At 38.3% G+C, this 72,089-nt stretch overlaps 1 long non-coding RNA gene across 1 annotated transcript; it reads left to right on the top strand.

Annotated features, from left to right (window-relative positions):
• The first annotated feature begins 28,990 nt into the window (after positions 1-28,990).
• LOC129736569 (uncharacterized) lies at positions 28,991-44,291 on the top strand. Its single transcript, XR_008733350.1, has 4 exons — positions 28,991-34,327; positions 34,865-34,921; positions 41,997-42,123; positions 43,090-44,291. It is a non-coding gene; the product is annotated as an uncharacterized LOC129736569 (long non-coding RNA).
• Positions 44,292-72,089: the final 27,798 nt, after the last annotated feature.

Genomic DNA, 72,089 nt, shown 5'->3' with positions numbered 1-72,089 from the left:
AGGGCGTGGACCTGTTGGAGTCAGTCCAGAGGAGGACCATGAAGATGATCAGAGGGCTGGAGTGCCTCTCCTGTGGAGACAGGCTGAGAGTTGGTGTTGTTCAGCCTGGAGAAGAGAAGGCTCTCAGGAGACCTTAGGCAGCCTTTCAATACCTAAAGAAGATGTACAATAAAGCTGGAGAGGGACTTTTTACAAGGACCTGTAGTGATAGGACAAGGGCGAATGGCTTTGAGCTGGAAGAGGATAGATTTAGATTAGGTATTAGGAAGAAATTCTTTACTGTGAGGGTGGCAAGACACTGGAACAGGTTGCTCAGAGATGCTGTGGATGCCCCATCCCTGGAAGTGTTCAAGGCCAGGCTGGATGGGACTTTGGGCAGCCTTGTCTATTGGAACAACCTTTGAGTAACCTGTCCATGGCAGAGGCGTTGGAACTAGGTGATCTTTGAGGTCCCGTCTAACCCAAACCATTCTGTGATTCACAAGGTTTGTGGCAAAAGTAACTTCAGAACGAGCTGTTTTATTTGCAAAGGGATCTTCTTGCCCAAATTATTTGCAAAATACCACAAAATCTTATAAGAAAACTGGTCATTTAAAAGTTTATATTTAAAGGGATGGGTAACGCTGAGAGAAGTCAGATACGTTGTTCATCAACCCACTTAGATGCAAGCAGCACTTAAAGGTGCTGTTTCAGCATATTACATTTGTGCTATAATCCCTTACGTGTTTTCTCACATAAACAGTTTCAGACCCCAGCTTTGCTTCTGTTGATTTTAGGTGCCTATCAAGTCCACATTTTGAATTATTCTTGTGCTTCTCCCCAGATCAGCAGAGGCATGGAGGATTTTTCACCCACTTTTCTGCCGATGGGAAGCGATGCATAGGGATGAAATGATTTGGTGTTTCATATACACTCTGTCAGAGCAAGTACTTGGGATGACCATTCCTACTGTCTAGGTAAGTCTGGATCATTGGATTAGCCTTTCTTTCTGGGTCTACAGCTTACTTCATGGCTTTTGCAGCAGCAGGAGGAACATTCACATGTATGAGCCACTCTTCAGCATGTAGTTGTAAGGAGTGTTGAACAACTTAACACCAGGTCTTGATTGCACTGAAAGAATTTTCTTTAGAGGTAGTGTTCTGGTGATTTTTTTGTCAGTACAATAAGTGTATTGCTCTGACTGCTCTAACTTCACAGGCAGGTTGGAGCATTTGTGCCACAATCTGTACTGTGGAAGGCTGGAGGAAAGCAACAGCTTGTGGGTAGAAAGGCTACTAAGCCCTCTGCACACCAGGAAACAGTTTTTATCCTGAACTTTCCAATCTGGCCTAGAAATAAAAGCAATCCTAATGTAGGTCAGGAGGAAAAGAAGTAGTTTAGGCCTCTTAACCTAAGCTTACATGCTGTAGTAGGGATCATTTGCGTCACTGATGTCAAACACTAGATTTAGATAGTTAAAACTTTAACTCCGGTAGCGATGATGAGGAATATCCAGGATCTACTTAGATAAGTGTAAGCTTATATTTCTTAAATGCAAATGAAAAGGAAGTATGCCTTAAATTCTTAAGTCACTGGCTGAATCTGGCTTGGGAACTTCAGTGTATATATACAGAAGGATCAAAGTAAAACTTCTTTTACAAATACTTTCCTAAAGATTCATGATTTTAAGACTCCAGCGTTATTTCTTTAAAACCTTCACATGTATCATATTCCTGCCCTTCTTAGTTAAAAAAAAACCCTAAAGAACCCTAAACCAATAAACCCCAAAACCGCCCAGCAGGATCATTGCAGAGGATCTCAAATTCCACTTGCCTGTGATGTAGTTCTGCTTGGGGTCCGGTTTCCCCCTTTTCCTGCTGACCTGACAACAGCAATGTGTTTCCTGTCTGCCTGAAGATCACTGGAGAAGTGCCAGTCATAATCTTCCCCTTATTGATTCTGGTCAGCAGCTATTGACAGCTTTAAAAAGATTATGTTTTAATTGGGGATCAGATAGATGGCATTTTAAGGTATTTAATTTCACTTTGCAACTCACTATAGATTATCTGAGTGGTTCCACAACTCAAGGAGGATAAAGATGAATGTGTTGTCCTTTTCTTTAGGTGACCCTGAGTGCAAATGTAGCTCAGGCTAAAGTGACTGAAAATCTTTTTCTATCACTGGGCTGAAAAGGTTGAATGTGAATTCATTAGTGTTATCTTTGTTTAAGGCACAATAGCTATACCTCACCAAGCTCACATCTTCTGTGGTTGCACTTGCTCTCAGATGGTTTAAGAAAGAAATAGACTGGTGAGGTAAATGAATTAAAATGAAGACAAAGAGTTAGAATCCGCATTGTCTTGCAACTTGTATGTTCACTAACAGCTCTACAAAGTGGGTGTGCAGATGTACCATCAAAAAGATTGGATGGAGATCCCTAATTTCATTGTGATTTCTTCCTTTTGCAAAGGAGGTTCAAAGCAGTGCTGGAAAAACAGGTTCCTAAAACTGATTTCTGCACATTCAAAGGAATGAAGATACTCTTCCAATTAAAAGCAATTCAAGACACAAGCAGTCAAAAACAAATACTGAATTCTGAGACCTATACATCAGCTCAACCTGAACAGCCAGAGTCTGAGAACTCCACCTTCAGTGCTCAAAATTGTCTGGTGGACTGTCTGAAGGTGCCTTCAAGGAATCTAGATGCATCTCACCAGGAGATGCTTAATAACACATATTGATGAAGTTCAGAACCTAGTGTCCTCTGTATGCCAGATGCATAGAGAATTAAAATTTCAGATTCATTGGACTGTAATTTGGAGGATATTTTTCCCAGAGATGCCTTTTTTTTCTGTCCAGGTTTGATTAGAGGATTCTGAAAAATGTATCAGATTTTCCAACATCCAGATAAGTATTGTGGAGAAATTGTGATAGATCTGATGTATCTCAAAGGTATCACCTTCACTACACCATAATAGCTAGCACATTATTGATGATTTCTGTGAAGTACTCCATATATGAATATTGCAATTTTATTTAAGATAAAAGGTTGAAAGACCCTCTGTTGCTTAATTTCATCATCGAAGAACATGGCAACTGCTGTGCATAGCAAACTAGAGCCCACTGAAGAATTATAGAAGAAAGTTTGTTTGTTCTGCATAATGGTTGTAAGACACATTTGTATGCAGGTAAGCAACCATTGCATAGAGTTAGTATTCCTGATACATCAATAGATAAAAGGAAGACCCAGTTTGTGTGATAGGAGGAGGATCTTAAGGATTCATCTAAAAGGTGAGGTGGATGATTGGAATATAGAGAGATTAATATCTGAATTATTTGCTCCCTTGATATTCTTTACATATTTTCAAAATATGTGTAATAAGTGCCACATACTCCTTGTCCTTCCTCATCTCGCTTATTCCAAGGGGCCAAATACAAGTCATTAAATCTTTTCACTGTTTCCCAGACATTGCAGGCCAACAGACTTCTCAAGTCGTGTGTGGAGAGAAATAAAGTTCAAAATGGATATCTAAAAGAGGCCAAATGACTCGTGCGTGGAAAGTATCTATTTTTTTCTTCTGGCTATAGAACCACCACAGTTCTAGACATCTGAATTGTGAGATGCATCCCACCTTCTTTTATCTGACAGTGCCTACTGTAGTTAGACTTTGGCCACAGCAGTGCAAGGTAGGGAAGGCATTTATTCTCTCTGCAATACTTCCACATGCGCTACCACCTTTCCCCCTGCTGCTGTTGCAGAGCCTTAGGACCTGACAGTCCAGAATGTATTCCTCCTCACACAGTTCCTGTGAGACTGGGGAGCACAGTTATTCCTGCAGCACTGCTGGAGACTTGAAGCGTGGACTGGTAGGCAATATGTCCATATGTCCAAGCTGTGTCCAAGCTTATAGTGGAAGACAGCAGGGAGCTGAGAGCCAAGATCACATCCTGACAAGAAAATCATCAATTTTCTGCAGTACAAGTCAAAACTAAAGAGTAAGGTAAATTGGAATGAGGACAACTTCTGTGGACTTTGCAGAATTATAAGCCTTTAGGTGAAGTGAAAAACAAGCTGTCTTTTATTCTGGGTTCAAGATTTTCTGGTGTTGGCAGTGCCAGGTCTTTGTTTTCCTTGTTGTCTCAAGGAGCTGGTTGAATCAGCATGACTTTAGAAAGCCTGACAGAAATATAGAGAAAATAATTTCAGTCCTGTGGCCTCCTGAATGACTTCCTACTCCTGCTTCATACCATTTTTTATGTACAAGATTTCCCGCTTTTTGCTGGAACTGTAGTCAGTTCTCCTTCAGAAAATCTGTAGGCTCTCAGAAGAGAAACAGAACATGTTATTTTGGTCAAAGATGGAAGACATGAGCCTGGAAAAGCAAGGCAAAAATATGAAGCAAGACAATCTGGAACTGATGGAGACATCTGACCAGAACAGTAAGCTAATGTGAGAGAGGGTGCGGGCCATCTATTGGGCAGCAGTGCTCAGATGGCCTGCAGAAGGGTGACACAGATATCAGGGAGAGAGAGGGAGGCTGTAGTAATCAAAGTGAGAGATGAATGTACTACAGAACTTAAAGTACCCACTAAGGAGAGACTCTCAGAAATACCAAGAAATCTAGTGTGCAGCAACTACTTTTGTATAGAGGATGTAATTGAAATAGCCTCCAAGCCCATGTTGAGAAAGCAGTATGAATTTGCTCTGCCAAACTTAAATGTCGAGCAGCAATTTATATTTCATGCACTGACTCTCATATGGGCCAAGAACCAAAGAAAACAGGCTTTCCTGTGGCTACGGAAGAAGATGGTGCTTTTTCTCTTTACATCAGATATTACATATCCCAGAGCTATTTTGTTACCTTTGAAAAGACTTTATTTGTGGCTGAGGTCATACTGACTCCAGGGAAATAGCATCAAATTGTCCCTATAAATTTTATTCTCAGAAAGTGAGTGACTCCATTCCAGGGTGGTTTGGCTGGTGCTTTTATTTTTGTCAATCCATAAGAACAATTATAAATACCATAACAAAGTGATTGTATTTTAGTCATTGCCCATGGTTTCAATTCTCACAAAATGGTTTCAAGGAGGAATAACTTTGTCTGCTCCATCCTGTACCGCTTCTCTGACCTGGGCTGTCAGGACAGTCCTTTTCACATCCATGTGGAAGCCAACCTCTTGGTCTTTCCCAGCCTCAGGCTCAGTCCGGGTTATATTAATTTGCTTTTAGTGGACATCGAGCTCGATGAAAATCTATGCTCAGCTGCTCCCTGCTATTTAATGGACTGATTCAACATCAGAGGGGGAGAGGTCTCATGCATTTTCCTCAGTTTTATCCTTCTTGCTCCTGATTCACTCGTTCAGCTACACTAGTGATAGGAACTGTGGGACTCCACATATATAGATGCAATCCCAGCAGACACTGATATTTGAAGCACTGTGTTCTATAGACCTGCTTTGAGCAAGGTTAGTCAACTCAGTGCTTAAAAAGCTGGCAGCCATCTGGAGCCCAGCCTACGCCAGAGTTCAAAATTGTTTCCTTCACTGTTGGTAGCAACAATGGGGAGGGGGGTGGTGCGTTGAAAGCTTTCTTAGAAGCAGAGTTGGAGGAGAATTCACTGCAGGCTGAAGTCACAGGGTAACCCCAGATCCTAGAGGTTCATGGACACTGTGCCCTGTAGTACAACCTCTGCTTAGAGGCATCATTAAACTCCTGATAATTAGCAAGTCATTAGGTTTTGACTACACTTAAAGGTTAAAAGGAGAATCTTTGGTGATGGATATTTTGTAATTTTCTTTCTATTGTGTTCTTATGTATTCTTTTTGTGCTAAGTAATTCTGATGCCCACCTCTTACCCACAAGCTGAAATCCGCTCATATTGAAACTCTCCTTTGAAAACAACCTAAAAGTTATGTCAGCTTTTTGTAAATTGAGGCCACATTTTAAAAAAATGGTGGAGTAGGAAAAGTTTAACAGTGGTGACTTTAATTGTTGATCAGAGTCTTGGAGATGTGTTTGATAGCACGCTAGAGAGCTGTACTGTAGCACTGCAACACAGCACTGCAAAACTGTAAGATGAATATCTAAGCCTTGATGAGATAATGTGGGGCATGTCATTTCCTACAGTCAATATCTCCTGTAATGACTCCTCCAATATGATCTTGCTTGATTAGGTGTTGTTTAACAACTTCTATCATGTCCATCTTTCTATCTGCAGACTAGTCAAAACTGTCTCGCTGCATTTGGAACAAATCTTAACCCGTTTCAGGCTCAAGACAAAGACGAAGTGTGTCATCCATAGTATTCCCAAGGAATTAAGTTAGGATCCCTAGGACACTTCTTGTAACAGCTAAAGTGCTATAGCTGTATAACTTTAAAACTAGAAATTATTGGCAACATATTTTACACTTCAGGGGTAGTATTCTTACATAGTGAGCTCTGTAAAGCACATGCAGAATCTTTTTGTTTGCTTCTGACTTTTAAAGCGAGGAAAATTCAGTAACAATTGTCCTTCAGAGTGTTAAATGTATTTCAGGTCTTTCCATGCTTGCAGGACAAAGGGGTGGGGGTGGGGGGATGAAATAAAAAAAAAGAAAGCACTAACATGCTGCATAGTGGAATGAGTGGAGTGGAGGATTATGAGGTCTGTATGATAGCAGGCTTTCTAGGCCTGCCATGCGAACAGAGGGGCAGATCACGATTTGTGCATAACCCTTTTGAACTGCCTTTCCAGATACAGGCTACAGCCTCCTTGAAAGTTTTGGCATTTGTGGAACCAGCTCTCTGTCCCATCCACTTGGCAGCCTGTCACAGCTCAGAGGACATCTGAGGGCTACCGAGCATCACAAGGATACACTTATACATCCCAGGAGTTCATTGCTTTTGCAATAGCTAGGGGGTGTCAGTCACCTTGGACGGCTGCAAGGGAGCTTGACCCTGCCCACGGTTACCAGCAGATCTTGGTAGCAAAACATCCCAACAGTGGTGTGCCACTTGTCATATTAGAAAGAAAACATTCCTTTCAGGCCCATGTGAGGGATCTGTATTTTCATTCATCCTGCCTAGACCTGGCATTTTTACATGGAAATGTGTGAAGCTGCAATTAAAACGGGAAGCCAAATGCTTCGTTTGCTTTTCAGATTTTTACTCAGTAATAGAGTATTTTACCTGCAGATAGCAGCAAACTCCTGTGCATTGCAGAATGAGATCTTAGCTATGGGGAAGTACCTATTTATTTTTTTAATTAAAAAAAAAAAACAAACCACAAAAAAACACAAACAAAACCACAAACCCAAACAACAACCAAAAGCAGTATTTCTCCACCTAATTGATGGATTATGGCACATTTACTTTGTTAGCAGGTTTTGTTAGATCATATAATATCCCACAACCTGACACAGTGGCATGCACTTGCTTCAATAGCTGCTTCTGCTACACTATGTATAGGTAAAAACAAGTAGGAGGAACGGGCGTAAGTGTTATGACTTGCACTTAAACCAAGTCTTAGATAAGAGTCTACAAAAGAAATTGCTTCCATTTTGTTGGGGAGTCTAACTTGACATCTGAAAGGGGTACACAAAAAAAAATTAAAATATTGAAGTGGGGACCATCTGCAGGTTTTATCCTTTAGGTATCAATACAGAATAATATCTACAATCCAACATGGTATTGTAGCAAGGGCCTATAGAGGCGGCTGAGTGGGATGACAAAAAAACTTGTCTGTTATAGTAACCTCTCCCAAAGTACAGTCAACTTTTGCTTTGCTTGTTGTATTGTTTCTTTTAATCACATTTTAATTTTTTTTACATTCTTAATTTCATTTTTCTGACAAAAATTACATTGTTCATAGTACACAAAATGGACCTGTTCATGCATATTATGCGTTTACTTTGATCTGACTTACTTGATACTGAAAGAGTTTTCTGAACCCTTGAAGAAATTGAATGTAAAATGAGGGTGAAGGAACAGAGAGAAATTGTGTAGCCATGCAGTACTTTAGTTCATAAGACCTGGACTCTCCAGTGCAATACGTTCGTGGCACAGAGTTTTGCCTTTTATTTTTTGACCTCCAACTGCTTAATAAAAATTGCCTTGGACAGAGATGGTGACTAGTGTTTTATGGCACAGCATAGTATTCTCATTTGTACTGGCTGCCAATATTTAGATTGCAATCACTCCAGAACATATATAAACAGGTGGCACACACAGACATTCCTTCACTCTCTGACATGAGCTTGAATTAAAAAAGCTGGATAATCACAGAAATCCCTTCATCTTCTCTGGTGATGGCTCTTTCTAGCAGCAGTGGCATGGGGTAGAGTGGTACATTTTCAAAGGATGGTTGATGGTTTGGGTTTGGGTGTCCAGTTTTAGACTCCGTACATGAAGAGGGAATCTTCAAAGCTGAAGGTGGGCAGGGCTCTGACTTTAAAATTGTGCTGCAAGTCTTGAGTGCTCAAGCATTCAGGTAGACAGCAAGTGAAGGAAAGCTTCAGCACAGCTGTGCCCTTGAATGAGGCTGGTTTTCAGTAGCTATTCTGCTGCCCTTTTTTATGCTGCAGCTGCTTTTCGTGTATAAATCAGAAATGAAAGTTCAGTTTGAAACAGAATTTCATAAGTTTACAGATTTCTACTATTTTATTTTCCTGCTTTTTGGAGCTGTGTATATTAGAAAATCCTGTATGTGAGAAAAGTGGCTGAATCAAAGATTTTTCATGTTTGCATTTCCTGTGTCCTGCTTTTTATAAATTTAAGAGCTTGCCATTGCATTAAGAAATTATCTTGGGGCACAGATCTTCCGTTGGTAAATTGTCATAGCTCCAGTGGAGTCAGTGGGGCCACGAACCTGCCTGACTTTGCAATCAAGCAATCAAGTAAGCATTTCCTGTTGTGGGTAATCTATTGGGTAAATATGGAGGGTTTCACCTTACCAGAAATAGTTTCATCCTTTCCCTTTGAATTTTTGTATTTAATACTATATGGCTAATCAATAAATTACTTGATCAGCTGCCCACCCACACAGACATGTCTTTAATGCTTTCTACAAGTTTGTAACAACCCCTTGGCACCAGATGTGGAAGTTCTGGGAACCATCTTAACTGAAAGGACTGAAAATGCTGCCTTAATGATAAATGCACTGCTTCTAAGCGAAATGAACTTGGACCAGTGCACATTGTCAGGTCATGCTTTAAAATCTAGCATTGACAAAGGTGCTTCTTTGGCAAATTTTCTGATTTCACCAATTGCTGATATTCAAAGTCTTCTTTTCATAGCTACTGATCTTGGTATTTAGGAATCCTTCTTTAATAAGTACTTTTTTTTTTGTTCTTAAAGTAGTTTATTATATCTGTTCCTAGTCAGCAGACAGTTTGGACTTCTAGCCAGAGCATGGCTAGAAGAGATGCTTTCAACCTATATTACTTTGATACGTCATTGAAAGACTGTGTCCCCTGACAGGATCATTTTTGCTTTTTCTGTCCGTTTCCCTTATTTTTTACCTCAAATATCTTCTTACAGATCTTTTTTTTAATATTATGTTCCCTTCTGTGTCTAAAAATGAAAAGCTTAATATAAGCCCCTCTTATACCTTCCACCAGTCTTATGCAGGTTTTTGGTAATCTGTCTGTGCTTCACTAACATTTTCCAGAAGACCAGACCCTATTGTGAAAAGCTGTTGCTCTCATTTATTCATTCATGAAAAACCCCAAACTCTTCACAAGAAAAACCCCACAGCAAGCAACCAATGAAAAACAAACAAGCAAAAAGTTTGTAGTAGATGATGCTACGGCAGACTTCTACAAACGAATATAGCTCTGAATTTGATTTTTCTGAATTTATTTTGTCTCTTTTTGCATGTGTGGTAAAGAACTTCCCTGGCCTATTTATTTTGTTACTTCGTTTATGCTTCTGCAAGCTGTTTAAGCCTGGTTTCTTTATACATTTCTTCATTCATTTTCAGGGCCCTGCACAGCTTCTTTCCAATCCATACCTATTCCTTTCCCTGTTTCTTACAGCCCCGCTAAGCTGTCCTGGTAGTGACTCGCGCTATGAGTAAGCAAATAGTTGACACAATGTCTCCTCTTGCTGTGAGAGTCCAACAACTTCATTGTTGGATCAAGCTTATTGCCTGGTCCACCACTGAGCCTAAACTGTAAACAGCTGTGGATCTTTGTAGTCATTAACAGACTCCTCTTGAGTGGTGCATAAGCCTGAATTCACCAGGGAAATAGGCTTGGCAATGTGCCTAATGGTGATACTTGCAAGTTTTAGAATGGGGGATCTGAAAAAGGGCCAGCAACCCTGTTAAGCTTAATTTCATTATTTATTTTCTTCTTAATGCTGTGTATTTGCTGGTTCAGTGAGCGCTGCTGGAAAACCAAAGAATTCCAGGTTGTACCCACCACAGGTTACAACCTGCAATGAGACTGTAGGAGGGCTGCTAGCCACAGTGGCCCTACCTGAGCAAGGTGTTTTCCTCCTGTTATCTCCTTGGAGGTCCATGCCTGTGGGATGTAGGGGAGTAAATCTCTTTTCACAGTGATTCTCCTGTTGCTAGGGTTGAACTAAAGAATGACAATTGTTTTGATGTCACGCTGTTAGAAGAGATAAGGTGGAAATGGCTTTTGTTTCATGTGAGATGTTGAGCTCTCAGTAGCATGAACTCAAGACCACTTGACATTTTCACAGGAAAGGGTGATGTGGGGAACAGACAGGTGGTGGAGAGAGGTAACTCAGTAATTTGGAATCACTATTGTGCTCCAGCTGAGACCTTACAAAGACAAGAACATGGATCTCTTTTATTAGTTTGCAAAGCATCCTGACTGTTAACCTGTTTGTTAGTCTAGATGTTCTGGCTCTCTTTTATACATTAAATACTATCCTTGAACAGAGCATGCCCACAAAACGTGTCAAAGTTGATGAAATGACATTTCTTGCAATCAATACTTTTAACCAGAAAATCCTCAACAAGCCTGAGACTCAGTGGGTGTGAATCTGACCCTGGGTTCCTTAAAGAACATATCTGGGATTTAATTTGCTTGAATTTAGCGAGGGAATTTATCCATTAAGTGACTCAGTCTATAACCTTACCCTGCAGAATTAATGGTCACAATGGAGTTATTTTTTGGCTGCCTCTTTGTTAAATTCCCTGCTGCAAGGATAAGTATGCCCACTTTCACTGCCGAACAGTGCCACTCTTATCAGAAAGGGGTTTACATCATTGCTCAGAATACATCATAAGCAATATAATTCAATTATTTATTAAAAAACCCCAAACAAACAAACACCAAAACAACACAAACTCTGTTTTATTTTCTTTCCTTGTTTTTCCTTCTTCCTTGTTCTGAACTTTGTTATGCAGTGAAAAAAAAACCTGAAGATTTTATTAATACATTGTGTTTTGAAATTTCTGGAAGTATCTATAGACATCCTTTCATGAGGTCAAGTTGTCAAAACCCAAGAGATAATCATGTTGTAGCTGCAATATTGTTTAATGACATGCTAGCTGATGTTATAGGATAGCTGTTTTCTCCATTAATATATTACTGTCTCCTCCTGAGCTGTCTGCATGTTGTTCCAACACTCCTTGCATCTGTCTTAAGTGATCATGTTTAAAAAGCTAAAGAGTATTTCAATAAAATGTACTAAAACTGGAGGATCTGTCCTAGAACTCCTACAGGTACAGTGCAGCGCTGATATACAGTTTAGGTAATACCATTGTCTTTCTGAGGTTTTATTTTTTAAACAAAGTTGACAATTCAGGCAAGCTTTGTGCACTGTGTAAAGGATGATCAAATAGTTAAGGAAAGTTAAAAGTATATACGTTATTTGCATGTTTTTTCAGTTTTTAGAGCTATTCCAAGCAGACTAGCATCAAGCATTTTATATTCTATTTATCAAGTATTTTATTTTATGTTTTTGTGAGGTGTTCTTCAGGGGTGTTACTTATCAGGTGAAGAAAGTTTAGAGGCATGATGCATTTTGGATTTTAGTGAGCCTTAGTCAGACATCCTAAGGAACATAAGATTTGTTCCTGGGTCTCTGATTTGCTAACACCTACTATAGTTGCATTCTAGGGTCAGGAGGATCTGATCTGAGTCATCCTTTCCCAAGGAAGCATCTACCTTTGCCCATTCTTCCCTTCTTTCTGAAAAGTTCTTTATTTTTCAGGCTTTTGAATCTTTGGTTTCCCACATCAAGAGTTCTCAGAAGCCTGTGTTGGTGCATTTCCAAAGCAGATGCCTGTCGAGCAAGGAATTGCAGCAGGGGATGCCTCTTTACTTCTCTCAGCTACAGAAGAAAAAAGAGGTGAGGGTCCTTAAGAGTAGTTTTAGTTTTCTGTGTTGGGCAGTGATCCATCCTGCAGGCTGTACAGCCCAAATGTAATGCGAGGGAGGGGATCATGGAGCTTGTTAGCAAGCCAATAGACCTTTTCTTCCTCAAAATGGGCAACCACAGTTTGATTTGTTCCAGCTGTGGCAAAGGCACCCAGTGGTTTCAATGGTATAGCGATCAACCCTTTGAGATGGTTATTTCAAATATAACGCTCGTGGCATTGTATTGGTGTTGGAGTTTTTTATTGTGGTAATATCTGGAGCTCTGTGTAAGAAACGCAGAGGCCTTGTCTGAATTTCAGCAGCCTGAGACACTGGCCTTTCCTTTTCTTGCTCAGGGAAACTTTTGAGGGAGGATTTCTGGCTTGCTCTCTCTTCAGCAGAAAGCACCTCTGTATTTCTCCAAAGTAAAATGGGGACAGAGCTGCTTGCACAGGGAAATAAAATAGTTTTCTCTGCACTTTTTTCTTGGGAGTATGCAAAAATCCCATGTGCATTTTTTTTATGAATTGGACCCTTCTGTTTTATAGCTGGTAGTATTCATGCTTATTACAATGCCATATTATGGCCTTAGACACTTTTTATGTCCCTATAACATAGCACCCTAGAGAAAGATGCTTCACTAAGCAAGAACCAGTAAACTTGCTACAGAATCAGCGGAATACTTTTCACAAAAGTGCATAAACTTCTGTTCTTAAACATTGTCATCCTTCACCTTAACAAGCACAGAGAAAGGTTCCACTGGTTTCTATGCCTTGTTAGGTCTATCATCTTTTTAATTAATAGTATTTTTACGAAGCCGTCTGAACTGTGTCATTTCCATTATCAGAAAACCATTGCCATTAACGAATAATTTTCATTTCTGATCCTTGATATCATGCTAGTTGATCTCCTGTTTCCATGCCGCCGAATGATAGCATCGTTTTCTGCCCACGATCAAATTTAATTTGGACTCTGATTATATTATGCTGTTGCGACTGAAGTGTCAATTTTTGTCAGGCAATTAGGAGCTATAACCTGTGAAGTTAAGTTTGATAGGCATTGTAATTGGATTGTTACAGTAATAGCTTGGAACATTCCCTTTTTTTCTTGCTTCTTTGATTCTTGATGCATACTTTAGTTGTGAGAACAAAGGCATTTTGTTGTTATGCAACCATAGGATGTTCAAGACAACAAGATGGAGTTCAGGTTTTTCCACTTTCCACAGATGGATTTAATTTGGATTTAGTTTTGACCACAAATTATGCCAGGATTTTAAAAGAATGTGTGTGTGTCTGTGTGTGTGTGTGTAGGAAACCTTGAAAAAGAGAACAGTGGAACAAGAACTGCTAGGATTCTAATATGGAGGTGATCTTTAAATTAAAAGGTTAAAAGGCCCCAAAAAATCCTCAGACTGGGAATGTGTCAGATTACCCAGGCTACTCTCACTCCTTTTAGTGGCCTGTGCGGTTTACCTACTTTGCAAGTATTTAGGACTATAATTTAAGATCACACTGTGGCCCAAATTTTCTATTAGTGTAAATCAGGGCAGCTGTATTCAGATAAATCAGGAGAGAAGTCGGCCCCATGGAAAATAAACATAACACAATAACTAACATGTAATGGGGAAACTTTGGTTTTTAATTGGATCTTTGTTGTCAGACTGGAAGTTACCCACTTTCAGGTTGTTGGTTGGTTTTTTTTGGGTTTTTTTTTTTCCTCTACAGACACAATAGTTCACAACCTGGCTATTTCTCAAAAGAGTTTTGTTCTGGATGTCTTTAGGGTGTGCTCAGCTCCTCCCCTAGAGGCGATCTTCTGATCATCTCTAATGAAAGGCACAATGAAGAGACCTTTTAAAAAGGACAATGGAGAGAAAGCAGTTTTTCCAGTGCTCATTGGACTGGATACTTTTCATAAGTGCTGCTGTGTGACAAGGAAAAGGTGGAGGAAAACAAAGGAACTCCAGCTGCTATGGAATGTAAGGGAAAAGCTCACCTGCAACAGAGTTTATCTGAAGAAAACTGAGTATCAGTACCAGTTCTGTTAGGTAAATGGTAAAGAGAAATCAAACCTTTAAAGTCAACTATTGGAGGTTTTCAGAAGTTTCATGTGCTGGGTATGGGCTAGTTGTATCCTCAGAGTTATCAAATATGGACCAGGATTGCATCCTCCTCATCCAGCAGGCACGATACCTACCTACTCCCTACCACACAGTGTCAGCCCCGCCTGGCTCATTACATCCTTAGAGATGTACTTCTTTGTTCTGATACATTTCTGATACGCAGTCATTTCATAACGTGGCTGACTGGGTCTGCTCCTTCCTATTTCAGGCATATGGTCACTTTTCTTTTCTGGCATCCTCAGTGTGTGGTCAGTGCTTGTTGAAGGAGTGATCTGGTGAGCCTGCAGCATTCTTCATGAACAAACATTTGTGCCTGACTAATGTGTCCCTTGCTCACCTCCCAACAACGCTCCTCCTCTTTCTACCCCTTCCCAAACCTAAACTAGAGATTTTCTGTCAAGGCTAAGGGATTGAGTATTCACACCCCATTGCTTCAGCTGTGTACTCCCTCCACAGCTCTTTTACACCTTGTAATTCCACTCACTAAGTTCATTTAGTGTTCCTACTCCTGTAGTGCTCTGCAAAATTTCACCACATCAAATTCCATCTCCTCAGCTTCTGCAGGGCTCAGGTGGACCATGTGTTCTTACAACTGACCTCTCCTCAGAGCCCACTTTGGGCACCAGGGTATCGAGGCAGCGGGAAACTCTGCAAAGCAGCAGTTACCAGACTGTATCACCTAGTGGGGCTCTGCTAGTGGAACCATTTAAATCTGTTAATACATTTGTACTAATGCTAACATTTGCATAGAAGCTAAAATCTAGATTGATTTTTTTTCAGAAGCACTTTTTTTTTTAATTTTTTTTTGTCTTGTTCTATGAAAGCTATTTTCAGTGAACGTTTTGATTTATACCATATTTTCTTTCCAGTCTTATTTATTTGAATATACAGAGTCTTAATACAGGGGCTAAGCTTTCTGACATTGCCCCCTTTAGTCTCATGGTATTGAAAACTAATACTGAGAACCTGAAAGGATGCATCAGGGCTGTAACTGAGGGAGTGGATTGCTGATGTGACAGAAAGAGCTGCATATGAAAAGGTGATATATGGAATAGAAAGTAAGTTAGATGAATTTGAAGGTATTTGTAATCTATTCTTCAGCTGTATCGGAAGAGATGTCCTGAAATATGATAGAAGATAGTGGAGAGAGGTTGAAGGGTGAATAAAAGCTTTTGTTTCAAAAGGTAATAATAATAACTTATCTCCCTGCTTTTCTATTACTGTACTTTCCTTTTTCCTTTGTTGTTCTTCCTTCCTGGGAGATAAGGTTGGGCTGCAGTTATACCTGAAAAAGGAGCGAAAATCATGTAAATTTTTCTGTACATATGTTCTGTTTGCAAAAACACAGACTTAGAATCTGATGAAAAAGAGCAATAAGAAGACAAATAGCCATGTAAAAATCCAGCCCAGGCAAGTAGATGTATGCAACTTGCTGGAATCTAATAGTGACAAGAGTGTGTATTAAATTTCTACTTTTCAGTTGATCTCATACAGGTGTAGCAATTACCACAGACCGATGTCATTAATTGTAATGTTCTGTAGAAGTAATCAATGAACTCTGTTTCCTGAAAACAGTTTCACCTTTGCGCTATTAGTACTATAATGAAGAGGGCGCAATATATACTTACATAAAGAACTTAGAATCTATTAGCACCTGTGCTGAACAGTAAAGCTGCTGATACTTTGCATGCAAATTGTAGTCATCATCTGAGAAGAAGCAGAGTTCATAGGTTCAATATTCTCTCACTTTCAGTCTCTTATGTCAGCTATGTCTTAACCAGCTGGGGGCAGAATTACATTCTGGAAATTAGTGAGAAAAAAGGTTAAAATTGAAAATATACTGTCTCTGCATCTAGGCTCACCATTCATATGTTATAAGACAACATGAAAAATCCTAGCAAGTATAAATGATGTCTGATTTCACATCATATTTTTAAAGTGTCAGTGCTCAAGTAGGTTTACATTTGACAGGTGATTTAAATACTTCAGTACATATCTATAGTCATAAGAAAAAATCTTTATCAGGATAAAAACTTGATGAAACTATTCATTTTTGTACTAATGCAAGAAACGTTACTACTCTTTTTGACATGTAGATGTATGAGGCACTATATTAATCTTCATAATTTTTCTAAGTATTTCATTGTTTGAGGATATTTCAATGACTGCTCATTTATGTTGTTTTTACTATATTTATCTTCTGTACTGATTCTTGAATTCTATGCTCTGAGTACATACCTGGTTATGATTGGTGCAATCTTACCATAAAGCTGAGATAGACACATCTGTATTTCTGTAACTCTTCTAATGAGTTTACCTTGGTGTTTTTTTTTTTTTTTTTTCTCATACCAAAATAGCTCTTTTAGTGCCTACAGCAAATATATGGCTTAAACCATCTCACAAGCTCCACCACCTTTCCTGTCACTTCTGTCTCGAAAGAAGCAGTTGTGAAGGTCTCTATGTTCAGTTTTTGAACACCTTGAAACTGTTCTCTGTGTAATTCTATATGAAATAATATTAAGATGGGCCTGTTGTGAACATTGTGTCACAGAAAGGAGGCATAGAAAAATTGCCAGTAGACCAGTAAAATAAAACAGTATGCTGAATTAATGAAACAGCATTGAGAAAAGCACACAGAAGAAAGAAAAAGGAAAATAAGCACTTCTGTGGACATCAGATATTTTGCATTGCTGGCTCACTTTGGCAGTAGGTCCATGATAGTTTGCCTATTGGATAATGCCATGAGTTTTTCACACACTAGCTCAGTTTCATCCCCAGCTGTACAGACTAACTAGGTTAAAAAGATAGGAGAAAATTCACCCTCATGTGTGTAATGACATATAAAGATATTGAAATAAAACAGTCAGTGTGATAATGAAACCAGATTAAAATTCTGACTAGATGAAGATGCAGCTTCTTCCAGGTTCTTTGTTTGTGAGCATGGACTACTGTATTTAAGTCTTCGTGTGAGGTCTTCCAAAACATAAGAATCTGGGCTTTTGCTTTAGACCAGTGAAGATAAGACTGATCCACAGAATTTGGATTGCCTTTAAACTTTCTGAAAATCCAGCAATTGTCAAATATTTCTGAAAACTCAGGAATTTTGGTTTGGGCTTATATTTAAAAACATAAAATGTTGAAGAATACTTCACAGATACAACAATCGGTTGTCTGAAATGATTTTCTCTCTTTGAGATTTTCAAACCAAAGGTAAACAACAATGCTATGACTGAACTACAGGATTTCTTAATGGCAGAGTAGATTGACTTTACCATACGAGTAAGGTTGTCCTGTCAAGATGTTACTCTAGGGAATAAACAATTGATTATTAGTCTAGGAACTGGTTTTCAAGCACTGACTCCCAGCACTGACCTTACTCTGCCTTAGCGTATGTTGAAATAGATGATCATGAGCACTTCTGGATAGTTTGTTACCTACCAGCTATTATCACTCCATTCAGTTAAAAGAAAAGTCAAAACAATATAGGTTGTATTGGTAATTAAATAAAAGGAAAATCACAGAAATCATTCATCTTTATTATAGTTGCGGCCATGTGTTTCCTAAAGGCTGGAGTTTTGAGCCTAGAGCAAAGGCAGAGTTCTGACCCAGGAGAAGATAACAATCTGAAGCAGACCTTCGTTAGGCCAGCAAATTGTCCAGTTATTTCTCCATGCAAGGGAACTGATCCAATGAAATCTAAAGCAGCCAACCCGTTCTGCAGCTCAGGCATTACAAATAGTAATCTTACACCAAGTTTTCACTTCTTTTATAGCTTTCTCTGTTTTCCCTTAGAGGAAACTAGGGCAGCGATTTAGGTCTCTCTCTCTTATCTCATCAGCTGCCTTCATGAAACCAGTAGGAATATAATTTTGGAGATTTTTAGCTCTCAAGTTCGAATTGGCTAATGGTTCAGTCTTTTGTTGAAGGGAAAGTAAAGGGGAGAGAAAAGAAAGATGGAGAGACAGACAAAACAGTTACATAAAGCTTATTTCCATAGGAAGCCAAGTAAAACTGTCTTTATCCATAGGAATTGTAAGGCCTAGTTATGTAACTCTCCAGCTTATTTGAAGAGGTGATTAACTGTTCCTAATTAAGCATTCAGCTACAGTCCCATTACAAGATTTTCCCCCTCTCCAGCAGCAAAATAATAAATAAAAAAAATTAAAATGTTAAAACCCACATCAACAAACCCATAAAAATCCCTCTGCACTCACATTTTTAGGGTTCAGACTTACTGACAACTCGAGTGCTATAGGAAAACTGTGATTAAATTGAGTAAGTACATTTTAAGATTAAAAGACTTGCAATAGCTTATTTCTGAAATATTTGTAATGTCTATTGCTTCTTTGTATCCATCTCTCTGTCCAACAAAATCACATAATACCACAGTTTGAAACATAAGTAGACTTCAATACTGACTGTGCAAGAGACAGTTTTAGGGGTAGGAGCAGTAGAATGTTTAAGAAATATCTGTATTTGAAAAAATTGATTTTTCTACCTGTGATGAAGATGACAAAGAAGAAAAAAAAGCCCCAGAAAACAAAATGCTCATCACCAAGCTCTGAATTGCACTGGCGTGTTTCTGAAGCTCCCACTTCTCTTTAAAATTCCCTGCAGAAAGCCATTTTCCAGGCAGAGGCCAGAGGAATTAGAGGGCAGTGATTTCCTGACGAGGTGGCAGAGCTGGGGACGGAACCCAGATCTGTGTGTCCTCCTCACTTGGCTGCTTTCGTTGGCAGCAGCTAAGGAAGCTGAACTACCCGTGTGATTCTCTGCAGACTGCATGCACTGCAATAGCCAAAACTTAAAAACGTTTTTACTTTGCAGTGTTTCATTGTGCCTTGTAAAAGCCATGGTGAGTGGGTACCTCATTAATACTAAGGGATCGTGGGTTTTGTTTTGCAGCAGTCATCAGCTGTGACTTCCATCTAGGTAAGATGCTGATTTCCATGTGGTGCTGTGCTGCCGTGATTTATTAGCTTTCACCCAGTCTTGCCTTAGTAATAGGAAAATTAAGCCCTTATGTGTTCTCACATGGTATTTTCTTCTGTTCACATTATGTTTTTTGCACTATCTCAATTTAATTTGCCTTGACTTACATTAAGGTTTTCTTCCAAAAGCCCTTTCCTATAGACCAAAGCAATGAATTCAGTGTGAGGAAAGCTAGACATCATCTTTTCACTCAGAGAAATAGATCACAGAAAAAGAAGCCTTTAAAATGCTACTATCCATCTCTTTACCTGATTAGTATATAAAAAACATAGTACAAGAGTAAAGGCTGAAGAGTTAATCTCTTACATTAATCTCCCCCATTACATTATATTAAGTAATCTTTTCCTCAAATGACTATACAATGCAGTACTACTAGTAAAATAAATTTCACATCAGGATTTTAGAAGTATTGTAGCCCTTGAATAACTTTATTTAACTCCATGACAAAGTTGCATCCCAAATACTGTACAGACATCTCTAAAACTTCCTCTAACTGGTGGGCTTGGTGGCTCTCTTTACAGCCAAGACATTAAACAAAAAGATTCTTCAGTTTTCCCTCATCATGCACAATTATGAATTTTGACTTAAAATACTTATATTCATAATTACAGTATTCTGAAAAGGTGTCCTAAATATATATGTTGCCCAGCTTGACTGTGACTTCAAGCAAATTCTCTGAGGTGCTTGGTAAAGTAAAACTGAATTAGTGAGAGTACAATAAAGAAAGTTACAGTGTTTAGATACAATAGCCAAAAATAAAGTCAATTTAATCTTCCAAAGTAGGACAGCTTTTCAGTGTATTCATCACTATGGAGATTTAACAGTTGATTCCAACTTGAATTTTAATAGCAAACTTACATAATTGTGAGTCCTGGTGTGGTACTGCTGAGTGTATTCAGGCTGGAATTACTAGTTAGATGGATCCTACTTATCCTTGTAGTTAAAACATGCTAATAGTTTACACATGTGCATGACAGTTGTTAAGAACCATCTTTATAACCACCTCTGTATTTCTCTCTTCCTCACTCAAGACTATCTAAAAGAGAAAATGGATATTAGTGGTCAAGGCTGTGGGTTAAAAATCAAGATTCCTGGGTTTTATTTTTCTATTATTTAGCTGGTTTTGACAATGAGGATGAGCAGTTACTTTTGCAACATGTATTTTAAATAGGCAACTTTAATTTATTTGTTTATTTATTTACCTATTTTTTTGTTGGTAGGCAATGTATATTCCTGGATGTGTTTAAATATGTACATGAGGAAAAAAATTATCAGAAGTATTTAAGAGATTGTTGAGTGCTCAAAGCTGGGAAAGTATGCAGGACATTTTTGGTTTTGTCTGAAAAATTACTTGGTTTTGGCAGTATTTTTTGCATGTCCTCTTCATTCCTACTTGCTTGCTTTATAATCAATTCTAGTCATTACATAACTTGAGGCAAATGGTTTGCTTTAAATTCTCTGTGCCTTAGTTTCTCCAGTTGGGGAATGGTTAAGAAAAATCATCTACTTCCCAGGGTGTTGGGAGGCTTAATTAAGTGTTTATAAAGTACTTAGTACTTTAAGACTTTTGCATGAAATGCATTATGGATGTGTAATATAACATTATTATTAATGTATATTGCAAATTATTTTTTATCTCTGGCAATTTTCCATTACTTTAGAAAATTAGTCTAATCTAAAATATTGGCCAACTAGACAGAATTGCTGCAATTCCTTTAGTAAAAGTTCAATGATGGAGTCATGTTGACTTTTATCTTCAACAATCTTCCCTCAGAGTCTCCCAGAGACACAGAACTTGAGCTGTGCTTCTAATTGTTGGCTTCAGGCTAAAACTTTTGATCACTTTATTTCTGCTACTTTCTGTTAAACTCACTGAATGAAAAGGCTTGATAACATTTTATACTGTCTAATTCTTTATTTTGGGGAATATGAATGATGAATTTGACCTTCTGAATTTTTAGTCTAAACTTTGGTAGCAGAGAGCATCCTCATTCTTGTTTTCATTCATATTAATACTGCATCTATCTCTTTTGCCCTGTAAAAAGCTATTAATATTGTTCTATTAACCTCTTTCTAAGTAATAATGACCTTTCCCCTGAAAATGCAATTATTGGACTTTTTTCCCATAATAAATCTCATTTATTAGAAAGTTTGGCCTTGTGCACTTTGTTCTCTGCCATTTCCTTAAAAAAATAATCATGCTTTATTTTCAAATAAGTACATTATTTTTATTCAGAAAAATATTCTATAATGCATGCACTTGGTCATAATCTAAGAGGAGGTGATGGCTGCTTGATTCAACTATGTCCCTGCCTCTAGAAAGAAAAAGGCTGTAGTGACAGTGCTCTACATTCCTCCATTGTTTGACTGGTCTGGCTATTTGCAGCTGCAGTATCCTCTATTTTACCAAGAATTACCAACGAGGTCAGTTTGTCTCTTGCTAATGTCCAGTCAGAGCTCTTCCTCCCTTTCTGCAGTGAGTGGTGGTTTTTGAGGTGTTGCCTGACAAGCTGTTTTGCCATTAGCTCCTGAGAGGAGGAAGGACAAGAAATGCTAGGCACCTCCTGGTGTGTGTGGCCATGCAAACTTCTGGGGAGACAGAAGGGGAGGTAGGAGAAAAGCTCTTGTTGCATTCTTGCTCTTCGAGCTGCTGGTTTTGTCAAGGGAGGTGATGAAGAAACTTTCCTGTATTCTAAGGAATACAAAGGTAATGGAAGCATCTGTAACCTCTCCACATCCTTGATGAAGCAGTGGCTATAGCGGAAGGATTTTTTTTCACCCCAGTAAAACGATGCTAAAAAGCTGTATAGAAGAGCAGCAGCACCATCGTCCTGTTTCTCCTCCACTACCCACCCTTCTCTTGTTCCAGGGGTTTCCAGTTGTTTGATGTCAGAGAGAGAAGGAAGGTTCTGGCAACTCTCTTTCCCTGGCCATTTTCTTTCCTAAGGATAAAGAATCCTCAAAGAAGAAATGTGGAACTCCATATAGGTTTCCCTTTCTATGTAGATAGGAAAAACATCTAACCATATCTAGGGGAAGAGTAGTTTTGTGGCTATAGCTCTAGGCTGGAAAAGGGAAGAAGTGGTTCTGGAGTCTTGGTGTGTCTGATTTTTATTTTATTTTTTTTGGAAGCTCAGGCAAAAAAGAGATTTTATGTACTTTTTTTTTACTGGACCCATCAAATTAGAATACAAGTTTATTAAAACATGTACTGAAATAAAAGCAGAAGTTACAGTCTGTGCATTCGAAATTAGAAAATGAGGCTCAGCTTTTTGAGGATTCCCTAAGAATGACAGAAAATACAGAATGGATGTCAAATTTGTAACATGGACAGAGAACATCTTTCCATGTTTTCTCCCCACCCATCTCCCAAATTAATCAGACATGCTACCAGGAATGATAATGCTAATGATTTCAAGCAGCATAAAAAGGACTTTGTACCATGTAGGCAGGTAGACAAGAGCTATACCATATGCACAATTTTAAGATGAAGAATTATTTTTTTAAACTTTATTTTTCTAACATTTGTTTGAAGTGCATTCTTTAGAAAACCGCATCTTCTTTACATTTCCTGGCTCCTTGACTCATCAAAATGAGCTGTGTTAGTCATATCAAATGATGTGTTTCATAGAAGAAGACGGGAAAAGCAGCACACTGAGTCATCGTCACAGGGAGGGTGGCTGCCAAACCACTATCAGACAACATAGGGAAAAGCAAACATATTAAACGACTGGGGCCACAGAAACACAGCCCAGTGGCAGGAACTCATTTACAATCAGGTGAACGTGAGCATCCTCATCTTTTTAGTCTGTTTTTTAAGGAAGTGAGACATGTGCTATCATGATGTTTACCTGCCTGCCAGCTTCTTTCCCCCATTAACTTTGTAAGCCATTGGCCACTCTCATTCAAATGGGTGGAAGTGGCAGAGTTCTCAGGAATGTGATGTTTTTAATGCATTTACTAAACATTGTCACTTTTAGAAAGCAGGGACATGTCTTTTGCACCTTCCTGAAGAGAAGGGGCTCAGCTGACACCTGCTCCATGTGCCCTACTGAGCTGGCCATCGTCACACCTGCACTGGCCAGCCTGGCAGTGCCTGTGCGGCTCTCAGCTCAGCACAACACACCCTGCTCCTTGCTCTGCAGTCACAGAACGATCTGGAGGTGTTATACAGCTGGGTTATCCTTACGGATTTGGGAGAGGAAGTGGAAGAATGAGGTGGCAGCAGAGACCTTATGTGGTGTGACACAAAACCTGATGGTGATACACACTGACAGAAAGAGGTGTGGAAATACAGAATTGCAATATAAAGCCACTGCAAAGCAGGATTCACTTCATGGAATAGCTTGTTCATAAAACAAGACTAGGTATTTTTTGAGAGTTTTTTTCCTAGGGAAAATCCCTCAGTTCTGTTTAGGTTCAGCAAATTACTGTAGTTTAACTTATAACCTAATGCTGAGAGCTCAGGTTATGTTCCTTGCTAGAGACACTTAAATTTCTGCTTCAGCTCGCTTAGGAATGAAGGTTGCTGCAACTATACTGCTGCTTGCTGTGCCCAAAGTCAGTTGAAAACAAGGCCCAGTTTTGACAAACTTGATTGAGTAGTGGAAGTCCCTATTTAAATTCCTGTAAGTTTAATGAAAATGAGTAAGTAGCTAGAAAAAATAGTTTATGCTAATTATCCCTCAGCAAGCCAATTAGTAGACGTGTACTGGCTAGCCAAACAGTCTGCTTGCAATTCCAGACTTAACAATAGCAAGAATTATCTTTTTCTTGCTGGGGGGTTACACAGGATTGGGAGAGAAGGTTGATAGATGTACTGGGAAGGGGAATGTTCTGAGAGGGGAAGTGAAGGGTATAGGATAAACATTTATAAGACATTAGGTTTTCATTTGCTTTACTTCTGATTAAATAACCTGACTGTTTTTTCAAAGCTTTGACAATATTTTTCATGAACACTTTAGAATTTGCAAATGGGAAGAACGATGACAAAAATTATCATAGCACACAATTGTTTCCTTTATATCCATCCCCCCCCCCCCCCCCCCCGATTCATCTTTAACATTTGTTAACTGTCTATAGTCTCTGGGTTATTTTTTAGGCTGGTGATTTTCACAGGTTACCCTGTTTCCTATTAGGAAAGCAACTAATATACTTCACCTGCTTCTCCTTAATTATTTTTATTTTTTAGAAACCTCATGAACAACAAGCTAAAATCTGGCAATTCCATTAGTTTAGCATGTTGAGGTGGATTTGATTTTCTTCTCATTATTGCAAATTTGCACATCTCTTCAATAAGGCTGAAGAGAAAAAAAGGCACAGGAGCACAAAACCACCATAACAATCTGGACAAAAAAAATATAGAAATATGAGTTGTCATGCTGAAGAACTACTATTGGCCTATGAGTCAGTTACTAAACAAAACTGATATTTCACATTTTTTCCCCAATAACTAATTCTTATTTCTAATTTATTTAGTAGGGATTTTTTTTTATGCTCTGCTTTGCTTTTCATGCTGTTGCTGAGACAGAATGGAATTATCATCTCTAGAGTGTGCCACGTCAACTTACATTGGCATACTGTGCTTTTTTGCATAATGCTGTCTATTATTATAATCTGTCATAATATAGCATCTAATTCTTTACACAGCTCATATGTCTAAATTTTATCTATGACAAAGATTTGCCAAATTTTTTCCTTAATATAGGAATTTGGGGGGATACTTTCACCGGGGTGTTGCTACTGGCTTCTATATTCATAGGGAAATACCCACATTTCATATTTTTCAGGTTAGTGCTTATAAATATGAGCACATTTATCTTTCATTCTAATAGTACAGAGGGTGGGAGGGATAGGTGCTATATTCCAAAGGTTTGTAGGAGATGGGGAATGTTTTGTTGCATCTGCAGATCCGGTTTGCAGTCACTGCTCTTTAACTGGTTTCTATTCAAGGATGTACGGAACAGGAATCAGTAGCAGCTTCTACCTCCATACACAGGGGTGCAATATTTAGAGCTACTAGGACAGAAGGTCTGTGACTGCTCTGCTTTCTTTGCAGGCTGACTTATCTTACCTGAAGGGTGAAGCCTACCCTGGAAGCCTTGATGAGAAAGGATAGCTATTCCCTCCTCTGACAAGTGTAAGAAGAAGCATTGAGTACAAAAGCCTTAAGGATTCTACAGAAGCAGGAGAGGAGGGGGAAAAGTAATGAGCATTGAGCTACATAGTACCTGAAGGAAGGACGTCCCCGCTTTGCTTTTGTTAGTGAGCTCAAAGAAGGATTGCAAGGACTGTGGCTATCAGAGTGTGAAGCTGGTGCGAAGACAGCACTGGCATCCATGACATGCTTCACTTTGAGCGTAGTTTGAAGGTGCTTTTCCACTAATGTAACTGGGGGCTGTCAGGGACACTGAAGCTGAGGAGGAGGAAATGCTCATGTCCTTTATCTTATACTAGTATGCTTCTATTACAATTCACTTATTTTCAAAAATTACTGTGACTTTAAAACACACAGAACAAAAAATACAAAACTCCCGTGTCTCTCAGCTACTCTTTTGTTGTTTTGTTTTGTTACTTATTTAATTTAGAAAGATTTTTTTTAAATTAGAAAAGAAGAAGAGACTATTAATCCCTACTTTTTGAATGTTTGGGGTCAACAATAGTGTGACTGGGTTCTGTTCTTGCCTTTTCTACAGATATTGCTATGTGTTGGTGGGATTAGCCAGGCAGTGTTTGGAACAGTGGTGTTCTCTGGAACATTTTCAGTTGGTATAGCTCGTTGCTTTGTCTCATGGACCTAAATTCATTTGAGCTTGTCATTGTGTTTGGTTTTGGAAAGTCAGCTTGTGACTCTAGGAAGGATCTGCTTTTCAGTAATTTTCAAGAGAGCAGGCTTAATCAGGTTTGGTATCACCCCAATGACACACACATATGTGCATGCACATCTGCATCATTGATTTCAAAATGCTTCCCAAACCAGTCATTGTGTCTGCAGATCCTACTCATGGTGTCCCCTCTGGATTTTGGTATCAAATTTGTACAGAAAGAAGGTACAATGACACCAAGTGTTTCCCTGACAACTCCTGTTTTGCACATCTGCTACAGTAATGCCATTTGGTAACTGCTTTGGAGGGTAACTCCTCTTTCTCCCCACAAATTTCTGACTGTAATATACTACTGAGCAAGTCCACACAAAACTGTCTGCGATCATCCACCTTAAATATATTTATTTCTAGCAGGACAGGTCTGCAGCCCTTCTTTCATACGGCGCATCCTGGCACACTTCTTGCCCTTACAAAAGATTATTTCAATACCTGTAAATATGTGCGGTACAATAGACCTCCTCGGACTTGCTCCTGCCCGTATCAAAAACCAAGCGCTGAATATTTCTCTGGGAACGTGAAATGCAGAGAGTTAGCACAGTGAACAGAGACTGTCTTCATGCCCCTGAAAGAAAAAAAGGAGCTGACTGAGGCAAAGCCACTGTTACAGACTGCGAATCAGCTCTATATGGCTCAGAAGTGAAAGAGAGAAATGAAACAAAAGCCTCCTCCAGCATATCTCATCCTCACTCTCTTCTCCCTTTTCAGTACCAAACTGTATTGTCTTAATCTGGGAATGTGATTTATCTGTGAAATATCTAGTGGGTGGCAGAGGTGGGGAGCAAAGCTGCACAGAGCTCCCCAGAGCTGCTGACCGAGGTAAATAGTGTGTCATAACACATTTATCAAATAATAATGGAAACCATATAAAACGTATAGGAGAGGGAGGGGGGAAACCCATTCTCCTCTGGGAAGTTACTGAATATTTCAGCCAGTTTATAAAAGTATGTGTACATGTGTTTAGAAGGGGAGAGGTTTTCCTAGCTTCACCTCTGCGAATAAATCATTGGCCTGGGATGTCTGAGCAGACAAGTGAAATGGATGAGCACATTATGGATCAAGGAGGTGGTATTCCTGCCTTGGTTAGTTTGAGAGGGACCACCCAAGCACTGTGGGACCAAGACGAGACTGTAAGTTATGCCTGTAGAGTTCTGAAAGACTCAGGCTGCAGTCTCTGACATGGTAGGAAGGTGTGAAATAAAATAAAATTGATGGTATTTCTCAAAGAGCAGGCATGACTAGTCATCTATCTGAACTGGTTTTGTTGCTAATATTTATTTATTTTTTTGCCTTTGCCTGGATTGCCAGCATAGATAAAATGCAAAAAAAAAAAAAAAAAAGGGAAAGAAAAAATGGCAAAGGTGTAATAGTTATGCCTATTTTTGGAAATTGATGTTTAGGTGCAACTAAAGAAAAAGAAAAATATATTAATGATGTATTATGTACATTTTTCACAGCTTGCCACTAGTGGCTTTTAGAATACACAAGCCAAAGTCTAATGCTCTCATTGATGCTGAGAATAATCTTGCATTATAACTGGTCTATTGAAGTCCGTGTGAATTACTTATGGAAAAAGATTTCCATTCCACATGAATAAGCCTTGCAGAACATGGATGAGTGTTACCAAGAAATACCAAGTTAAAAGGAGCCTGACAGAGACAGTATCCTTGTAAATATATGTATAGTTACAACTTCAGAATTCTTGCAAGGGAGGAGGAGAGCTGAGTTTTGGGATTATCATCTGCCACAGGAAAACCTCTTACAGTGCAGCTGATCACCTTTTTATATTTACACATGGCAATAGTGATTGAAGGTTAATCGGTCTACATATAGTGATGAATTGGATGAATTCTGGGCTGTAAGGAAAGCCAGTAGGAATTAAAAGTCAAAATATGAAAGGTGTCTTTATAGAAAAATATCCTTTTTTTTTAAGAAAAAAATTGATGTTTTTCTATGATATTCCAATATTTTATAATTTAAAAAAAATAATTGAAGGAATGTTGGAACTTTCTACTTAAAAAAAATTGCTTTCTCTTACAGTAGAAAATCTTAAGATGTTTTAAAATTATTTTAAAACTGTTCCTGAAAATTATTTTTTTTTAAGAAAATGCTGTGTTTTCCATCCATGGAATGATTTTCCTCCTTGCTTGATCCCCTCTAATTACAATCCAACAACATTCGAAGTCACATGTGGACACCCCCACTGTGCTGGGTCAGCTGTTGATTTGGGTTGGGGATTGAGCCAGAAGTTGTAAGGTGAAGCCTTGGGGCTGCTCACCTTTAACACTACTCAGCAGATCCCATGACTGCAGAGGGGTGATGCTGGTGGTTTGTAGACACTCTGCCTCCCATAACCAATGTCCCAGTGGGGTGTCAGCTATGTTCTTGGCAATGGGATCTTTGGGGTGACGTAAGAGGCTGAGATGCTGGGCACATGCCATCACTAAAGTTCCTGTATCACATTTCTCAGGAACGGAGATGTTAACTCCCCATGTTCAGGCCAGATTTCAGCTTCAGCACTCATATTGTACCTACCTAAATCTCCCCTGAAGTTTTGATTCGACACGGTATTGTTCATTTGGTGCCTTCTTAAACAGTACAGTGCAACATGCTGCCTGCACTGTTGAACATCTGCTTTGCTTCAAAAGTTGCTCCATTTTGCTTGCAAGAGAAAGGGTTATTTTCTTTTTTTTTTTTTTTTTTTTTAGTTTTAAGGTGAACAAACTCAACTGGAGCTCCAACTCTCCCTGGGCAGAGGCTGAACAATTGGTGTTTGTGCTGGAGAACAAGGCTGCAAGAGACTGGAAAGAATCCTTCTCCGCCCAAGGGCTTAAGGCACCCAAGCAACTAATCTACAGGTTGTACTATAAACTGTGGGCTATAGTCACAGCTGTGATCTCTGCATGAGATTTGCAGCCCATGGATCTGCCCCTGCTGTGTTCCCAGCCTGCCTAAAGCAACTTGCTATGTTCCCAGCATGTCTCTGCAAAAAGAGTTGCACATCAGGCTGGGGGTTATCTGGAGGCTGCTCCACAGCGATATCAATTTATGTAGACTACCACAGCCTGGCCACTGGTGGAAAAACTCTTTCTTGTCTCAAGTCCATTCTTGGAGGTAAATGTTATGTTATATAGGACTCTAGGTGCTCAGCTACTGTAGTGGTTATTGCTCTAGCTATTAATAAAGAGCAAAATAACTGCCAGATATTGTTTAAGCACAAGGAAAATTTCTTATTTATAAGAAAATTTGTACAGGGTTTCATTACTACTGATACTAAATGAATGCTACTGTAAGATTTCTACTGCTGATATCTGTACACTAGGACTACTTATGCCCATTCCTTTAGAAGTTTAGTGGTGTAGCAGCATGGAGAGAGGAAGAGAGCTGCCCCGAATGGCAGCCTGCAAAGCAGTTGGGTGGAGAGGGTATAGGGAGGAATGCAGAGCTGAGGAGCATCTGTGATTCTGTGAATCCTCTTAACCTCTCTGTTCCCTCATGGAGAGGTTTCTCCGGCAAGGAGTTCTTCATAGAGAAGCCTTCTTGCCATATCTGCTGGTGCATTTTCTTTGCATTTCCTCAGCCCTCTGTGTTGTAAGGCAATCTCAATGCATGAAACACATAACTGATAATTCTGCAGTTAAATTATTATGTAAGAAATGTAGTATTAAAAAAAGCCAGAAAAGACTGATTTGTTGTTGAAAGCATTGTCTAATGCATATCGCTGAAAAGATTCTTGCATGCAGAGAAGAAGACAGGTTTCCTTGACATAAAGAATAGGCCTTGATCCCGTAATTATTTTGGCAGGTGCTTAATTCCCAAAGTGTGAGTTATCCTATGAAATTCAATGCACATAGTGAAACAAAGGAGTGGGAAGGGACGAGGAAGGGATTACATATGTTGAGAGAAAGGCAAGAGGGGCTCTCTGAACAAATGGGACTGAAAGAGGGATTGAGGGAGGAGAGGAAGGGGGATTGGCGGATGAGAATAGGAAAACAATTCAGATTTGAAGTTGAATCAGCATTTGCTGACATGAACGTGACACTAATGGAAAGGATTTGGGAGAAGAATAGTTATAAGCTAACAGATTTGTTCTCTTCAAAACATTCTGTATGCAGGTAATAACATGTAGACTTCGTTTATAATAACTTAAGGTGACATCTTTTGGTTTCAAAGAGAATTCAACGGTCAGAAACAAGGAATGCCACACTCACCTGTTTTTCTTCCTCTTTTCTCCCTTCCTGAAATTTATTTCTGAAAGTCATTAAAATTCGGATACCATCATTTGTAACAAATGATGTGAAGTGTAAGGTACAGTACCTGGAGTATATGTTTGTTAAAATGAAGGAAGAGACTCTTCCAACACTTTGGGATTTTATGAATGATTTACATCTGGTGCTAAAGTTCATAAATGAAACGTGGGAGAACCAGATGCTTCATTTCTTGACTGCATCGTGTCTGCACATACTGATGGTGAATTGAAAACAGGAATGTCTCATAAATCAAGAAAATCTATTTTTGTACTCTTGATTTCTATTCCGAACATCCATATAACACCCAAACAAATGTGGTAAAATTGGTTCCTTGAGAAACCCTTTATGTTTAGTAACAGTGTGGACATGTTAATAAAAAAATAAAAAGAGGGGGGAAAAAAAGGAACCAGTCTTCAGAATATAAAATGCTCAGAATGAGCAACTGTTCTTGGAGATCAGCATCGAAGGCGCTTTGTTTAGCAAGAGAAAGACTGAATGGAACTGCTAGGCAGATTTTGGTAGTTGTACAAAGAACTGAGATGTGTAATATTGGCAGTGGGGGAAAAGAAATTAAAAGCCAAATTCTTCCTTTGGCTACTGACATCACATCTGAAGGCAAAATCTAGTCCACTTTTGAATAGGGAGACTGAGGCTTGTGAGCACACATTTGCAGAGAGCTGAGTGAAATTAAATTTTGTTCCATTTTTCATCAATGCTTTGGAATGATGCTTACATTCCTTTCTTGCTGACATCTTCTATTGCCCAAAGAATTGTAAGTGAGGCGTGTCATTATGTTCAGGTGTCACTAAAACTTTTCTAAACAGGTTTTTAAAATACCATTTATTGAATCATAATAAAAGAATAAGCACAAGTCTATCTGTCTACAGGTGTTTGGGTTTTTTTAATAGAAGTAATAGATTCAAGTTACCCTCCCTCACACTTCCCACTTCCTTGACTTCATTGCATGTATTTATCCACACATTTTAAATTATTATATTACAACTCCAAAACTACCTGTGAGAAATGGCAGAGTAGTAATAATAACTTTGGACGAAAAAGCTGTACACAAAAGAGTTACCAAGTACCAGCTGATGTGTGTCCATGGTAGCTGCCCATGTGTGTCCTCTTAGCCTCCAACGAATGCATGGTAATTGGGGTGGGCTTAGCCCCCTGGGCGGGGGTGTGAGGCTGAATTGACTCACCTTGCATTGGCTGTGGGGGAATAGAGTGCATCCAGGCAGTTCTTGCAGCTCAACAGAAACTTGCTACCTTGTGGTATCTTGTTTATGTATCTAAGCCCTGGATGTGCGTGCTCTGCTAGTTCTGTTAACAATTGAAAACAAATGTTTATTTAAATTTATTTACACATCCTACACACAGATTGAGTGTAGGTGTGCTGGCAGAAGGGAGACTTTAGGAAGGATTTCATAAAGGTGAAGGAAACTGCTTAGTAGCCAGGTTTCAAGGAGGCACCCCAAATGCAACGTGGGATGAGACTGTGGAGGTATTTGTGATGGTATCAAGGCAGGCACTTCTGGCAGGGCAGGTGGAGGTTGTGAGGTAGGGGAGCTGACCTTGCTTTCAAAGGTAGGTAGGCAGGTTGTATATATACACCATTAGCGTATGTATCTGTTATGCCAATGTTTCTCTTGTGGAAGCCAGTGGAAGTTTTGCCTTTTGTTTCAGTGAGAACAAGATCAAGCTTTTCTAGGGGGGATATTCCCCCATTACGTGTGGAGCATTGTACCCCCTTTCAGACTGAGATGGAGTTACTAAAAAACAGAAGTGCTCTGTACTCTCAGTTACCTTACTGCTCAAAATAGGTCCCTAACTAATACAATTTGTTATATGTCGTAAAACACAAAGGAAAGCACTTTTCACACCAAATATCAGAAAAGCACTCTCTTTTTTTCAACTGCAGAAGTAACAGAAATGATGTGTTCATTTTAAATTCCATTCATGTAGGCCCTAATAAAAGCTATTATAAAATACAATTGTGTGGAGACAAAAAGAGAGATAATATCACTATAGCTCAATATAAAATTTAAGTAATTAAGACATGAAAACTATTACACAATTTACTATGAATGCAATGTGAATAATAAAATGTTTAACCATTTCACTTCTGCTTTGTTTTTTGTTGTTGGTTGGTTGTTTTTTTTCAATAGTGCCTTTTGAAAATGTTTGAGCTTGAAATATTTCAAAGATCTAAATTCCATATTACTTCGGAAGCTGAGCAGGACTGAAAAGTAAGCTAGCTGGGTTTTCAAACTAAGTCTTGTATATATTTTTAGATGTTGATGTAAATATGGCACTCTGCCACATAGTGGATTCTACATGAAAAATGTCAGTTTCAGGTGATTTTGATGGTAGTTGTAAATAAAACAGGAAATACAGAGTGAACTGTGGAAGTATATTAGTGGTGCAAGCTAAGCAGCTGCATAATAGTTATGAAATTGTGTAGACAGACTGATGGATCCTAAGATTAAAACAAAAGCATCCATACATGTACTGGAAAGAAAAGTATTTTTAAACAGGAGTTGCTTAAGCTCTGCATATTTTTTTCACATGATTCAGTACTGTGTCCTCTTCTCTGGTGGGTTTCAGCAATGCTGTTGGTAAATGGTTGAGAGAAAATCTTAGTCTAGTCTTTCTTTAGTCGAGTGAATATCATAATTCAGTATCTGTAATACACACATTATTTTCTTGTGCACGGACGTATGCATGACAGTCACAGGCGTGTACCGGCACTGCTTAGTAACACTTAGCAACATCTGCTCTGTGATCCAGCCCTATCTTTTCACTTCATTCCAATGTGATTGTGTACGTTTGTTTTCTAGCTTAAATTTGTGGCAAACAATTTGCTTGAGACTGTGTCCAAGCTGTCCATGGAACAGCATTCTCCTGAGCTGCAGAACTGAGAGCTCATATTGGTGGTTCAGTAGGTGGCACTCTTCCCCTTAGATCAGTCTGAGCCATTGTCCCAGGTGTTACTCCGAACATGAAGTAGTTCTGCAGGAAGCCAGATGACAGACCCACAGCTTGCACTGCTGGGGTGTCAGGGACTAGTGTTTGCCGGTGCCCAGGTTGGAGTACACCATCCACAGCATGCAGTCTTTGTGTTTTGGGGAGCATTCTTGGTTTGTCTGCCATAGTGGCATCCTCCATACCTGTCCGGTGCAGAGGGCAGGAGCGGGGTCTATGGTGTGGACCATCTTTCATATCTGGGCTACCCTTATGCTTCGAATCCCGTTCTGAGCAAAAAAACCTACACAGGGAATGGAAACAAAGCTTAGAGGTCAACTCTGATGCCCAGCATGTTTTTTAGGCTGACACTTTCATAGAAAGCTTATTACTCTTGCTTCGTAAATTTGAGGAAAGCTTGTCTGCTAGGCCTTCAGAACTGATGATCTGTGGTTCCATTTACAGTAATTCTGTAGTTTTCAGACCTTCATCAGCCAAGCCCCAGATGCCTCAAACTGGGTGCCTTTGTTTATAAAGTCTTAGTCTTCCCTGTGCCTTTAATTTCTTGGCTGTAAAATAAAACTGCCAAGGCTTACATATTGTGGCTTACAGGCATGTGGTAAGGCACGAAAATGTTTGTGATCTGCTTGGCAAAAAAATGGAACTGAGCATTGTGCTTATATTTGTTGTTATGATGAAGAATAACTATCAAGTCCATCTCCTAGATTTCTCTGTCTTTTCCTAGTGTCATGGCTTATTTAAAACTCAGCTGAATCCTCCCTGAAGCCCCAGACAATTACAAATAGTAAGAAGCAAATATATATGTAAGTATATTTGTGTGTGTATATATATTATATAATGGTCATTAAAAAAATGAAATCTGTAAGTAGTCCAAAATGGAGAGGCAAAGTCATCACAATCTGTAATGAAGCAATGACAAATGGCAGGCTCCAGTTTTGGCCTGTGAGATTTATACTTCCTGTGTATTTAGTTTTGTACACACAATTTCTTCTAAAAATTGCTAAATAGTTTTCTCTAATAACATTTCATAAATCGCTCAGCTATTTACATGCTTTCAGATCAATCATTAAAACAACTAAGAAGTTGAAGTTACACAGGTCAAAGCACAGACTTTATAGAGAAGAAGAGCTGCAAGTTTATGGTTCCTTACTCTTCCTAGTAACTCATCCCATACATAGTTTTATATTTGAGATATAAATTATTCATGAATAGTTTTTAGCAATCAGTGAATTAGCCACTTGCAATTAAAAAAAAATTGACCTCCTCTTCTTGCATTTAATCTGACTAAAGTCAGTGTCATTGCTGTATGATTGGGTCTCATCTATTTTTATCTGCTGTAGGAGCCGTTTTGATCCAAAATTGACAAAACCACACTAGAAACCTGAAAAAAAGGAAAGGTAAGTCATATATATATATATCTCTGTGCGAGTGTATGTGTATATATATATACATGACAAGACCAGGACTTGGCCCATTGTGTGAACTACATAACTTCTACACTGCCTACCATACTTAAGAAAAAACCCTGACACTTCACTCATGGCAAACTTTTTAGAGAACTCCACAAAGAAGGAGAATGTAAACTGTCCAAAAGAAGAGCAACCCTTTCGCAAAGCCACCAGTAATCTCTGGAAAGCCAGATCATACTGATCAAATATTCTGACACCTCTTTTTGAAAAGCAATGTTATTTTGCACTGTATGACTCTTCTGACCCTTTACCAAATAGGGCCTGAAAGAAAAGGTTTACTTTTAGCATTTTACTTGAAAAGAAACTAAAAACACTTTTGAAGATGTTTGTAAGACATTAGTAATAGATCCTGCCAAATATCACATTCTCCATTTTGCCAAGACTGCTTTGCTTTGCTGCCTGATTTTTTTTTTTTTGTTGGTTTTTTTTTTTCCATCAGGCCCAAACTGCTGACATTCTGTCACTCTAATAGGAAAAGACATGATTTGGAACAGTTATTAATATAAGAAAAATACCATGTTAGAAAAGGGTTAGCCTTCTAAGTGGCCAAGTTCAACAAGACAAAATTAGGATTGCATTATCTCCCTCCCTGGAGCATGCATGTGTGGATTTATGGAGCTTAGAAGGGGGATAATTTAGCTTTATGCATACCTTTTTTCACTTGGACGTTCAAAGAGTTAACTTTTTAAAAAGCAGCTGTAACATCTTATATACCATAGCTTTGATTTCTTCCTATCTTCATAGTTACTACACAGTATATACTTATTTATTCGTATATAATACATTGTGGAAAAGGTGTTAGTTACAAAAGGCTATATGTTACCTTCTGTTTTAGGTAGGTGTGGGAGGTCACCCCAGGCACCAGCAGATAGAGATGAGGAGTGTGCACTGAGTGAGACATCAAAGGCATTGTTTAGGGAGCTAGAAGAACAGAAGGAGAATTTGGAGTAACAACTGATGAAGACAAGATTTCATAGAAAAAGGATGGCTGGTCACCTGAAAAGCTGCTGAGATGCCCCAGGGAGATGCAAGAAGATTCAGACCCTGAAATTTGACTAAGAGAAGAATAGAACAACCTTTAAGAGGGGTTTCAGTGGAGTACAGATGGAAAATCTCATTGAATAGGTTCAAGAAATTAATTCAGCAGGAAATTGTAGATGACGTAGACAGATAGAAATTCAATGAGCTTAGCAAGAGAGGGAAAAGCAGGCTGGATCCTAATGGCAGAAGTATATAAGACAAAGCATGGACATACTAAAAGTAAAAGAGAATTCTGGCCATATAAGTAATCACAATTACCATAAACTAGTGCAAGGCAATCTAGTAAGAGTTGAATATGCTCCTGTCAAGAATTCTCGTCCTGGGACTCACTTATACTCTGGCTTGTCCCTTAAAATTTCTCTTCTGGAAGTTCTGTAACAAAATTTATCTTCATTTTCTATTAAGTTTATTAAATGAGAAAATTTTAAAGGTTTGATCTTATTGATGGATAAAATAAAAATTCATTTTCCATCCTTAGTAAGGAATTCCTAAAATGCAGGGAAAATATTTTGTAATTTTTTATTATTTTTTTTGCCAAGCTTGTAAAGGCAAAACTTTTTCTCCCACTCATCATTTTTAAATGGTAAGTAATATGGAATTTAATGTATCTAGAAGCTAAAATGAAAATCAAATAAACAACAGTATATAACATTCATCTTGTTATTCTCAAGCATACACATCTTGTCTATTAAAAAGAGACCATTTCTATTAATATTCTTGTAACCATGCTTTGTCTACCCCTTGCCCTATTGTGCTAGAGCGCCAATATATGTGGTGGTTAGCACCAAATGATTTTGAGAACCTTACTGGGGCAGAAAAATGCGCTTTTGGCCAACAGCACTCCAGCTAGCTCCACCTGGACAACTTGCTCACTTTCAAGCCTGACAAAGTGCCATATTACGTCTTCTGTGTCCAGCTACCTTCAAGCTTGAGTCTGGGAGATTATGCCTTCTGTTTATAAGATAGCAGGCCAGCATTCAAGATAAGAATTCACATTATGCATTCCACAATGCGCTGTGTCAGTGCTAAGAGTCCTGAGCTGGTACATCCTCTAATTATCTTGGGTTCGTGCAAAAGTCAGTCACAGAAGTGAAACTTGTGCAGACAAGCCCCTCCTCACTTACTTTGCTCAATCTTATAAATGACAATAACTATCAGTTTTGCTTCCAGAGGTTTTCCAGACCTCTGCTGTTTCTTTTTGGTCTGCCTGTCTTTGTCTATTATTTTTCTCTAAGTCAAAGTATTCAAAGCAGAGCTGAAGAATGCAAAGATTATCCACTTCCAAAATCTTCTTTCTCTCCATGAACAGACCCATATAGCATCTGCTGATGAATGACAGCTTATTGTTCATTCTCATTACAGTAACGTGTAAATCTACTGACTGTGACTAAGGAAACTGGGAGCTTGTTTGCCCTATAAACTTTCTCATGTGCCTGCTGGAGGCACAGTGTTTCCCCAATTGCTTGTGCTTCACTAGCAATCTCTGAAAATGCAAACCAAACAAATAATCCTAATACATGTAGCACATAACAGGCTGGAAGGATATCTTTTAATGTAAAATGAGTTAGTAGTTCTCAGGCTGAATTGTCTGAAGTGGTTAGGAGTTAGCTGATGGTGTATAATAGCTGCTCAGTCTTTTTCTTGCTTCTTGGCACAGACAGCATTGGTTGGCTGGGCTGATTAGAGCCCTGCACGTCAAAAAGGTGCAGGTTGTCCTTAACACTGGAAAACCGGCTCTTGCACGGACAGCTTTAATGCATGATAAGCTATATGGTTTAGACATAAATTGTGTGTGCTTGAAATTGAAGTGAACTTTGCTTGTATGACATATCCATGTAGATATGGCCAATAGCTGTTAGAGTCTGTTGCAGCTCTTATTTATTGCTTGTAGTTGAAGTAAAAATCAGTGCCATGTGATTCTATTCAATTCAGGGAAAAAAACCTAATTGTCCTTCTGCCAAAGTTTAAGTGCTACATTTTTTCATTAGAATTTAACAAATGTTCATCTTAAAATAGACTGACAATGGGTCAAACTGTTCCACTTTATCTGTTATGAACTTAAAATTTATCAAAGCTGGTACTCGCTCTTCCCAGAGGAATTTGTATTTTCGCTTCTGGATTTAGCTATCGAATTCTCCATAGAAACTACTGTTTAACAGCCACAGCATCCTAAAATATTTGAAAAAGATCACTGCAACAGTCTTCCACTTTCGCCTGCCACACACTTATGTAGATGCTTTGGGGCACTATTATTGTTTATAAATCTTTAATGCGGAAGTGTAGCCTTTTTAGGGAATATTCTTGAAGACGACAGCTGCTACCTTGACTGAGATCTGATATCCCTATTTATCTTGGCCAGCAATGACCATTCAATGAATGTGTGTGAATCAAAGTCAGTTTGGAGTGTAAGCTAAATCTTCCTTCTCCCTTTAGATTTTTATTCCATTTCATTACTTGCAGGCCTTTGTCTTGAACAAGGGCTCTTCTTGCTGTCGTAATATAACTAATGGTAATACTTGAGGTGGTAGGTGCGATCCAGTACGAGAAGGGGTATCTTAATCTTGCCCTCTCGTGGTAAAGTATATTAAATCCAGGATTTAAAAAGCAGACTAAGCATTGATGGGATTAAACATATTACATATCTTTAAGGAAGGCACATGTATTCTTCAGTGTTTAGTGCTAAGTCCTATGTTGAACTAAATCCAAAAATGAGATGTAGATTCTGGCGTACTAAAAATGTTGACCTGGATCTCTTGGTCCTTGCTTTGATGTGGCAATATTTTTTAGTGCCTGAACAACATCTTGGGTAGAGGTGAAAATGTAACACACAGCCTTTTAATTTCATTGTGTTATTTATAACAATTATTTTAGTCAAATTAGAAGTAAATGGCTACTAACCTTTGTGTGTATGTGTATGTGCGCCCAACAATTCCTAAATGCCACTAGGAAATTAGAGTAATTTTGATATTAAAATGATTACTACCACTTTTGTAATAAACTGATGCGACTTTAGAAGTCTGTCCCTGATATCTTTCATGATTTAGACATCACACAAGCTATAATTGTGCTATTAAAGGAAAGAGAGCTAATCTTTTTGCATTTGAAGTAAGCCCTCATCATCAGACCCGACAAAGCCAGACAGATCAAAAAAGAGTAAAAAAGAGCATTTAAGGAAATTAGTACAAGTGTCAGTTAAAAGGTAAAAATTAATGCACTTATTATTGAAATACAGTTGAAACCTACGTTCTTTTCATTTCTTTGATATTGCTAAAGCATAAAACATTCAATTAACTTTCCATTGTGTTTGGGGGGTAGTGGGGAAAGGCAAAGCATTGTCACTGAAGTGTTAGGTGTGTAGGTGGTATGTGCAAGGCAAAAATGATTAGTTATGAGCAGAGGGTACAGCAAAGGCGTTTACATTGCAGTCGACAAAGCCAGTCAACTCCTATAGTGTGTTCCAGGACTATGTTCTTGCATTTGCACCACTTTTCCTAATGATACGGTACTGAACCCCTGAGAAGGTAGCATGAATTCCTTTCATCTTTACCAAGGAGTGTTTCTTTTCCTGATTATCATTATCTACATCGTTGAAACCTGCATGGTTGTGCACCTCTTTCCTAATAAAAAGTGAATACAGATAAATTGATAATATTTTGGATCATTGAATAATAGTACTTTGCAACATAAGTGAAATAGATACGTTTAATTTGTACTTACCCTCAGCCATAAATATGAATTCCCATGGCTGTATTCTTTTATTCTTTGAAAGCTGTTACTAAGAGTGCTGATTTGTAAAAACTGATCTAGGATATTTCAAAATATATCCTTGATTTACAACTCTTATATGTTGGCAACACTAAAGCTGAAAATTTGTAGTAATGCAGTAGTTTTTTCTATCCTTTGTGCTGTTCAAAGGGAAAGCAGCTTCTCTTTTTTTTCCCTTTCCTTTTTTTTTCTTTCTTTTTTTCCCCTTCCTTTTTTTCTTCCTTTTTTTTTCTTTTCTTTTTTTCTTTTTCTTTCTTTTGTTTAATGAGAACACTGTAATGATGTAAAATATATAGAGGGACAATTTTTAAAATCATACAAAACAGGAATCCCTCTGAACCCATTCAGCTGGCTTGTTAACAAAACCTTTCTAATATATTGATGAAGATGTTTTCTCTCTATCTCCACCATCCCTACATTTTATTTGAATTTCAGTAATATTAAGACGATGCTGTTATGTTCAACATGCTTTAATTAAAAGAAGTATTTGCTAATTGGCATAAAATATCAGTGTGATTATTTTTCCATATATTTATGATTTTGCAATAAGAGAACAGCTGCTAAATATTTTCTTACATGCTGATTCCACTTAATCAACATTCTTCTTAATGGAGGCAACAAAAGTTAGAAATTGTGTTTTACAAATGCGCTCCATGAAAACATCAGCATGATGACAAAGTCATGCCCTTTGGGGTACAAATGAGCAGGTTTACCGCAAAACACTTCTATATAGATAGGAGATAAATCTTAGTTTAAAAATCCTTTGCTATATTGAGCACCTTCCAGGCCAAATGTGTACTAGCACTTAAAGAAAATATTACCAGTTTTAACACCCAAACTCACTCGATGTTTTGATTATTATTCCTATTAATATGCACATGATAGAAGTTAATGCCATACTGACAGATTTAATGCTTTGTAAATGTGCTGAATTAAACTAGAAAGGTAAAAGCAGCCATTACCCTAAGACCTAAAAGAGAGACACTAATCAGCTGGCTTTTTTCCTCCTATCCTTTTTACAGATGGCTGGGAATACAGGTTTTATTTAAAATGCAAGAGTGGAAAAAGCTTAGCCACAGGAAAAAGAAAAGGTCTTGACCCTTAAATATTGATTCCATTCTATTGATTACAAGAGATGGGGGTGGAGAGACTTTTAAAAAATGTAATCCTAAAAAAGATACAAAGCAGATTTACGTAAAAATCAGCCTGAGCTTTGTTATTTACAGGGCTAAAAAGTTACAGAATAAAAGGCAAAGAGGAGGGAGATCCAAGCACACATGGACACTAGAACTAATATTCAGACCTCATGGACTCAGAAGCCAAAAGCCCTTGCTTCTGCTGGCAGGAGTGCTCTGTCAGTAGACTATGCTGTCCGTGGAAGCTGGGATATCTGGCAAGGTCAGGATCCACATTTGCTGCTAGATTCCCTACTATGGGCAAAGAGGCATGTTGCCAAAGCCTCCTTTCTCTTCAGCCATGCTGAACAATATAGCAAGAGCGAGCCCCCCGCCCCCCCCCCCCCCCCCCCCCCCCAAATCACTAACAAGTCAGGAGAAAAGGTAAGAAGCATGGTTATAACCTTGCATCTTGAACTGAACTTTGGGAGTGAACCAGAAAAAAGCAAGCCAATTGTAGTAAACCTCTAGAAGCATTAAATCTATGCGGATCCTGAAGTGACTGATTCACTTCAGTAAAAGTCTCTGTAATTCTCATTGTCAAAGAACTGAAGCAATTCTGTAGATTAGTGGAAGAACTGCTCCCTTGCAATGTGCCAAAGCCACAAAGAATTTGCTATAGATACGCTGACAAATGGAAACATAAAATAAACACAGAAAAACGTGTAATTCAAGGCAGTAATATATATTTTAAGCTAAACCACTGCTATACTCTCAGCGTGTCTACTTAGCTTTTCCACACTGCATAGCCCAGACTGCTGACAGGACTTTCCCCATTCTTTTGCCAAGAAAGCACAAAATGTGCTAGATTGTTTCCTTGCATAAATTTCTTACAGACTTGTGGAATTGCGCAGTAGACTTTCTTAAAGACATTTAAAGTACACAATATTTGTTGGAGGACTTCTAATCAACAAATTCTGATTTGCAAAATGGGCATATAGTGTAAGACCCAGTCTGGAGACCTGCTGTTCTCCTCTGCTGTGTATAATACTCCCACTATCTTTTGTGATATTTCTTTGCAGGTATGTTCTCCTCACTGCACGAGCAAGCCTTCCATTCACCAACACTGCTATTATGTGACTACTCCAGCTGTTGGGAGAGGAGGCCACAAGGTGTGAAGAGTCAGAAAAGTAAGGGTCAAATACTCAGGTGAGATCAAGCTACAAATTGTGCATATAAAGTACGTTCCAGTTTTAGCAGTCTGTAGTAACTTTTAAAAGGAACCATGAATCTGGATAGTCAGTATATTGAGGATAGGGCCACACAGCAGCTAGGCACAAGTGATCTGGAACAGTGCTGTGCTTTGCATGGGGTGATTAAGTCCTGCTAAAAAAATAGGGTAAATTAGTCTCTATAGCGTAATACAGGGTAACATGACTGCATTGCTGCCAGTGACCCACTGTCTTGTATATCTCTACATGCCATTCTAACATGCTGTATAGAAAACCACCCTAAACTCTCATGCTAGGTAGTCTGTCCTCATTACAGTGTGCCTTCACTGTTGCTCTTCATTTTTGCTGTCTAAAGACAACTCTGGGTAATATGTTTCCAAATAAGTAGTTGGTTAAGAAGGGTCCTTGGATTTTAAAAGCCACATTTCTTTCCAAATTATTTTCTCCTGGAGTTTTTATTAGTTGCAGTATCATCAGCTAACTCTGCAATCAGCGATCCACTTCACAGCTCAGCTTTAGTGCTAACGAACATGCAAAACCCCTCTTGGTATAGCATCAAGGATGAAATCAAATTATTTAAAGATTTTTTTTTTATTTTTTATTAATGTTTACTTCTGCCTGGTTTCTCCTCCATCGAAAGAAATTATGAAGTTTTAAAAGACTGATAATTTCCTTTGTATAAAAATTCGGAAATATGACTTTTTTTGTATGTGCCTACTAAATTAGAACATCCAGGACAGTTGATTTCATCAGTAATAAACTCCCTTTGCAGCAGTTAGTGACAAAAAGGGTTTTCAAGGGAAGTAAATACTTACATATTCATAAACTTTCTCTGTGCTTTTTATGAAACTCCTCAGCAGCTCACACAAAGTGATAAATTAGAAAATGCACTACGTAATAATGGATATTAATCTTTTTTCTCTGTTTTACCTGTCTTTCAAAGAATGAAGATGAGGAAAGTATAAAAGTCCGAATGCAAGCTCCAGAACTCTTCTTGCCTTTGCTCGTTTGTTGAATTGTGGCTGTCATTGCCTTACACACGGGCAGTCTGGCCTCTGCAGCGTACCTGGGAATTGCATTCACTTCAGGTGCAGGACACCCCAGTCGCAAGCCTGGAAGAACGTCTCCAGCCCTGCGGTCAGCCTGGTCGGGCTGTGGGGCTCACTCTGCCAACACCGGCTGCTGAGGGGTGGCTGGGGTGAGAGGCTGCCTGGGCGCCACTGCCCCCCTGCCCCACAGCTCCCACCCAGCTGCAATGAGATGGCTTCTTCGCTTCTGAAGGGTGTCGCAAAAATAAAATGCATTAAAGACAGCAAGGTGCTTAGACGTTACGTCAGTGGAGGGGGAACATGGGGTCATTTAAGCACCTTAGAACAGAAGCTGATGAATACAGACACAGCTTTGCTTTCTTTGAAGTAAATGTAAAATGGGAAAAATGCCCTAGCCTCCAAAAGAGAAAGGAGTAGAAGGTAAGAAATTGAAAGGCTGCTACGGTGGTGGCAAAGGCTGGCACAGTATTATTGTAACACTAATGACTAGGAAATAGAGGAGGCTCTACAGCCTGGTTGTATACTACAAACAAGAGTAAAGTTTTTAATGAAATCTTTTAATCTTCAGAGAAGACAATTTATGGGCCTCCTGCTGCCGGGTGCCGAGCCACCCTCTCCTCATAATCTCTCCTGAAACCTGGCCCAGGCCCAGGCAATTTCCTCACAGCCGTGTGGCACCAGGTGTGGGTGGCAGCACTGGGCTCAAAAGCAGCGGCTGTGGGCACCTCCATCTCTATCGGCCCCACAGATCATGCTTTCCTGCTGCTGCAGAAGGGAAGTCAGGGCACATGGCCCATCTTGCCATGTTGCGGCATGGGGGAGACGGTGTTGTCCTCTTTGTCGATAAAACACCTGGAAACGCCATGGGGTTCAAATGATTTTCCAGGGCAACCCCCATTGTCTCCCAGAGTAAACCTTTTTTTCCTAGTAGCTTGTTGATGTTCAGAGGGAGAGAGTGCCTCAGCAAGGGCCTGAGCCTCTCCTCAGGGGCCTATGGTAATACGCTGAGAGCAGCCTGGCTGTTCCTGGCTGCCATGTTGTGGTACAGGCAGCCTGCCGCCTTCACTGCTGCCTGCAGGTTTTGCCTGCCACTGCTCAGTCTCTGTCACCTGCCCCCTCTTTTTTTTTTTTTTTTTTTTTTTTTTTAAATCACTTGATGTTGAGGTACCTCCCTGTGCTCTAGATATTTGCAAGTTTCCAGACCTCCTCAGCAAAGTCCCAGACAGTCACTTGGCCTTCTATGAGTAAACCCTGGAAGATATAGTCTGCATTTAAAAATTAGTAGAGTAAATTGATGCCTGCAAAAGTGCTGTATAAATCTACACGCAATAATAACAATAGAAAGCTATTAGTTTAGCCATCTAGACTTCCTTACTGCTTTGCCACCACTATGTTAATAATGATGAGTGGAGTGGCAAGAAAAATGGAGCCATTTTTCCTACTGAAATGCACTGAAGGAGTTGATGCTTCTGTAGGAATGGAAAGAAAGATGGTGACTTCTTCCTGGTGAAAAATGGGCAGGGAGTGAAGCTGGCATTTACTGTATAAAAATATTTGTCTAGGTTCATTATTTTCTGTTTCAGTAGACAGGGAAAGAAGTTCTGTTTAGAGGGAAGACCAGTTAATTGGCTATGTTTCTCACCTGCAAAAAGGGGTGGGGTGACTGCTTTAATGTCAATTCAGATTCTTACATTTTGGTTTTAAAAAAAGAAAGAACATAAAAAGAATATCAACTCAATATAAAGTTAATATTAAGTTCTGTTGTTTGTTTTTTTTAAGAGAGAAGTGAAGGCAGAGAAAGAAAGGAGAAATTGAAGGGGAACTCAACTTTGGAAAGTTATTGCACAGGAAAGGCAAAATGACGTGCATGGAGGGTAAGTTCAGCAAAGGGACAAGGTGTTTCTGAGCCCTGAGTTCCAATCGCATTCAGTGCTGTGCACCAAAAGCAATGCAAACAGCAAAATCAGAGGTACATAACGATTTTATTAGACATTCTCTGATTTAAAAGGAAAAAAAAAGTACCAGTAGCCCCAGTCTTGCAGTGGCAATAGGATGTCTGTGCCTTTTGCTCATTATGTTGTTTGAGGATACTAGCCTAAGCTTTCGTAAATTAGCCTTGGGCCTGTCGTGCCACTTAACTGCAAGGGCTGGAAGTTCAGATTCCAGATATCCATGTGTTTACAGGCATGCAGCTGGATCTCTGTAAAGCTGACACTTGCATGCATCATATATCCTGAAATCACTGTGCTCTACCCACATACAAGAGTTGTGTTTTCATGTGTCTTTTTACAATTTCAGGATTACAGAATGTATATTTTCAATATTCAAGTGTACCCAGAGGCTACTCTATGTTTTCTGATCACCCATCCTGCCCAGCCTTACAGATACTCTAATTTATGTCCTGATCCATGCTCTGGGAATTAAGAGTCATGACACTGAATAAGACTGTAAAGAAGTAAAATCTTTCTTTTTTTTTTTTTAACCTCTGTATATTGAAGGTACTTATCTTGTTGCATGAATATGGATGATAATTTCTTATGAATATGGAAAGGACTGGGGAGGGATGGGTCAGTGTTTAACTGCTCTTAACCTTTCCACTAAGTTGACCTTACCACAATATGATGCATAGAAGGGGTCAGGCTTAGCTGATTTTCTGTAGAATGCCATTAGTAATTTTTTGCCACATATGTTGGCCCTAAAGCCTTGTTTGCCACCTATATAATTATTAGAAGACTCTTATAATTATATTTGAAATTCTAAGTTGACACTTATGTCACAGTACCATGGCACAGTATTATGTTTAATTTCTCTTTTGTTCATCTCATTTAATGTACTGAAGAATTATACTCAAGAGATCCCACACACTTCTTTTCCTTATCATCCCCAGGTACAAGTTTCTCCCCTACCTGCTAGAACCATCAATGTAATTAAAAAAATAAAAGAAGAAAAAAAAGCTTGTATAGATTTGCACACTCAAAATGTAAAGTGGATAAACACCCCAATTCACATATTTTATGAAGCTCAAGAAATGGGTTATTGGTATTTCCCTAAGAGGTAGGATTAATGACCCAGTAGTATTACAGGACAATGATAAATTATTTGTGACTTTAACATATTGCACAACCTGAGCTGTTTGGCTCAAATTATGTTCACTTGATCCTTATAAAGAGCAAACTCTCTTTCAATTAGCTTCCTCATCCACCCTGGCGGACTTGGTTGGGTGTCTCCTGCAGTGCTGCCTTTCATCAAGGTCCTCACTACAAACACCCATGAGAAGATGTTAAATAGCAGGTGACATCCAGGATGCGTGTTCATTCTCAAGTTTCCAATCCAAGGCCTACCTTGGGTTGGAACACTCCCGATGCAGCTGTGAAGTGATCATCAATGAATGGTAATAATAGGGTCACACTGTGTGGAAATGGGATAGGATGATCATTTGGATTCCTCAGGTGATGATGCTGTTAGGTCTCTGTACGTTATACCTGATGTCTTGTAAAATCTTGTTAAGTTCATAGCAGCGTTCAGTGCCAATGGGGAGAGTGATCTGGATTGCCTTCAGATAAGACTGTAGAGTGGGAAACATACTTGGATTTAATGCAGTAGGAAAGTTGCAGTAGTATTTTGGGATTGTGTTGGGGTGTTTTTAATTTATTATTTATTTTTGAGTTTTCTAGTGGGTTTTGGAAGCAGAGGAATGAGGTCACAAAGACTAAGAACTGTTCAGCCACTGTGAGACAAGTGGAAATGAACTTTTTCTTATTAGTCACTTTCTACTTAGGACATCTAAAAAGCTGAAAACTTTAATCCACCTCCTGCAGATTACTATATGGATTAACTGTTCCAGACTGAAGCAGTTTTTCTGTGGCAGTAATCCTGGTTTACCAATATTCTTCTTCTGTCGTTCTCTAAATATTTAAGTTTCACAATGAATTTGTCAACCAGTAGATATGTTAGAGTCCTTTTAGTGATTGAAAATTGATGTACCAAGAAGGTAAACTAGTTTTCCAGAGATGAGTAAGCACAGAAAGGTCTGATTGGTTTATAGGGCTTATGTGGTTAAGGTGTGCCAATTTCTGTAGCCAAGAGCAGTGCAAAGGAGCAACAGATGTGTCTCCCTCTGCTTTCTAGCCTAACAGACAAGGTTTCCAGTTGTATCAAAGTAGCAGAATTTCTGGATTGGAACTGAAATTTACAGATTGATATCCACAGTAGGATTTTGTTTGCCTGTGAGCAACTAGAAATACAGTGGACATAGTGGATAGTTTTGTGTAGCAGTATCTTTGAAGTCAAGCCCATGTTTGAACAGTTGGCATTTTGCAGGTTAAGTGTAAGTCCAGTCACATTATATTTTTATTACTTAAGATTGCAGTAGTAGCAAGGTACTTAGCTCAGTATTGTTATTTTTGTTTATGCTATGCACTTCCAAGATAATTTAATTCAGATAATTTTGTCATTGTGTTAATTACTGTGGACTAGTATTGCATAATACAGAATACTTTCCAAGTAAATTAGCTCTGTTCTGCTGTGACTATCGTCTCTTATTTCACTTAAAGGTTATCAGTTACTACATGGTATGTAGAGTAGACATTCACAGATGCTAGCCTGCAGAGTTTATAGTTTAAACATGCGAAGCAGGTGAAGAGTAAGAAGAGAGGGTTTCCCATGATGTAAAATCAGTCAGGGATGATGTGCAGTCTGCAGGATCTGGTCACTGCCCCATCCATATTGCTGTCCCTTTAGAAGAGCAGCCTAGCATAGATTAAGATACACAAAAGGGGTTTTTTGGTTGTGTTTTGGGGGTTTTTTTTGTTTGTTTTTGTAATTATTGTAAAGTAAATGTCAGCTATCCCATCTGCCCCTCAACATAACCGTCATTAATTAGCTGATTTCTTTTAGACGTTGCAGCAGAGGTGGATTTTTAAGGATAGATTTCAAAGAAGCGAGGACAATCGCCTGACAGCTCAGTTCAGGGAGGGCACTCCATGTGTGAGGGGCAGGGTGGAGCTGTGTGTGAGAGAAGCTGACAAACAGCAGAGAAGATTGTTATTGTTGGTGGATTGGGGGTGGGTGGGGTGGGGGTGGGGAGAGAGGGAGAGAAATGCAATTAAAGACAAGAACAGACAAATAAAGAAGGGTGGAGTTTTGAAGAGCCTTGAAGCTGAGGACAAGAAGCATGAACTTGCTGTTGTGAAACCAGGAGGGATTGAAAGGGGCATGAGTGATGTGGTCAGAGCAGACAGGGAATATAACCCTTAAGTAGAGAGAGGAGAAAAAAAACCCACCACCAAAAAATGATGTGCTATCTCTTGATAAGCTCAGAAAGCACAAATTGGCAGAACAACCTCTGCTTCCAAAACCTTTTAGAAGCTGAACAATTTTTGAGAAAGAAAAAAGATGAGAGATGGCATCCAAAATAGCACATTAAAAAAATAAAACCACAAAAAAAAAAAAAAAAAAAAAAAAAAAAAGCCCAAATCTGAGCAAGGGCATTTGCAGCGCTGAAGCAGAATGTTAATTGAAATCCTACTGTGCCAACAGGAACATTGGAAAGAGACCAGTCAGGATTAGACTAATTAAGATGTCTTTAAAAGAAAGTGGAAGAAAAAAAAAATTACTGAAAAAGTGAACAGGTTGGATTGTCTTAAAGAAGAATTTACTGATTACACAGAGGATTCTTAAAGAATTTCTAAAGTGTGTCCATCTTGCAAAACATGAATTGAGGTAGACTGGAATGCTGACATAATTAAAGCAAAGTTGCCTTCTAGGTATTTTTGGGAGCTGATGTCTGGGAATGTGCTGAATAGCAGCTCATTGTTCCCTACATTTTTATTTTGAGGAGAGATGCTAATGGCTACTTTAAGGAAGTTGGTGGCTTCTGTATAACCTGTTGTAGTGGGTTTCTCTGACATGAATACTTAAGACTCAGCACCACTTTTCCTTGTCTTCACTTGCTTCCATTTTGCTTTGTGTCTGACTGTGGAGAGGGGCAAAAGAAGGTTCATTCTTGAGCTGGTGAATAGAATTTCTTCTTTCATTGAGGTAAGGGTATTGTCTAAGATGACCTTGCCATAACTGTGATAAAGCAGAGATATCCTTCTTTCTGAGCTTTCACTGAACAGTGGTCTAAGGTAGCACAAAACTTCTTATCTGGCACTAGAATATAAGCCATAAAGACAGGGATAGCATTTCAACTTGCCTTTGCTAGGACTAGTGTGACGTGGAATACACAGATACCAGTCTGAGATCATTGGCAGAATCTGTGTTTGCCAGGCAGCTTCCACAACTGGAGTTGATGACCCACATCCAAGTCTCCTACAGCCCTTGGGAAGACAACCATTGCTCCTGATATTACAGAGCGATAATGGCATTTGACAGAAGAAACCATGAATATTTTAATCCGTTAAAAGGAGTAAAGAGTATGTCTAGTGTTGAGTCAAGCTGTTTGAATTATTCAGCGTGAATAAGTGAGCCAATTTATTGGACCTTTTCCTTCTTCACAGATCGCTCACAACCTCATCCTTCTTTCCATGACCAGAGTTGCTTTTCTCAAGTGTTCTGCAAATAGTTTATACAAATGTCAGCCAATGGAACTTGTGATCTCTTTCCTTCAACCATTATTAGCTGTTAGCCTTGCATAATTTTCCAAATTATTGCTTTTCTGTGCTTGGATGGCAGGGCTTTTAAAGTGGGGGGAAAATGAAGTAGTGAATCTTGAGTAAATATAATTTTGTGCAAATACTCTTGTACAAAATTTTAAGTATGTCTATTTGTGCATAAAAGCAGCCACTACCTCTATAACCGTAAGAACATATAAGATCTAGCTGACAAGTGGATTTTAATGGGACTTGAATTGTGTAATAAGCGGAGCCTTCTCAAGAGTGAGAGTCTTGTGTTGGGTAGATCCATTTATGATTAGCCATGAAAATCTCTTGGCTATTCAGAAAAGCACAATATCTAATGTACACTTACTGTGTTCAGCAATAATTTAAAAACCTGTCTGCATATTTTATTGGAGCTGAATAATTGCAAATTTGATGAAGAGTGAAGATGAAAAGTTTTAATATGGTAAAATAAAAGTGAACTCAAGGAATGTTTCAGAGCCTTGATTTTATACTATTCAACTTGCTTGCATTTTGCACTGGTGTATTTATTTACCAAAGCTATGGTCTTTCTACAGAAGTGCTCTGTAATGACATTCTTGGGAGGTCTGCAGCTTGTCTCGCAATTATACATTTATGAAGTCAACCCAAACGAGTAAGTCTGTCAGTATAAAATCTACATGTTGATATAATACCTTTCTTAGCATCTGATATGAAACTACATGCAATAGGAAAGCCAGAATCTTTCTAGAAAATAGCACAGACAGTAAATCCCATTCTAACACATTTATCTAAGCAAAATGGAGTGTACAAGGTACTAAACTAGCCTGACAACCTGTATTTAGTGTAATGATTTATTTGCTCTTTGGCAAGCTCTAACCATTTACTATTAACTATTGCAGAGGAAAGGTAAGGTTATTATTACCTCATAAAGTAAATAGTGATACTTAACAAAACAGAACATCTGCTTCCCTTATTAAAATATTTTGACAGATTTAAACTGGTTAACATTTAATCTCATTTGTTAATTATGGAAAGTAATAGTATGTGTTCTGAAGACACAAAAATAAATATTTTTGTGATTAGGAAACTTGTTACATTCCAACAATAATTTTTTTTCTCAGGGTTCTCTTCTTAATCTGAAAATAATGTAGACATTACTTTGGCATTCTTGTAAATACTGAGGCTACTTGGAACTAAGCCTACTAGTTTTAGATGGCTTAAATACCCAACCCTTATTTTTTTTTACTGGCATGTAAAACAGGGAAATATAAAAACAGTTTTCTGTGCTTAGCAAAACAGGTTGATATATGGGAATCTAAGGGGATAGGCCACAGTGTTTTCCTGTTTTGAGAATATAATCAGTGCTTCACCACTAGATATTTAAATTATCTATTTATTTATTTATTAAAGAGAACCTGAAAATATTCTATTTGTTTATTTTAATGGCTGAGGACAAGAATTGAAAACTAGCACAGTAAAACAAATCATTAGTTTTCAGACAGATCTGCTATTTGGTCCAGTCCACTACACAGCTGCATGACCGCAAATGGGTTACCCCAAGAGAGGAGGCAGGAGCAGGGAGACAAGAACAGCCAGACTTTCCCCGTCTGTGACTATGGGTTCACACTCACCGAATGATCAGAGTTGGAAGGGACCTCTGGAGATCATCTAGTCCAACCCCCCTGCTAAAGCAGGTTCACCTAGAGCAGGTTGCATAGTCTGGATGGGTTTTGAACGTCCCCAGAGAAGGAGGCTCTACAACCACTCCAGGCAGCCTGTTCCGGTGGTCTGGCACCCTCAGGGTAAAGAAGTTATTCCTTGAATTCAGAAGGAACTGCTTGTGCTTCAGTTTGTGCCTGTTGCCTCATCATTGGGCACCACTGGAAAGAGCCTGGCCTCATCCTCTTGACACTCACACTTAAGATATTTGTAGACATTGGTAAGTTCCCCTCTCAGTCTTGTCTTCTCCAGGCTAAACAGTCCCAGCTCTCTCAGCCTTTCCTCACAAGGGAGATGTTCCAGTCCCCTCATCATCTGCGTAGCCTCCGCTGGACCCTCTCCAGCAGTTCCCCGTCTCTCTGGAACTGGGGAGCCCAGCACTGGACTCAGCACTCCAGGTGTGGCCTCACCAGGGCAGAGCAGAGGGGCAGGATCACCTCCCTCAACCTGCTGCCCACACTCCTCCTAATGCTCCCCAGGATCCCATTGGTCTTGGCCACAAGGGCTCACTGCAGGCTCTGTGACTGTGGCTTTTATTTTTAAGATGCTGAGCTCTTTGGCAAGTAACTCACTGCTCTACACTTTTTCTGCCTTTCTTCCCCCATGCTAAGTGTTTTGCTTGTCTATGTAGAAAAGTTTTCAGCAGCAGGGTTTTTTGTCTTACGACACTCACACAGTGTCCAGAGTAGTGAGGACTGTTTCTCAGCTGAAGGCTATCAGTGTGGAACACAGACTCAAAAAATTTGGACGTGACTTTGTGTAAATGGAACTAGTCTGCTTTGCACCAGCTTCATCATTACATGCGGTAGAATGTCCGAAATATCTATGCTCATCAACTTTGTTTTATATAGCACTTTTTCTGCAATCTGTCAAAAGCATTTTAAAGAACAATAGCTACTGAGTTGAATAATCAATTATAGATAATAATACAGTACAGTACAGATAGCACAAAGTGTATAATTATAGTATTTGATTTGGTTCTGTTAGAAGTCAGTGGCAATTTAATGTTCACATCATCAGTGGAAGCAGGAAGCCCACTGTAGATAAATGCTCAGCATAGAGTTAGTTGTGAAGTCTGTATTAACTATTCACAAATGTCCTGTAAAATTTCAGCTTAAACTGGATCTTTCTGTATGGAGTCTTGCCTCAAAGATGATCTAGAGCAGTTTAAGGTAATATTAGTTTATCCTTTTTCAATTTAAGTACTGACTTTCTGGCCTCTCTGTGGGCTGTATCTGTATTTAAAATGTCATCTAAGATCTGTGATTACAACCTGGAGTATAATCTATGCAGTGGACTTCACCAGTTCTTTTATACAAATATTCACAAGCAAATTGCAATTTTCTCAACATATATGACATTCTTAGAAGTTCATGAAAGCAGCTTTTCCTGAGCAGTCCTCCCCACCTTTTTCTTTTAACCTGAAACTTGCAACTAATCCCTAATACAGAGAAATGTAAAATATATAGCTTAGTTGTGACTGGTGATATGATTTTCATGGCCTTGTTTGTACTTCAGCTGGATAAGTGGAAGCCTTTTAATCTGCTTTCTGCTGCAAGGATTTTGGAAAGTGTGGTTTTTAAATTGTATCTCAGTGAATTGTAGAACATGTAAGCTGAAGATTCACTGTACCTGAACACTTCTGCTAATTTGATTGCGTGATCACTGTGAGAAGATGTCTGGAGAGTGTTTATATCTAGATTCAAATGGGTATTCATATGATTTTATTGATTATTCTTTCCACACAATTGATGAGTTTTCAGAGTATAATCTGTGAATCTTTCCTTTCTATGTGTTCTATGTGTTCTTTGCGCTGTTCTTGTTTTTTATCTCTATTTTTGTATTTCATGTATATTTTTCATAGTTTATCTTGATTCTGCTCACATGTCTAACCTCCCTCTGTGACCTTTCTGACAAGATCTTGTGACTAAAACCTGTAGAACCAATAGTCATGGGCAGGATTGGGCCTATAAATTGTACATATTCCATCCCATTTGTCTCAATCTCCAGATTGTCCTCCAAGTCATGATCCCATCTTTGTCTGAATGAGGTTTTGAGTATTTCCTTCTCTGTGTTAGCCTGAAGCAGTTGTGACACTCAGGACCTCAAGAGATCATTTTCTAAAATATAAAACTTGATCCTTTTAATTATTTCCATTTATTCCACATACAGTTTGTGGTTTGTTTTTTTTAATCTAGGCCTAGCAGAAGTATAGAAGGATATATATTCTCTGAACCTGTTTTCTTAGTTGCTTTCATTTTGTGGTTTCTTCACTTCTGTGTAAGTTTAAGCTGCTTTCCCTGTGTATGGATTTTTGAAACTGCTTTAAACAACTGTCAGAGACCTACCTCCTCTGCATAAAGTGTGTAGGTGAGCTCTTATAATCAAGTTTGAAGAGAGACGTAGGTTAAGAATTTATGCTCTGTCAGCCATGTGGGAAGTGGTAGAAGAACAGAAGCTGGCCACTTAGTACAGCCCATAGAAATGTGTAGCAGTTACTATCTGCATTGTTAGCTTCAGATCTAGTCTTACAGATAACAAAAAACTTCAAAATATTAACCCTTCCAATGCTCCTAGACTGTTACTCAATCTTTTCTCTGATTTCATTTTTTTTTTTCAAATTTCCTCCCACTCTTTGGTTTTTACAAAAAAAGACATTCCCATCCTAAGTAATTACCACCCTTCTTTTACAGCCTTACAGCTCCATAAGATGAGCTATTGTGCTAAATAATTAGCACATGCCATTCAGAATATTGTAAGAATTATATGCAACATCAAGCAGGAACTATACACTGACACATGACCGTATTTTCCATGAAGCTGCACTAAACAGAAATTAGGTATTAGCAACAGGTGCATTTAAAACAAGTTATTGATTGTTAGGGGGAAAAAAAAAAGAAAGAGAACAGTGTCATATTCAACCATTAACACTGTAAAGCATTTTAAAGTTTGCAGTGATTTGAACCACGACCTCCTTGAACATATCCTTTATTCATTTGCATACACAAACATTAATCCTGTGCTTGAACACAAAAATGCATTTACATAAAATCTACATCGTGATTTATAATTTATTAAGTAATTGTGGCTGAGATGTTATTGGAAACAAAGAAAACAACTATATTTAAATGCCAGGCTCTAAGGGAATATAACATATAGCAACTTTTTAATAAGGAACAGGAAATCTTTTTCCTTCCAGCATGTCACTAATTAACACAGGTTTTCTTTTCTATATATTTATTTTTTCGAGGAATTTTGTACTCTGAGGTGAGCTATACTACAATATATGGAGACCCTGGAGATTATATTCTCTTCTTAAATAGGGGGTAATAGATTATCACAAGGTATATCCTTACATTGCCCAGCTAACATGCTAGGTCAATCCTATTAGAAGATTTCTGCAGGGTATACCTTACTTGTGGATCCCAGTTAAAGATGGGCGCTGAGCCATGCAAATGTAGTAATTTTGGCACTTGAAAACTGAGAACCCAATGCACTGAGGGAAGCTAAGGTGATTGGAAAGGTCTCTGGTGAATTCAGGCAGCAGATGAGCAGGGAGATTTTACATTTTAGATTTGGGATGAGATGCCTAAAGCACCAGTTTGATGGCATTGGAAACAGTAGCAGAAGTGGGTTGTTTTTTTTTTAATTTTATTTTATGAAATTAAGCCCTTTGTATGTGTCCAGATCCTCTAGCCGTTCCTGCCTGTACAGAGCATAGGACTTGGCTAAGGTAGAGTCAGCTGCATCCTGGGATTTCCAGAACATCCTTGTAGAGAAATCTACCTCCTAGTTTCCCTTGGCATTCTAAGCACAAGTTATTACTGGGAGGTGAGGAATGGCTTCAAAATGTCTCAGGGAAAGACCCCAGGCCATATTTACTTTGAACTCGTTCCTTGTGTTCTTCTCCCCCCTTAGCAGCCTCCTGTCTCAATTTTTATCTAGTGCTGGATTACTTCATAGAGTCTCTCTTGCTCTTCCAATAGGTTTAGCATTTGTTCAATCTGTGTTTGAATCAACAGTATTTGAATTGTCCTGCAGGCTGCAAGGCATAAAGTCAATTGAAAGCACAGGAGGGAGAGACCTGGAGTCAGCCTTGCGTTCAGAGCCACTTTAAATCTTTTCAGTTCTGTAGGCAACATTAAATGGATAAGGGACTGTAGTCCCAGCTGTTTTTTTTCTTTTGTCAGGATGAGTAACAGTAAGGGGTAGAACTGGGTGGAGAACTTGGGATAGTCATGCTGGCTGCTTCTGGAGGGGAGAGCAGTGTAGGGGAGGGCTGATCTTAGCAGCAGCCTTTTCTCTTCCTCTGCACTAGTGGTCCTGACCTTGGAGACATTTTGAGACAGTCCTCAGAGGTAATTGGCCTGGATTCCAGGGATTTGGCTAAAGCAAAAAATGGGTAGATGCAAGTCTCCATCAGTATCGTTTGTGCTCATAACTTTTTCTTGCAGTCGTTTGTAAAGACAAGCTTGACCCCAAGGCTGAAATGGTCTCTAGAGGTTTTGTGATCAAAATATTTAGGAAGCTGATGAACTCTGAAGATGTCCTTGTTGAGCATGATCAAAATCTAGTTTATTAAAGGCTTAGTAACTGACCAAATATAGAAGAATTTCCAAAGTGGTACCATAGATGCAGCAGTGACCAATGAAAGCCCCTGCCCTGAATAATTCACCATGTGAGACAGATGGCATATAAAGAATGTTTTAACCCAAATTACTAAAATTTGGCAAGATTTTATAACTAGCTTTGTGTGGTGTCTTACCTTAAATCATCAGCCTCACCTCTAATGGTGGTTATAGGTGGTCTCTGAACTTGGCACTTTATGCATGTCACAGGCTCTGGATTGAGGCAGAATTCACATCCTCAGCAGCAAACTGAAGGCACATAAGTTCTGTGGTGGATCAAACATGTTATTCTTTAGCTTAATAGTTGAGCAGGATACTTTAGAAATGAGGTTTAAATAGTTCTATGTGTTCGGTGAAGTGAATATCACTTTATAATTTTCCTTTGATAACAACTTTCTAGGCCTTCCAGAAAGCTGAAATTTGTTTGATTATTAAAGGTTCATTTTGAGCATATATTCTGTTTAAATTTCTTTGGAGGCTGGGAGGAAACTGTATAGAAGACAAATGAACTAAACTACAATTTGTGGTTTGCTGCTCTTACAACATCTCAAGCCCATGAAGTTTCAGATGGATTTATTGATACTTTGAAAAATATGTAAAAATAAATAATCAGCTGTCACTCCCCATATATATCCTCTGTTACCTTTAACATTCTTACGTCAGATTCTATAAACTCCAGCAAGAGTCTCTTTATGCTATGTACAGCTTGGCAGCTTTAATGACACACATTAAGACTTCTGGCAAAAAATGTTTTGAAAGCCCTGATAGAAAAAATCCTTGGATTTTTTGGAATAAAATAGTTCAAGGTGGCAAATTCCATGGGAAACGTTTTCCAGAGGGCTGGGCAAACAGCTGCAGGCCAGCATGCTTCTGCTCTGTATAAAATTCCACAGTGGAAAACATCTTTCAGTAGTAAGGAAGCTAATACAGTAAATCAATTTACTCTGTCTACATATACAATTATAGTCTTTCACAGCAGTACTTTTTTATGAATTTTTAATATGAAATTACTATTTTCTGGTTTTATTTTCCTCCCCATCTCCTTTTCTTTGAGCTCCAAAAGGACGTTTATCTCTACAATAGAAAACTGGGATTCTGACCATGGTTATGCTTGTGCAAAATTCCATAAATGACAGAAAAGCTTTTCTGGACCATTAGCTGTGTGCTTGAAATCAAAGCTGGGCTTGTTAGTCACACAATAGTAAGGATGTTGAAGAAGCCAGGTATATTAAAAAAAAATAATCAGAATTATGGATGACTCTTGGCTATGTTCATTCTTGCTGCCAGGTGATGTGTGGATCTGTGCTGAAGGACAATAGTTTGAAAATTTGGGTGAAAATTTTTGCTTCTGTTTTACATTTATAAGATCAGTTTTGCTCACATACAGGCTTACAAATTCCTTTTAAGTCACAACAGAGAATCCCACTGTGAAATCTATCTTTAATGTTGAATTAATATTAACTATGCTTAGAGCCTGGAAAAAAAAAAATTGAGTGGGCATACCTTCTAGAACAAACTTTGCATTGTTTGTGATGGCTGAAAGCATAAAAATACTTTTAAAGATGTTACTCAGTAACTGCAACAGTAGTTTCTGATGTTTTAATATAACATTAATAATTAAAAGTAAAAATAACTACATAAAATTTTAAAATTCATGTCTCAAGTTATGACAAAATATCTTATGTAAGAGGTTATCTATGTTATAGACATATATACCTGATATTCAAATGATTCTTTTTATTCTCCCAATGTTCCTTGCCTTAAATGAAGTTGGTGGTCTTCAGCATCTTGTTCTGAACATAGCTGAACTGGCTGAAGAAATTACCACCTCTGCCTTTCCTCCATCTGTTTGCTATAGTTCCTGCAACAGAAGTTACCACTACTTCAGTCCCTTGCACAATTTTTTTTTTTTGCGTAATCCTCCCTAACCTACATTGCTCAAAATCAGCTGTGTTTGAAAACCCCTGCTCCCTATCATTTTGACAGGAGAGGAACTGGAGGGTAGCTACACGTGCGGTTACATTGGCAAATCTGCGGGAGTGCTAATCTCTCTTTATCTCAGCTGCACTGTGATGCAGCCATAACTGTAAAATTGCTAGTCTAGATAGTATTGCCAAGTCCAAGCATTGGCAAAAATTGTGAGTTTGACTCAAAATTCATGAGACTTAAAAAAAATATGAAAAATCAATGCATTTGGAAGTCTTTTTATTTGCCTTCTGTTTTTTGGAAAAGGCAGAGTTCACATTTCTAAACTTTAGTGATTTTGAGAGCTAGGACTTGGTTCTGTTTTAAAATAAGCTGAGGTGCAATAGTGAATAATTTGATTCCAGCCGCTGTGGGTCATACAAAAACATCACCAAATTCTGAGAGCTGACACTAAATCACCCCGCTGTACAGCATAGGGGGACAAAGCATTCAAGGTGAAATTCTGAGGTTGCTCTGCTGTTAAAAGATCTAGAATGACCTTATGAGCTCCTAAAATTGCCATTTCTTTGGGAAGAAGGTCTTTCCACAGGAGTCATTATAGAATGAGGACTTCTGAGGACATCTTTGCAAGCCAGATGGTAAACAAGGACAGAAAGAGCCCAGCGAGGGAAATGTTGGAGTATGCAGTGCGATGACAGTTTAGCAGATTATAGTAGAGCCTCAAGCTGCTAAAGTGGTGCCCTGAAGGTGATCTAGGTTAGACTATGCTACAGAAGCAATATACTTCAAGTTATCCAGATTCCTTCTGGGCTCTGATTTCCTCAATCTCCGTGCTGGCTCAGCAGAGTTTTTTGTGTACTGCTTTAGCAGAATTAAAACCCCAAAATTAGAAAAGGTGAAACGGAAGGGTAGCTTTGCTGACATACTCTATGTTTTTAGGTTGTTTGTCTTTGTTTTTTTTAAGGCCAGCAGCTCTCTATATGCATATGTAGCTATACTCATGTTCTGAGGTATGTATGACAAAGGCCACCCTGAGGGAGGTATTTCCCTCTTAGGAAATTTCTTCAGAGAAAGAAAAGAAAGCACGGAGAGAGGCAGGGAACAGGTAGTTAAAGGCAAGAGCAAAATACATTGTGCTAAAATTGTGATTATTCTCAGAGCTCTAGCAAAACCCATTCTCAGATCATGTTCTACAGCCAAACTGCGTCTCACACAAATATTTTTGGCTTTGTTTGTAAACTGCCCTGCTTAGATGCACTAAGAGTGCTTAGTTGAGGCTGTTGATCAAAATCAAAGGGAGTCTTCCTAACCAGGAACTGCTTAACATTTCTTCTCGAAGGTCAGACTAGCTTTTCTGGGACCGTGCTGTTTGAGGAATGAGAATCAATTTAAGTTTGATATATTTGGAAAGAACGTGCGCCATTGCAGGTCAGTATAGATGCACCACAGATCACCTACCTGGATCTTTGCTAGCAGTTTGCAGCTGCATAGCCCCACTTTTGGCCTAGTATGAAGGGAGGAGCTAAACAAATATGGGTCAAATTTTAGGAGAAACTGAATTCATGGAGGTACCTGAACTTTAAATGTGTAGGCCTTCGACAAAATTAAGTTAGGACAAATATTAAAACTTCAACATTTTTAAGAGCTTTGGTGACTTCTTTGTTACTGTGGATAAATGTAGGAAGGATTTTTCTCTGGGATTATATAGATTCCATTTTGCAAAGTTTTTATCTGCAAGGTAAAAATCTAGTATAAATGTGCAGGTCTCTAAATATGGCCGAGTTCTTTTATTCATATACAGTGCAGTTTATAACAACCACATTTAAATTGTTACCTTGGACTATCATCTGCATGAACACGAAAGTAAGAATTAGGAGTTAGATCTTCATTTGTGCCTGGATAATGCAGAACAACTGGTGTTACAGTTGCAGTAGAGATATGCCCAGCTATGGATGCCTCTGAAACCAATGACCAGTATCACAATTGAGACTTTCTTTTCACTTATTACATAGACAGCTTACTTCTTTTTTTAATTTGGCTGGTGGATTTTGTAGTGAGAGAGACCAAGCCAAGGTGGAACAGTAATGACTACATACATTTGCAGTGCAGACAGATACAAATGAACACCTTAGTCAAAAGATGATACCTGCTGTTCTGCTAAGACTTGCCTAGTTATCATTAAGCTTGTATCAGCCATATAAACTGTAATATTTAAACATAGTGCTTTTGATCAGCATCTTCTTTTAAAGAGCTGTTTAGGAAAAGGAACAATTCTGTGTAACTTGAGCTGTATTATTACGGTTGTTAAATACAGATTGTTTGTTGGTCATGCAGCTCCCATGAGAATCCTCATAGAAACTGGTGGTCAGAGGTGCTGAGTAGGTGTTTGAAGTGTCAAGTTACATATGGATATGGCCATCTCGTTTTAACTAAAAAGTAAAGGAAGTTCGACATATTATGAATGTCATTATGCATTAATGAAATTTTGGTTCCATGTTTAAATATGTGTTGGACAGCTGAAAGTAGATCTTTATAGAACAACATTTCTCCTAAGGCTGGAACTTTGTAATGGAAGAGGCAAATTTTACACTGTAATTATAAGCCTCTGAAAGCAGGGTTTGCAAGGGAAATGCTGACAGACTCTTTACTACCATGTCACTAACAGAAACTATATAATACATGCATTTAATTGGCTAGTTAATAAATGTTGCACTTTTTTGAAGAGATTCTGAGTCATACACACAGTGAAGTGACTTTGAACAAGAAAAAGATGTAAGGGATGCATAGAGAGGTTTTATTATCCACTGAAAATACAGAGAACGAAGAGACAAGGCTATTAATAATTCTGTTTGTGTATGTGATATAAAACATGATAAGCAGAATGAATGCAATAATAAATATCTATTTACTGATACACATTATTTCCTCTGAAGTGTTAGTCAATATGTAATGAGAGGGTTGGTGCATTTTGTAATAAATTCATGGTTGAAGTTAATTGTGTTGTATTTATAGCCCATAGAGGTGGTTCTCATTTTAGATCAGGACTTTCCTTGGTAATGTACTAATAACCACAGGTTCTAAGAGGCTAAACTGAGACAAATACAGAAGAATTCAAAACAAAACATGCAGGGGTTCTACATAAAAGTCACTGAATGGAACAAACAAACTCCTTAAGATAGAAGAGAGGCACACACATGTAAAAGTGAAGGATTGTACTTACTTTCATCTATTTTTACTTTGCTTTATCTTTTCCACTTTGGAATACTATATTCTGGGCATTCTGAATTTGCATTAATGTATGTGTTATATATTATTAGATCCCAATCCATGGTCCATTTGAACTTCAGGTGAGACACAGGTATTGTAAAAGAGTATGTTTGTTCTTTGCCAAGAAGAAACATATTTCAGTGCTAAAATTAGGTGTTAACTGGAAGTTAGATGCACTCTCATGAACTTGCGATATGTCTGTTCTCTGCATCTTGTTTTAAATTTAATATCTTCCCCAAATATATTAAAATGAAAGTTAGAAAGACATATACCCTTGCTGACAGAACTGACTCTGCCCTGGGCTTCTGCTTTGATTCCCTCTCACAATATGTTTCTTGCTCCATTCTGAAGAAATACAATGGATATTGACCGACTGGCAGAATTCCAGTAGCTGCATATGTGCTGGGCAGCCTTCTTCTGTCATCCAGAGTGCAGTTTTGCTTGTGGTCTGTAGGGAAATATTGCAATAAACTGATACAGTCTCATGGCTGAATTCCTATCGTGTTACTCATTTTATTCAGGCAAAATGCCAGTTTACTTGAGTGGGAATTATGCCTGAGTGGTAACAGAGTATAAGGACTTCAAGGTTTTGTGTTTGGAGAGTACAAGGCATTAAACCATAGAGATATACTTTGCTGTTCATTAAAGGAAGCTTCTTTTTTTTTTTTTTTTTTTTTCCCAGTGAAATTCCTCCACTATTCAAAAGGGAATGTAAGTAAATGAGCAATTTTTTCATTGTTAATGATAATTTCCATGAACTACAATGGAAAGGAAGGTCTCTCAGAGAATGACAAAAGAAAACCTGAATTGGAGAAAATCCCAGTAAGAATGTTGATATTGTCTTGAAAAAAGTTTCCTTTCCTTGAGCAATCCCAATTTTAAATTTATCCCTGTGAGGAAACCCACGTATCTATGTTACATGCTGTTTAATTCTGTTTTATGCAAGCATAGTATGCTTTAGACTTTTTAATTTAAATATTTCAAAGAACCAATTTATGGCAGAGGTGTTACTTTCCTTCTTAAGTACATATTATGCATTTTTTATTACAATTTTGCTACAGCCAAATGTCTTAAAAGCCTGATTCACAAACCACTTCACTGCTCTTCAGGAATGAAAAACAAAGAGTATACACTCAGAACGTGACTTACCTTTTGAAATGTTGTAATGCCTTAGAAATTAGAGTAATTTAGACCTGGCTTTTATTTTTAGGTTTCAGAGTATTTTGGCATTTAGTTTATTTGGTTTGATGATTATCATTTGATGTATCTGTGGTTATTTAAAAATGCTGTCTCCATGACAGCCTTGTAAATGAACCTTTTGACTCATGCATGCACTCTTTCTTTTATAAATAAATCTTATTCACAGAAAAAAGCTTGCAAGTGAAAATATGTACAGTTTCTTTTACTGTGAGAATACCACGTGGCTTAACCCATGGTTACCATTGAGTAAAAGTGATTCTGACACTGCATATTTCCATGTGATTCAGGGAGAAAATTGATCCATTAAGTGACAGCCCCCTAAACTGATGCAGCTTAAGAAACAGAAGTGTTTTTGTAGAACTGTGAGGGTTCAGAGGGATATCCCAAACTTGGCTGGTAACAGAGAGAGTGATTTGCTATTCATGACTGAGCACCAGTCTCTTAAAGTTCTCCTAGAAAAAACTGGTCCTTGGTCATGCTGGATGGGACTGGTTTGAATGCTGAACTTCAGCTAAGCAGCCCTCTTGTAGATTTGTTACCCAGGATGTCAGGCTGAGTATTTCTAAGTCTTTCTGATCTGATATCCTACTTCTAACTGGCAGCAGCTGCGTCAGTGGAGGTTATAAGGAACTCCAGGACAGCAGTGTAATCCATAATTTCCTAGGTCTTGTGCAGACAGCAACATAAAATTTATGTTTAGAGAACAGGAAACCTAAGTTGAACTTTGCTGTCAGGACACGCTAAACTAGTCATGTGCTTGTCTCCACCAGCAGGTATAGCTTGGTAATTGGCTCATGTTAACTGAGGCATACTAACATTATGCTTTAGACAAGGCCTTCCACTTGATTCATATCTAGTAGTCTGATGAAGTATACTGATTGTTTTAATTGGATGCTGAATATTTTATATTATATTACATATATTTCTATCCACGTGTATTTATAATTAATTTATTTTAATCCTGCCAAACTCCTGTTTTCAGGGAAAGAGTTGTTGGGGTTTTTTTCTGACATGCAGTTGCAGTTACCAGTTTAAAAATTGTTTTTGTTTAATTCCATTGATCTTCCTTTTGCTCTTGTGTTATGACAGAGAAATCTGAAACAGTAGACTTATAATGGAAGGAGACACCTATTCTCCCGTATATATGTGGCTGTGTAGTAGTTACCCCCAATGTCCAAGCCCAAATTATTTGCATTTTTTTACTAGATGCAGTAGTCCATGTTTAGAGAAACTGTATTTTAGTTGGACTGTTTTTAAATCTCTATACTGTGTAATATAAATAGTGAACAATGAATAATAACCAAGCATTGTTAATTGAATTATGATCTAATTAGGCCTAAAAATAAATAAAACGTGTAACAACAAAACTGTTTGGCCCTCATATTGTCAGGTCATTATTAATCAGACCAGAGGATGGCAAGTTTATAATGAATATCAATAAACATTACTATTTACAGTGCAATTGTAGGTAAAGACCTTAACCAAAACTAAAGCCTCATCATGCTACATGTTGATTAGGTATATAGGGTAAAGTCATTCAGTGCTTCAAGGGTTTCCAATCTTAATTGACTGTGCTGACAATATCAGCTGAAAACAGCTCAGGGAGGTTAGGGCATATTTCCAAGATCATGTACTGGCACATTGGTAAAAGAGGAACTTCTGGAAAAAAACCCATGGTATCTGCTTTCATGATAATTTTGTGCCACAGAGAGGTTTTAACCACAGAGGAAGATTTTATTTTAAGTATGACTTTGGAGTTTTCTTATGATTGAGTATGCTGATAGGGTCCATTAAGAACACGTGAAGGAAAGTGAGACAGACTTCTTATTCAGGTAGACTATTAACATGTTACTTTACCAGAGAAATTAAATAATTAGCTGCAAACAGTCTCTTGTCCATACGAAAAGGTACACAAAATTATAAAGAAAAATAAAATGGCAGCTTAATAATGAACAACAGTGTTTGAGATGTCTCTGATAGAAATTGTAAATATGAAGAAAGCTCAGAAACCATCTGGAGTTCCAAAATTGACACAATACTTTGGTAGTCAAAAATCACAAAACTTATATCTATTTTAGGCTCTTACCTGAAGCTCCTCATTATTTAAATTCTGTGGATTAGCGTTTTCTGAATTTAAATTTATTTTCTTACTGATTGTAAAAGATTCTAATATGATTTATCTGTATTTTGCACCTAGAATGAAATAGCAGAGAGAAATATACAAGAAAATTAAGTGTCTAGGAGGAAGCATTGGCAAAAGGGCAAATGGGGAAATGTAAAGTGGAAAGGAGAACAAGCTTCTGTACCATTAAAATGATCAGATGCTAGACTAGCCTTCAAATGGGCCAAAAAGAGAAGAGAAAACAACCCCAAAAAACCCTAATTCCTAAAAGAAAAATATTTATAGGGGATGCACAGGAACTTGCATTTTGGGCAGCTCAGTTACCTTTTTAATTAAAATTATCTATTTATCTCTTCATTTAAAATGTATAATCCTGCTTGATAGTAATTTACCAAACATTCAAGATAGTGCATTGCCTAGTTTACATGGTTAATTTTTTAAAGTCTTTTACATAGAAAGATTTTTAATATCTAAGAAATTTTTTTTTTCTGCAAATAAGCAGGTTGCTTTTGTCCTCAGTGGGCACAAAGCAGTCTTGCTTTCTAACTTTACGATCTTTTTTTTATACTTGGGAAGGCTTTTGTCTTGCTTCTTCATTTTTCTCAATTCTAGACATATTCAGTCTGTTCAGATTGTCTTTACAGCAGATGTTTTCTATACTTCTTGCTGGTTTTGACAGTTCTGCAGATTTGGTCTATGTCTTCGTTAAATGGAGTGCCCCAAATGGATGCAATTTATGCTGAGGACACTCCATTCCTAGTTGAGGGAAAAACTCTTCCTGTTGAGATACTCTTGTTCATAATTCCAGGATGACATTGACATTTCTTGCAGTATCAGTATTGGCTCATTCTCAGTCTGAGATCTACTGTAATCCCCTAAACTCTGCATATAGTACTACCATTGCCAATTTTTGCTCACTGTAGATTTCTGCACTGTAGATATTTTTTTTATCACTGTTTAAAGCAGTTTACACTATTCTCTTCCTGTTTTCAGACCATTCTTCTAATTTACTGAGGTGGTTTTGAATTCTAAGCTCCTTCTCGCCATTCCTCCCAGATATTATAAATTTATTATTTTTTGTATCACCCAAGCTGTTCATGAAAATTCTGAATATTGCTGGATTTGGAAAAAGCTCCTTAGGGATAGTATCCCAAGTATTGAATTAACAGTCTTTTAGTCGGTAGTTTCCTGTTCTGTAATAATTTATTTAGATCATATTTCCATTGGATTTTAGCAACTAATTCTCCAAGTTTTCTGGATTCTTCTTTTGAGAATCCCATTGTTCTACTAATACTTTCTGTTTTTTCACTTGTTTTTCAAATGACAGTCTTTTCACAGCAAATTTCAAATTACTTTGCACATTCAGATTTTCAATCGGACTGAACTAATCTGAATTCAATCTGAAAGAGCTTTCTCTCCACAGTCTTTGGTGCTGTGTTCCAAGGAAATGTTGGACAGTTTGTGTCCTGCAGCACTGCTAATCTAATAAATTAGATCCTTGTTGCCATTTGGTCCTGGGCTCTCCTCTGTACTAACTGTTCAAAAAATGTCTCTCCTGCCTATTCTGGATTTAGTGGTCAGAATTAATAATCCTGGGCTACTCTGCTGTCTTATTAAATAGATTAATCAGTTTCCTGCATTATCAGTCCATCAGCTCTCACCAAGCCTAAATTAGCATTGTAATCTCTCCCACTCCATGTCTAAATGATTGCTGTGGCTGCCTGTGTTGTACACAAGAAGCCAATGAAAAAATGGCCAGAGGGTTTTTTACATGCCATTTTTCCCATATGAGGCAAAGTCTTACCTATTTTGTATTGCTACATTTGCCATTTACTGTTTCAAAAGTAAAAACAGGTGGGAAGAACCTTGGGGAAGAATCTTGAGAAGCATATGTATTTGCTTCTGAAGGGGAGGTTCAGGAAAGCATCTCTGTGGTATGAAATAAAAGTGAGGTTCCAGAAATACTTAGTAAACAGATGGCGTGGCTTGAGATCTGCAAGAGACTCAACCATTTTCTTACTTTTAGGGCACTGTCCTTCTTTAGGAGGGTGTAGCTGACAGCCTCAACAATGAAGTCTTTAAAAGCATAATTAAAGAAGTGATATTGGAATGAGTGAAGATGATGTAAATTGAGCCCTGTTTTGGGGTGATGTTAAAGACATGTTTTCAAATCATGCCATCATATTGCAGTAGTAAGATGAAAAGTATATTGAAAAGATTGTACTGACTAAAATTGCTGAATCTGGGCTCTAAATAGATAAATTTCCCTCAAAGTAATCCAACATTAGACACTTGGGACAAAAAAACGGAAACCTCCACTAAAAATCGCAAAACACAACCTCACCACCAGAACTATCCAATCTATTTTCATTGAAGGGTTTGAAAGTAAATAGGAGTTATTTTTGTGCTTGAACAACTACAAGTGAAGTTGTAAACGTGGTCTGAACAAAAGCGGATTTGAAAATTTTATTTTCATCGCCTATAGAAAACAAAACAAAAAATAACAGAAAAGCAAGATAATTTTTAATTTTAACCTGACTGAATCCCTTTTACTTTACTGTACCTTTCTGTATCTTTTTAAAATCTTTAAATTAATGGTTATCTAAGTAGTCCTGTAAGTTTATTATATTATGGTAACTGTTGTAATAGGAATTTTAACCATTAACTTAATATTAAAAAAATATTGCTTAAATGGTTCCATTATTAAAAATAAATGCCTATTTTCTGTAGTTTAGATATCATTTGTCTTCATAGAACAAGTGCATCTTCTTGCACCCATCACTATTGTTTAGTAACAATGTTACTTTGAATCAAACTGGAAAAAAGAATTCCCTAAACTTCTTCCTATTAAAGAATAATGTTAATTGGTTAGCGTATATAGAAGAAGGTTATATGGCCCATTGACTTTATATAGATTGAAATGCTAAGCAGGGCTAAGTAGAAGCATCAGTAGGGAATAGAGGGTAAGCGCTCATCAGTTTTATGTTCTCTTTCCTATTTACTGCTTACCCCTTACAGTGTTTTACAACTAGATAAACAAAGTTTTCTTGGGTCCTTCATAAACAAAAATCTATTTTTCCTTTTGTGGCTGGCCTGCCAGGTCAGCTGTGAGAGAAATAACGCCCACACATAAGTTGCCTAGGGGCAAACAAAGGAAAGGTATTTGCTAAGAAGAATCACCTGAGAGCATCCAGGCTAAGAAAGGGTGTAACTACTTGAGACCTTTTTTGAGTCTGAGACAGGGCCATTTCAATGGCAAAAGGATAGCTGGCATTTGTAATGGAGATGGTATCTCAGGATGTTTGCTGAATGTGTCAGTTCCACCAGAGGCAAATGATGCAAAAATTGAAGCTAAGATCAAGTGACAACAAATATCTCTTCCTTTAACATAGATGAAGAGGTCTGATTTACTGAAGAGTACAAAATGGAAAGTGGAGTGTGTGGGGGTGTCACTGTGTTTAAAGGAGTTAAGGAGCTACTGCAGTTAATGAGTTATTGATTACCCACAGTGTGGTATATTAAATTAAAACAAAAATACCTTCTGTTTTGCAGTTGGGATAGTTCGGAGAACACATATGATGAGTTACTAGAAGTCAGCTGGTGGATAGTAATATTTGGAACCATGCATGTGTGCTTTCACATAAGTTTCCATTAGAGTTATTGCTTTTTTACTTGAGCATAAAATCAGAATTAAGTTTTCTTATCTGTACTTGTAAGACACTAATGATAGTCTAGGGACTGATTCTTGTTCAAATTAAGGTCTTCTCCCACCTTCAAAAAGATAATGAAGCTTTCAGCTGAACATAAATATAGCTCATCCAGTGTGGAGTGTGGTTATCTGAGTAGAGGACTTTATTGGCTGTGTCCTACTGAATACATTTTGCAAGACATTCTCAGGCTTTCTAACAATGTCCTACTGAGACCTTCTATGCAATGTGTGGGGTCTGAGATTGGAATTTTTCCTATTACTGTCCACAGATTTAAAAAAAAAACAACCAAACAAAACCGATTCATCCTTTAGTAAATACCTTTATATGATGATTAAAAATAAGGCCTAGTCCTGAGCTCAGTGAAATTCAATGGTGAAATAACAAAGGCAAATGAAAATGGATTCTAAAATTTTTTACCCTGTTAAACTAGAAAGCCATTCTTTGAAATCCCTCTTATCTTGGGATCAGAAAAAAAGCTTCTAATGTTGATTTGTGAGAGCTGGGGAGGACGCAGCAATTCCAGCTACCCTGGATTCATAGATAGATTTTCTCATGCTGCAGTTAGTCCCCCAAGAAGATAGGTTTCATTCAAGCCTAATATGAGGAAGCTTTCTCACAAAGAGCTGACATTGGAAGTTGTGAAGGACCTGACACATTACAGCCATTTGCTGTCTCTAAAATGAAAGATACAACTGAGTTCAACCAATACTTGCCTTTTCCCTGCAATCACTGGAGAGCGATTGTGTGGTATACACACAGCTGGTACTAATGGCAGATTCCTTTCTCAGTGCTCTGCTGGGAATCCAGCATAGATGAATCCCCTGGAATTATGTGATTTGCTGGTACAGCATTTTCCTTGCATCTAAAGAAACATTTCCTGAACATGCAAGCACAGATAATTGAGGGGTGCTGAAAGTTGAACTGAAAGTTGAAAAAAGTCACGATCAAAGAGGAAACCCTGGCAAATGGAAGTAACTTTCCTAAAATTAGTCATCTTGTTTTAATCTCTGTGTCTTTTTTTTTTTTTTTTTTTTTTTCTTTTCTGCCTCTGTTCCTGCAAAAAGACTTCCATTCTTCTTGGAACTTTGAGAGCCAAGTTCAGAAATCAGTCACTGCCTGCGCTAACATTTCCTGAGTATTTTTCCCCCATTCCTAACTTAAGAGGCTGGTGGTGTGTTTTGGGGCCATAACTCCCACTGGAGTGTTAAGGTGTACAAAGACAAAGAATCAAGACAAGAGGTAATTGATGTTCTTAATAAACTCCTATTCTCCTTACTATTAGTGAGATTTTTTTTTTAATTATTATACTGTATGTCAAATATATAACATGTCATACCTTGGTGTATAATTGTTGTTTAATTGGTGTTTTATTCCTTCCATTGAAAATGATGTCAGGAATAAAATGTCAATATTCCTCTTGTAATTGACAGCTCATTTCTGTCATGTATTAAGGAGGATTAAAACATAAATTCAATGATGATACTGTGACATTTTAGATATTTGACCCAAGCATCAGTGATTGAACAACTCATGGGCAAAGGAACTATATTCCTCTTACAGAAATGTTGTTAATTAGTTGTAATATTTATAAGAGAAGAAGAATAAAAAAGAAGGGGAATTTGCCCTGTAAAGATGTTTGCTATTTAGTAACAGTGTTTGGCAACTGATTATTTAAAGGCACAGACCCAGAAAAGTTTGCAATAGTGGGAATACATAGATGATCTGAAGCAGCTGGTACCTGGAAAATCTTTGATTTTGCCCACCAGTCCTCTGTCTGTTGAATCCTCTGTTCTTCCAGGTGACAAAGTTCACAGTTTTTAACCCCTGCTTTCTCAGATGGAGGAAGTCATGGTAGGCAAGATAAAAGACTCTGCATCCTCTCATGTTTGTCCTAGGGATTTCATTATCTACTTCCATGCAAAGCACTCATGGAGGTGCGGTGAACATCCATTTGAGTAACTGAGCCTTCCTGTACAGGAAGCTAAATATCTATAAATCATATTTTATATCGTTTACCTCTCAAAACGCTTGGCTAGGATTTTTTTTTTTTTCCTTTTTGCTTTAAAATGGCTGAAGATAACTAGTGGAGCATTTCCCGATTAGTTTCAGCACTTGACCAGTGTGAACGTAGATATAGATGACAGAGAAAAGGTCACAGAAGACTTCTCATAGAAGATAGAGTAGCTCTGTGTTGGACTCTTCTGCTGGGTCTGTCCAGCTGTTTGAGCATCACAGCCAAAATATAGCTGCTGCTGCTCTCCAAGTGAAGTCTGGACACGATGGAAAGCTGGATCTGAGGTACTGATTTCTATTTGCTGTATTTGGAAAACCTGGTAAAATGTCAAAAGACTGAAATTTCTGCCCTGTGTTTTAACAGCTTCTCCATTCCCTTTTGTCACTTTAACTACCTGAATTACAAATATTTTGCAAGTGCTTGCTAATAATATTCAGGTCCCTCCATACTATTAATGTTTTACCTGCCTCTGTACTTGAACTCTTCCTCACTGCCCAGATCTTATATTGTCTCCCTTTCTTTGCTGTATCTTCTACTGAAGTTTCATAGTCATCTTCATGCCTTTCCCCAGATGGCCTCCTCTGCATGATATGCTCTCACTAGGTTCATCCTTGCACATTAAAACCTCTCTTAAAGCTACGTGTTTTTGTGCTGCATACACTGAAGCCAAATGACCTAGGTATCAATTGTGTATTGTTGTTGCACCTCTTCAGCTTCTGTAGTGATCTGCAGCCTGGAAAAAAGATCAACACTGACAGGGTATTAGGAAAGTAACTGTCTGCTCACAGGCACTGCTATAAATCAGCAGACAATAACTAATGACAATGGAAAGAATTGTCTGTTACATGCCTGATCCTTCAGGTATGCAATGAGGTAAACTGCCCTTGCTCATGCAAACAGCTCTACAGATTCCAATAGAAAAGAGTAGCTGTATAGAACTCCATCTCCCTTTAACATGTGATATGCCAACAGCCTGATTCAGAGCTCACTGGAAACATTTTGAGTCCTTGTGCTGACATAAATTCATTTTTAGACATGAATAACCGAAACACAAAGGGCATTCAGAATTCTTACTTGGTAATTGTTATTGACATAACAATCTGGTTGCCTATCAGAACCTGAGTTGTGAACAAATGCAAACCATAGGCGTGTATTTTTTGGAATCAGTCTCAAATGTTTCAGTTGCCTGTAGCCTGAATCCTTAGTTGTAAGCCAGCATTCCACTGAATTCTGTTTCAAGAACCTGTTCCAAAGAGTTCAGTCATTGCAAGTAGTTTTGCTGTTACCTAAAGCCTAGGTTGTAAAGGTTTTGAGCTTCAAACAAGCAAGCACACAAGTCTCATGGTTGCATATGATCATACGCAGGTGGTCAGACCAGCTTATTGCAGAGATCCTGCTAGTCTCATACTCTTAAGCATCACTTTGCTGTATTGCAAATGACACCTTTTTAGGAGAGTTATAATTTTTCCCCTCATAGAACTTATATTTTGAAGAAAGCTTGTCAAAACATAATTGCAATTATGTAGTACAATATTTTGTAGATTTAAGGATGTTTTAAAACTTATTTCTGAAGCTTCCAGAGTTGAATCTACAGAAATGTGTAGCTACAATGCTTTTGTCTTTTCAGTTCTCAAGGCACTTAACCTGTCTGGTTTCAACATTTATCCTCTGATTCTCCTCATAGTAGAAGTATCTCAATGAACTCT

The sequence above is a fragment of the Falco cherrug genome, chromosome 7 (assembly GCF_023634085.1).
Source record: "Falco cherrug isolate bFalChe1 chromosome 7, bFalChe1.pri, whole genome shotgun sequence".
Classification (NCBI taxonomy): Eukaryota; Metazoa; Chordata; class Aves; order Falconiformes; family Falconidae; genus Falco; species Falco cherrug.
Note: the sequence above shows the minus strand (reverse complement) of the source record. Positions and strands in the feature narration are given on the sequence as shown.